Source organism: Mytilus galloprovincialis, chromosome 2, assembly GCF_965363235.1.
Source record: "Mytilus galloprovincialis chromosome 2, xbMytGall1.hap1.1, whole genome shotgun sequence".
In the NCBI taxonomy this organism is placed as follows: Eukaryota; Metazoa; Mollusca; class Bivalvia; order Mytilida; family Mytilidae; genus Mytilus; species Mytilus galloprovincialis.
In genome coordinates, this window is record NC_134839.1 from 76,423,350 (window position 1) to 76,481,344 (window position 57,995).

Genomic DNA, 57,995 nt, shown 5'->3' on the forward strand with positions numbered 1-57,995 from the left:
GAAATCCCTGGCGTAATAATTTGTCAGTTACACATAGATTACGTTCGTTAAATAAAAAACCCGTCACAATAGACACGGAGATAGCGAACGACTATTCGTGAAATATAAACACCATAAGGCGGTTGTTCACTCTCCTTCTTATATAAACGAGCAAATCATTGAATGAATAAAACTACTGTGCTACGGAAGTGAAAGCAAGGTGCATTTTGGCTATGAGATCAGTATAGATATATCCAAGTTGATACAATATTCCAGAACTTCCAATTTTTTTCAAAGTGGTAAAGTTAAATCATCCCATCTAAAATTAACGGACGCCAACACAATTTGGATGACCGTATATTGAAAATCAGATGACAACAGCAGATTTGTTACAATTATCGTTACCACAATAGCAACATCTTTTCCTCGAAATAGACCTACCGAATTACACTTGAACAATTATCCGGCCACGTCCACTCTGTGTTTTTGTTAGATGTATTTCTATTTTTATCCATCTGTTGAGTTAGGCCTTTTCAACTGATTTATATAGTTTTGTTCTTATATTATTTTGTAACACTAATGTCCCAGGTTAGGGGAGAGTCGGTGTCTTCAAACTAACACTGCCACATTGTGTGTGTGCCTGCCACAAGTCAGGAACCTGTAATTCAGTGAGTGTCATTGGTTACTGTGTAACATATTTGTTCATTATTTTGAACATAAATGACGCCGTTAGTTTTCTCGTATGATTTGTTTAATATTTACCTTTTGGGGCTTATTATAGCTGACTATGCGTTGCTCATTGTTCAAGGCCGTACGGTGACCGTCACATAAATATCAAATCATCAAAAGCTCAACATAGATCCAATTTAATCAAGCTCTAAATAAACACCAGTTAAGAGCACTTGTCAATACCCTAAAGATATATTCTCAAAGTTCGGATTCAACACCACAATCTCTTATGTAAAATCATTAAAATATACATCCAAACCTGTAACAATATACAATAACATAAACACATTTTTTTTGTTTCATATGTAAAATTCGAAGATGGGTTGTAATGTTGTTGTTCTGAAGAAAAAAAAGTTTACTTGTACTTCTCACGAATTTATAATCTTATATTCAACCAAGAAAATTTGCCTTTGCCTTTGTTTTTTTCTTTTGGCATTTAAAAACAAATCGACGCAGAACTACAAAGAGGACAGTCAAAACGTATATGTCGAGCTAAACTGACACTGTCTTGGCAAAAAAAACCCCCCAAATAACAACTTCTGAAAACACTGCATAGAAAACAATAAACTGAACAACACGAACCGTTTCAACATTTGAGGTGGTTTCGGGTTCCCTGGTAAGGTAAGGGGATCCTGCTTCACAAGTTACACCATCATGCTGCTCATGGTGAGTACAAATTCAATGATGAGTTTAATTCGGTGATGTCACACCCATTTAAAGTGGTCGGATTTGTGGTTCAAATGAAAATGATGTTTTAGATTTAGGAAGATGTGATATGAGAGCAAATGATCGCAAATGAGACAACTCTCCATCCAAGTCACCATTTATAAAAGTAAACCATTATAGGTCAAGGTAAGGTCTTCTACACAGAGCCTAGGCTCACATCGAACAGCAAGCTATAAAGGGCCCCAAAAATTACTAGTGTATAACCATTCAAACGGGTAAACCAACGGTCTAATCTATATGAAAAACGTTTTTTTAATAATTCATAATTAGAAAGTTCTCTATCATTGCTGCCTACCTTTTATTTCATAATCACACAGTTGATTGTAATTAATAAACATACATGTAAGCAAACTACCAAATATAAAACATACTATGTTTTGCAGGGGATCAATTTAATATACATATTTATGAATTCAGATGATGGCCTTCTTAACTGTGTTGATCCAAGTACAGCATCTATGACATCAACTACTAAAACGCCTGTAAATAAAGTAGGTATTATTCTTGTTTATTTTCAATAAAAATCTCTCAAAGGTAAGAAACAAAATGTTTCATTTTAGTTTAAAGATGTGATTGTAACTATTTACTTGTTAAAGATTTGGGGGTAAGCTGATTATCTACACAAAAAAAAAATGTAATGTTACAATCGGTTTCTGAATATGAAGAAAGATGAATGTAGGAATAGTGGTTATCAAACGGCGAACAAACGAACATGAAACTTCTCCAATTCAGGCGCCTGTCATTCGTCGGGTGGTTAGCTTTGTTGATGTCTGTTATATTTGTATTTCGATTATTAATTTGTCATGAATCAGGCTATTGAGTATTTCGTTTGAATTGTTTCATATTTGTCATGTCATGACTCAATGCCTTTATAGCTGATTGTACCGTTAACGTTTTTCTCATTGTAGAAGGTCATATTGTAATCTATAACAACCGTATCAATTACACGGAATTTTTTTTATACTTGTCTCACTGGCAATTATAACATTTCTTCATCTGTTAGAACATACTTCAAACGAAATAAAGAAGTTCAGTGAATTGTTTTTATTTATATACATTTTTACTAATTTTTATATATCATGAACACGGCCACCAATCCAACTAAGTCATAAACAAATCATATGAAAGCATGTGCGTTAATCCGACTTCCGAGTATGCAGAAGAAGTAATGGACAATCAAGAATTTCAATACATTCGTAAGGTAATTCACCTATTTATATCATAAGCTTTATACTTTTCAAAAAACCGAGAATGTCATTCAACCTTTTATTTTTTTTAACTTTGTTGTACATTGAGTATCATTTTTACTAAAGATTATCTCCCGGTGAATAACGATACAATCTGCACAAAATTCTTACCGACTTCTCATGTTATTTGTTTATAAGACATGAGTACTGGTAAATGTAATAAACAATGTGATATATAAATCAATTATGCGTTGCGAGGTGTGTATATATTTCTTTATTATCATTTTATCGATATAAAACTAGGAGGATACGATTTGAACGTATCATATATGAATGAAACGTACCAAGTATGAGTTGATGGTAACGTAAAAACACACTACGAAAAAACTTAGATCATAAAATTGCTCTTACTATAATGTAGTTACACATCTCAATAATCCAGCTTTCTAATAAAATAAAACCCATCTTTATATTTGTAATGCTTGCTGAACGGAAGGACGGACAAACGGATTCCTCCACTTTATTTGTCCGGTGTAAAGAAAAGGAGTTTAATTGCTTTTAAAAAGATACAATAATTTGACGTTTTTGCAACAACAAAAAAATACATTTTAGATCCGTCACTAGTTTTCGCTTTGCATTTTGACTCATTCTGTTTTAATCTAGAATTCTATTTAAATACATTCGTATTCAACGTACTTCTTTTATAATTATAGAGAGCTAAAAATGTTTCTTGTCCAATGTTGGTTATTTGATTATTTTTATCGTTTGTTTGCTGTCTCATTTTGTTAACTTTCATCAAAGACATCCATTTCTTTATATAAGGGTCTGGTTGAGAGGTTATTTACTATTCCGAGCGAGTATTCTTATTTTTGTAAACATTGTTATTAGATTGTTAGAAGCTGTGAAACTTCGATGACTTCATTTAATGAATTTAGGAAGAGAATATTTATATATGATATGCAGGTTGCTAACTTGTTTATAACGATAAATAGCAAAAAGTAAGATCACAAAATACTGAACTAAGAGGAAAATCAATTCGGAAAGTCCATAATCACATGGCAAAATCAAATAACAAAACGCATCAAAAACGATTGGACAAGAACTGTCATATTCCTGACTTGGTACAGGCTTTTTTAAATGTAGAAAATGGTGGATTAAACCTGGTTTTATAGCACTTACCCTCTCACTTTGATGAAAGTCTCGTCAAATTCCGTTATATTTACATTGATGCGTAAACTAAACAGACACAATAAATAAAATATTCAAAACATGGGTACATCAGTCATCATCGTATAACAATTTTAAAAGGGACAATTTAACAGAACACAAAATCATCTATCTACAAATACATTCATTGATTTGTGTGTCTGAGTTCAGAAAATGTTTTTATACGTCACATACATTTGTCGTTCAATGTGCATGCAAACAATTTTAAAATTTACATAGACAATGTTAGCATGTAGGGTTAATAAATCAAAAGTATGTAAGAATAAATATCAGAAATGGACCGAGATTGAAAATAGTCCAAAAGTTGTATATAGAATTTATAAGAATCCACAAATAGTTAATTCCACTATCAGTCATCATTGTATAACAATTTTAAAAGGAACAATTTAACAGAAAACAAAAACATCTATCTACAAACACATTCATTGAATTGAGTGTCTGACGTCAGAAAATTTTCAACCTCACATAAATTTGTCGTTCAATGTGCATACAATCAATTTTAAAATTTACATAGGCAATGTTAGCATAAAGGGTTAAAAAATCAAAAGTATGTAAGAATAAATTTCAGAAATAGACCGAGATTGAAAATAGTCCAAAAGTTATATACAGAATTTATATATAGATGCGTACAATAATTATTTGCATTTCCAGGCAAATAGTTTTGATCTGCGTTTTTCATTAAATAAAATGGATTGTTTTGCTAGCTCAGTTTTCGACTATGAGTTTTCTTTTCTTGTTGAAGGCTTCCAGTAAACATTCCGGTTTTCGGTAAGAAAACTGGCAATCCCAGTCAACTAAAATAGAAGTCGAGCGCATCCACCTAATGAAATGATTCATAATTAACATTGAAATTGTGTAAAAGAACATCATCATGTTCGTTACTAAAATATCCCTTTCTTAATCATACTCGTTACTTTTAAGTCATACATGGTCCTTCTTAACCATACATTTTCAATTTTGTTGCGATAATTTGATAATTAGTACAATTATAAAGTGTTTTGCTTTCTATAATTAATCTATATATTACACCGATCAATAAATGTACCAGTACTCATACATAGCGTGTCTTATTAACAAATAACATAAGATGTCGGTAAGAATTTCGTGCACATTGTATCGTTATTCACCGGTAGAAAAGCTGAAGTAAAAATACTACTCAATGTACAACAAAGTTGTGATAACATATGAAGGAAAACAAAATAAAGGGTCGAATGACATTCTCGTTTTTAAAAAAAAATATAAAGTTTATGATATAAATAGGTGTCTTACCTTGTGAATGTTTGTTAATTACTTCTACTGCATACTCGGAAGTCAGATTAACGCAATTGCTTTCATATTATTTGTGTATGACTTAGTTGGATTGGTGGCCGTGTTGAAGCGAGTGGAAAGTCTACATACAATGTAAATAAATTCAACACATTTATACAAAATCAAGACGAACTAACAGTAGCGAAAAAAGTAAAATACATTGGTATATCTGCATTTGTGTTTGCCTGAATAATAGGAAATATTGTAAATAGGAAAGTAAAATGAATGCAAAAATGAAGTGGCTTTAAATTGAATACTACTGTGTCTTGTTAACGAAACCCTTTATAAAGTGGATTGCACTGGCAACCAAAAACCTACTCTGGCACATCTCAAACGCAGAATACTTGAGGTTGAATTTCTATGAATATAGACGATGCAATTTCCCATAAGTACTCCCTTTGTGACTAAAACTGTGCCACTTTTACTATGACATGTCTTAAAAATTATATCCAAGAATGGAAAATTCATATTTATTCAGTACAATTTCAAAGTTCATAACATAGGGCTATGCGGTATATTTTTTTTTAGAGTTCAAACTTGTACTAAAATTTTGTACTACCCCTATTTTCATTTTGTGTCTACTTTAGAATTCAATTTTCACCGAAACAATATGTTTTTATGCTGGTTACATTTCCAAGTTATGTCTCTATGAGATGAAACATAAAGATCATATAAAAGAACCCGTATGTAAACAAAATTTAATATCTTTGAACATCATATATCTCCCAAAAGAGGCGTGGTTGGAGCAAAAACTGTTTTTGCAAAGTGCAGCCTTTAGGCTTTTGTCAAGTTTTTCAAATAACTCTGGATACCTACGTTGTTTATCATCTTAATTAATAACGTGTTAAAGTATCCCGTCATTGTGTCAGTGAAAATGGCTGTGAATTTAAAATTGAAAAAATAAAATGTGTAAATATTAGGATTATATCCGTATTCATATGTGTAAAATGAACTAATTGTGATCGAAAACATCATGTTGAGATGCCGAGAAGAAAACATAAGAATCCAAGGCGAGGAAAAAAGTATAAATATGAGTTTTCTTCTTCTTCTTCTTCTTCTTCTTCTTCGGATCAGTCAGGGCTAATGGACAAAAGACAATGTACTAACAAAACCGAGAATAACAAGGTATGTTTTAACACTACAAGTGACAACAGTTCAGTCACCGATCAAAACTTTACAATGAATAACTCAGTTCAAGGATTGCGATACACAACACCAATGACCAGCTCACCAAATCCTGGGATTCAACCTTATCAAAACGTTTTACCGTACCCACCACCACCCTTCACAATGCAACACGCACAGCACCCTGATTCTGTCGAGATTGATACATGTACTTTGTTAAAAGAGATATGTGAGCGTATAGGAAGAGTTGAATTAAAACTAAACACCCTTGATAAAATAGAAAGCCGTTTAGATAAAATAGACACAAAACATAAACAGATGGATAGTGAAATTTCAAACTGCAAAGATAGAATCGGTTATCTTGAGCAAAGCGTTCAGTTCTTATCAGACGTAAAAGACGAACATACAGCTCTCAAGACAAAAGTAGACTACCTAAGTAATGGTATCGAGTCAACAAAAACAGACAATAAAATTGTTCGTGATAAGATAGAATCTATAGAGTCACAAAGTTTGCAACAAAATCTGCTGTTTTTTGCAATAGAAGAAAAGTTCGAAAAAGTAGTGGTACACGATGAAGAAAAGGGGGGTGCAACGGGACAAAAAGGTAAAACTGTACAGCCTATAGACGACGAAATTTGTGTGGAAACGATTTTAGACTTTTGTGAGAAGAAACTTGCGATAAAAGATGCTAAAACAAAAATAAAGCTGGAACGAGCATATCGATTAGGAAAACCAAGTGCGGAGGCTACTAAACCTGGGCCGATTGTTGTTAAATTTTGTGAAATGTCTGACCGCGAGTACGTTCGCAGTGTTTCAAGTCGCTTGAAGGACACAAATTATGGTATCAGTCCGCATTATCCAAAAGATGTATTAGAAAAAAGGAAAAAACTTATTCCGAAAATGCTTGAAGAGCGCAAAAACAAAAACAAGGCTTATCTAGTTGGAGATAAGTTATATGTAAACGGCAACCTATGGCAAGGATAGGGGTATTCGGAGTTTGATTTCAAAGAAAACAGTAAAAAACCCAAGTCTCACATCAATGCATTACTTAAGTTATGTTCATGGAATATTTCAAAAGGTTTATTGAGAAAACTTAAAGATAAAGAATTCCTACAGATGGTAAACAAATTTGATATATTGTGTTTAAATGAATGTTGGGTAAAATGTCCAGAAGAATTCGACTTATTGGGTTATGAAAAAGAATACATAGTCAGGAAAAAAAGTAACGGGGGAGGTGTTATTGTGTTTTATAAAAAATGGTTAAACCCTTTTATTACATTTGTAAAGAGCTGTGTTGATTGTATGATTTGGTTCAAAATTGATAAAAGTATTTTGTGTGATAATACCGATTTATATATTTGTTCTATATATATGCCTCCATATAAAAATGTGTACTATCGTAAATATGACATAGATGTATTTGATAACCTACAAGAACATATAGAAATGTTCAGTAACAGGTAATGTGGCCGTTATAGGTGATCTAAACAGTCGCGTAGGTCAAGAACCCGACAACATAACAGGTGATGTAATAGACAAACAATTACAAGACAACATTTCTTTCATTAATTATGTAAATGATGATGTATTTTTAAACAGACAATCGGAAGATATCAAACCACCTAATAATTTTGGCCAACGCATCTTGCAGTTATGTAAAAACTCTGGGCTACGTATTTGTAATGGAAGATTTGGTAAAGAAAGTCAGAAAATAACATTTAACAATAAGAATGGGTGTAGTGTAATAGACTATATGTTAATTTCACAGAATAGTATGTTCAATGTTATTAATAGTTTTTCTGTTGGATCGTTTAATCATTTCTCTTGTCATGCACCACTAGAAGTTGATTTTAATCTTACTGATAATGTTGTTAATAAAGACCAGTGTAATTGTATTAACCATGTTTGTGATATTTTTAAATGGAACGAGGGGTGCGAAGATCAAATCAGAGACAGTTTATTGTTGAACGCTCAACAATTTGAACACTTACTCACAAATATAGACGAAATTAGCGATATTGATTGTTGCGTGGAAGAATTGAATAAACTTTTGAAAGATATATTCGAGCAATACACAAAGTCAGAAGTGAAATACAAAAAACATTGTGACTCCTGCCCTACAAGTAGTAAAACACGTGACCAAAAAGATGATAAACCGTGGTTTACAGACGAATGTAAAAGTTTATACAGAGACTATTTACGAGCTATGGTGGATTTTAATAGATACCGGTCGAATGAAAATAGACTACGTTTTAATTTAGCCAAACAAAGATACAAACGATTGGAAAATCAACTGAAAAGACAATATAAAAACCAGCAGGGTGATATGTTATCTAAATTATGTAAAAATAACCCTAAATGATTTTACAGGAAATTTAAAAAGTGCAAAAAAACTATTACCCATACGCTTACTGTAGAAGAATTTGAAAAACATTTTAAAAACCTGATTTCAAAAGATGTCACCACAGAGGATCATCATAGTGATTCAATCCCAGAGGTCGTATATGAAGAATTAGACTCTTCTTTCACAGACTTGGAACTTGACACTTCTATTAAATATTTAAAACGTGATAAATCCACTGGATATGACAATATTATGAACGAATATTTATTAACGAGCAGAAACTTTATCAAACCAGTATTGTGTAAACTGTTTAACCGTATATTGAGTGCTGGCGATTTTCCAGAAATATGGGTAAACAACATTATAATACCAGTTTTCAAAAAAGGACCAGTAGACGACCCTGGCAACTATCGTGGTATTTCTCTTGTATCACATGTGGGTAAACTGTGCACATCAATTATTAACACCAGGCTTACCAAATGGAGCGAAAAACACAATATAATAACCGATGCACAGTTTGGATTTAAACCGGGTTATGGAACAACTGACGCCATCTTCGCACTCCATTCTCTAATTTCTAAGTCTTTGCGAAGTGGAAAACGATTTTATTGTTGTTTCATAGACTATAAAAAAGCGTTTGATAGTGTGTCTCATTTCAAATTGTGGTTAAGATTAATCAGATGTGGTATAAGTGGAAACTTATTAACTGTTATTAAATCTATGTATGCCAAAATTAAATGTTGTATTAAACTGGAAGGAAATTTTTCAAATTTCTTCCAAAGTAATGTTGGTTTGATGCAAGGAGAATCATTATCTCCTTTTTTATATTCTTTGTATATTAATGACATTGAAAATGAACTTTTAAGCCAAGGTTGTCAGTCATATGAGTTAAAGATGCTCAATTTATATTTGCTAATGTATGCAGATGATACAGTTCTTTTTAGTGAAACTATTGATGGTTTACAAAAAATGATAGACAGTGTAGACATATATTCTAGAGAGTATGATTTGGATATTAACTTGTCTAAAATCAAAATTGTTGTGTTTAGAAATAGAGGCCTCGTTAAAGCGACTGAAAAATGGTACTTAAATGGTGTTGATATTGAATTATGTGATGAATTTACATATCTTGGTCTCCTTTTTAAATACAATGGTAACTTTGTACATACACAGAAAATGTTAGCAAATCAGGGTAGAAAAGCATTATTTAGTTTATATAGTAAAATATATGATGATTGTTTTAACCATGAAACTATGTTATCTCTTTTTGACACATATGTATCTAGTATATTAAATTATAGTTGTGAAGTCTGGGGACATCACAAAGCCGAAAATATTGAGAAAGTTCACTTAAGTGTTTTAAAACGTATATTGAAAGTCAAAACAACTACTGTTACTTATATGGTATATAGTGAATTGGGTAGATATCCATTGTACATAGAGAGATATTGCAGAATGCTTAGATATTGGTTTAAATTATTGAAAACAGATAACTGTATTTTACAATCTTGCTACCAAGAAATGTTAGAAAGATCGATATTAAAACCTCGTGACAAACAAAATTGGGCATGTGAAATAAGAAACATATTATTTCGTTATGGTTGTCAAGATGTATGGTTACACCAAAATGTTATTAATGTTGATCATTTTTTGCTAGAAATTGTTAATAGAATGAAAGGTAGTTTTGTCAGTGAAATGAATGCTTTTTTCAATGAGTCATCAAAGTGTATTTTTTTATAGATATTTACACAATCCAGATACTCTACAATTTTACCTACAAAAACCTGTAAACTATGTTTTTAAGCCATATATTAGTAGATATAGATTGTCTGCACACTGCCTTAACATTGAAACTGGTAGATTTTGTAATATTGAAAGAGAAAACAGATTATGTAATATGTGTGATAAAAACATGATTGAAGATGAATACCATTATATTTTAGTATGTGAGAAATATTCTGATATAAGGAAAACATATATAAAACCATTTTATTGGAAAAAACCATCTAGTTACAAACTTGTACAATTATTGTCTGTTCATAACATCAAAGAGCTTAACAATCTAGGTAAATACCTTTATTTAGCTGATAAGATTCGTTATTCATAATATTATACTCATATTTCATTATTTATATTATTTGTTGTCATTCTCCGCCATTGATACAAACTGTTTGTAATAATAAAACATGTATGTAATTATTCACTGATGCTATTATACTTGTATATGTAAATTCTATAAGCTGTATTGCTTCTAAATAAAAGACTATTATTATGGTACACTAATTTGTATGCTTTGTATGCCATTTTGTATTTCTTTGTTACATATTACGTGGCTCTGTACTTATGCACTCCGTCATTGTGTTATCATGTTATATGCTATTGTAAATTTTAGTTTTTTTGCCTTTCAGTTTTGCTAATGTGCTTTGTCTATATGACTTTTTGTGCTTCTTTGTTTCGTATTTGCTTGTTTTCATAGTGATTTAGATTATAAAAAATGTTGACTGCTGTTCTCCCGTTTTGACAATTTTACCTTTTATGTTTGCTCGTTTTATTCACACATCGTTGTCAATATAATGGAATTTTATGTAACTGTCATACCAATTAGCGGTTTAGCTAGATATACAACCAGGTTTAATCCACCATTTTCTAAAAATACCTGTCTCAAGTCAGAAATATGACAGCTGATATCCATTTGTTTAATGTGTTTGAGCTTTTGATTTTGCCATTTGATTACGGACATTCCGTTTTGAATTTTCCTCGGAGTTCAGTATTTTTGTAGTTTTACTTTTCGCTAAGTGGAAAAAATGATGTCTTTTTCACAAATAACAAATCCTTAATTATATTATATGTGTCTATCTAAAACGTTCAGGACTCTGTTAAAAAGCCCCGGGAAAACAATGTGTTCAACATTTCAAAAATAAACAGTCTGATTCAAGTCATGACTTATAATTAAAAACAAAAACAAAAACTAATACATATTAACAAACTTTTCTAAAATTGTCCATTGTGTTGGTTCGGTACTTATACATCTTTGGATATCAAATGTTTGGCTTTGAGCGTTCCTGATGAAGGTTAATTCAGAAAAGCACTTCGGACGCATTTAATTATTAATTGTGTTCCTTACGAAATGATAGATATAATAAAAAGTATGTTCATTCTTTTTTTGTAGAAGGGTCTACCACTTTCTGTCATCATTGGCCTTGCCGTTGGATTTGGAGGTTTCATCGCATTAGTGACTATTTGTTGCATTACATGGAACTTATTTTGTGGAAATGGCGATGATGATAAAATTTCTCCTGAACCAATGGGAGTTGTTAATATAAATATTTCTAAAAATTCCACTCAGGATATTGCAAAAGAAAATCCATGGCTAAAAGACGAAGAAATTAGTTTCTGCTTACGAGATAAATACACTTTTGAATTATCTCAGGAGCTAACTGGAAAAAGAACAAAATATATGAAATGATTTCAACTGTCTTTTTTGGGAGAGGGATTACAGGATATTTCTAGCATTATTCCAGCATTTTCCTGACTAAATTGATACAAACAATCTCATATTTCAACAAATGCATTCACATCGATTCTTTCTAAACCCCATTGTAACTTCATCAACTAATAAAAATTCTATTTGGCAGGTACATGTATAAATATGATTTCATTAATTTCTAAAAATGTCAAGACGAAGAATTTAATATTCATGTACTCGCTGATGCCGTGAGAAGAGAAAATGAAACGTGAAAACCGTATCTAAGTAAATTCAAGGACAACAAAACAAGTTGTGGAAATAGTTGCTGAATGAATTGAAATTCAAATATTCAAATATTCCGGTGCTGAGTTTTGGAGTACAGATTACCTAAAGGACATTGAAACTGGTCAATTATTTTTTTTTGTAAATGGTTATTATGAATAGTTTCAAACAAAAAAACAATCATGTAACAAAAGTCAAATGCAGCCGTCATGAACTTTTAGTTAGTAATGTCATTACTTCATTTACAAAGCTTTAATATGCTCATATGCTTTTATGCTTAAGGTAGTGTTGTCATTGTGATTTATATATAATATTGTATATTTGGTAAAGGAGTAGGTCCAGTAAGACCCCATTTTGGCCCCAAAATATAGCAGTTTTACAAAATTGTTAAAATGTAAACTTTTAGTCATTTATTGGATAGTAGTAAGGTTCTGCTACATAAATATGGGCTCTTTTTGACAATACAATGCACATATATTGAGAACTAGCACCCTTAATTCATGCTAAATTACTGAAATCTTCACAATTCCAGCATTTTAGTTCAATTTTAGACAGTTTCCGTGTAAAACGAAAGTGGCCGCATTCGTGTTCATCCAAAATATTGAAATGGAAGTTGTATTTGATGATAATACATAACATATATAAAGATTGAGGATGAACACGGATGCGGCCACTTTCGTTTTTGACAAAAACCATCTGAAAAGTGACATTTTTTCGCATATTTGGTAGATTTCTCATATTTGAGCCTCAATCGGATCGTTTTTAATGACTAAATAAGTTAAAATCTTTCACATAAATTAATTGCATCATATGAAATAGACACTTAAGTGTTTAAAAAGTGGTCAAAATCTTTCGTCAGATGAAACTGAAATTTGAAGCCAAAATCGGTCCTTACCGGACCTACTCCTTTAATTATTAATAAATACTGGTCTATGTAGTCAGCTTTTTGTGTTGACATGAATTCTCATTGATATGGTTATATTCATACATTTACTGTTTACAAATTTTGGAATTTTTTGAAATACTAAGGATTTTCTACTCAGGCATAGATTACCTTAGCTGTATTTGGCAAAACTTTTAGGAATTTTGGTCCTAAATTCTCTTCAACTTCGTACTTTATTTGGCCTTTTAAACTTTTTTGAATTCGAGCGTCACTGATGAGGCTTTTGTAGACGAAACGCGCGTCTGGCGTATATACTAAATTTAGTCCTGATATCTATGATGAGTTTATTTACAACCACTGGGTCGATGCCACTGCTGGTGGAGATTTATTTTCCCGAGGGTATCACCAGCCCAGTAGTCAGCTTTTTCTGTTGACATGAATTGATCTTGATATGGTTATATCTATACATTTACTGTTTACAAATTTTGAAATTTTTTGAAATACTAAAGATTTTCTACCTCAGGCATAGATTACCTTAGCTGTATTTGGACTTTTAGGAAGTTTGGTCCTCAATGCTCTTCAACTTCGTACTTTTAACTTTTTTGGATTCAAGCGTCACTGATGAGTCTTTTGTAGACGAAACGCGCGTCTGGCGTATATACTAAATTTAGTACTGATATCTTTGATGAGTTTATTTACTCAACTATTTGAAATTATTTAGATATAAACTGATTGGAAATTGAATTGATTTCATAATATAAACAATTTTAAGCACACAGATTTCCGAGGAAATATGTAGCTATCATAACTTCACCAAGAGAATCGTAAACGTCATGTTCTGGTGAAAATGATTGTCAAAGAAATTAACAAAATAACAACCATGCATTATACTTCAAAGTCTAAATGAACAGCCGATGGTTTTATGATAAAATTTGTGAACAATATCATGTTTTATTAATGAGATAATGTGAACTTGCTAACCACAATTTCGATTGACTCATGTATGAAATGACAAAGTTTCGTTTGAGTTTGATAAAAGTTAAAAATCAAAAACCCCAATAAACGGAACTCCATGAAGAATTCGAATGAAAAGTCCCTTAACAAATGGCAAAATGATATAACGAATGGAAAACAACTATTATATTCTGGACTTAATACAGACATGTCCTTGTGAAGAAAAGGTGAAAATGCAACTACTCTTGCGTACACATTGGTAATGATAATCCAATCAACATAGTTTTTATGATTTCCCCTATTGACGTTAAGTGTAATTAGCAGATACATATTTTGACTAATTGTTGAATGGAGTTTTTCCTTATTTCCTTACTTAAGGTAGCACAATACAAAGATTTTTTTATTCCCAATCAGACAACTTTAAACTGATGTAATTCATTTCATTCTTCTTTATATTTTATAAATGAGGTACCAAAAGAAAGAAGAAAGATTAATCTTTCAAATTGTGATAATTTCATTGTGACATAATTATTACACAATTAATTATTATGTAATTAGTTGCTATATTGTGATGTCCACACTTGAATGAATTTAGCGTCTTTGTCCTTCATAGCATCCCAAAATATTTTATAGATTCTTGTATAACACAGTTTGACCTCCAAAATTGTGTCTCAGATTTCAAAAAAACGTCAATAGAACAAATTTTATACCCAATTGAATTTAATTGATGTTGAAAACTTTATTGAAGATTTATGAGAGAATGAAATACAATAGGAAAAATCTGAGACACGGTTTTGGATCGTTGAATTTTATAACACAGAAAGAAAATAAATAAAAAATGTACTTAAAAAAGCATATTAACGATCAATGTAAAAATAAAGATGAGAATGAAAGAACTGAAAACAACTATTCCAATTCGTATTCCTACAAACACAGATATTGAGAAAAGAGGGGATGAAAGCAACCCATAGCTAAAATTACCAAAAACAGACATATGTAAAGGAAAGAGGGGATGAAGGCAACCCATAGTTAAAAGTAACAAAAACAGACAGATATTGAGGAAAGAGGGGATGAAGGCAACCATAGCTAAAATTGACAAAAACAGACAGATTTAGGAAAGAGGGGATGAAGGCAACCCATAGCTAAAATTAACAAAAACAGAGAGATATTGAGGAAAGAGGGGATGAAGGCAACCCATAGCTAAAATTAACAAAAACAGACAGATATTGAGGAAAGAGGGGATGAAGGCAACCCATAGCTAAAATTAACAAAAACAGACAGATATTGAGGAAAGAGGGGATGAAGGCAACTCATAGCTAAAATTAACAAAAACAGACAGATATTGAGGAAAGAGGGGATGAAGGCAACCCATAGCTAAAATTAACAAAAACAGACAGATATTGAGGAAAGAGGGGATGAAGGCAACCCATAGCTAAAATTAACAAAAACAGACAGATATTGAGGAAAGAGGGGATGAAGGCAACCCATAGCTAAAATTAACAAAAACAGACAGATATTGAGGAAAGAGGGGATGAAGGCTACCCATAGCTAAAAGTAACAAAAACAGACAGATATTGAGGAAAGAGGGGATGAAGGCAACCCATAGTTAAAATTAACAAAAACAGACATCCATAGATTTCCTATTTAAAACTCCATTTGTATACGTAACCGTTATAACCAGACCGAAAATGTGTTTTGGATTATTTCATCGTAATACGTTTTAGTACAATTGTTAAAACAAAGTCCAAGGTTTACAAACGGTAAAAACTTTAAGTATATATTCAAAAATAAATTTATTGTTTTTAGAATAAGTCTTAGTAGGCATATTTTACAGTGGAAACAACTTGGAATTCATAATCACTCAGATCAATATTTTCCTAGGCCCAGGTTATTGCTTCTTGTATTTCATCAAATGTAAAACAACATAATATTATTTTGCATTGAATATAAATAGGAAGCAATAGAAAGTGCTGGTGCTGACACTATAATGGGTTAGGTGCTATGTCAAGAAATACAATAAATAAGACCACACCTATCAAAATAGTTACACTGATACAACCAAGAGATTTTGCAGAAACACGGTTGTCTACCACGCTGGATTTCGTTCTTCTGTTCAATTTGGTCGAATGTTTATCGACACGAAGAATTCTGTTAAGTTCAGCTAATCTTAATTCTAAATCCAGTGTAGTGGAATTGAATTGTGAGAAGTTCTGGCATAAGCAGGCACAATTTGCCTCGGTTACACCTGAAGAAAAATGAAAACTGATGCTTCTTAGGCAGTATAACCTATATATGCTTTCAATCATAACATTTGACACAAAAGATAAAATCAAAACATGAAAAATACTTATATCAGTCAGTCCAGAAGAGCCCTTCGGACGCCAGAAATTATTAAACGTGTTCAATTTCGCACATATCTGAAAGATTGTAGTTTATTTGATAGAATTATTAGACTTCGATTTAAAGCAGCCAAAAATGTGAACTTACCTAACCTTCTGGTGTTGGAACAATATTTATGATTTTATATTAAGGATAACATTTGTTGCTTTGATGTTCTCAGACTGGGATTCTTTTTTATCCTTTGAATATTTTTTTGTACTTAAGACGAACAACCAAAGACTATCGAAGCCACAATAATAAAGTATGCCGTTATTTTTTCCCATTTGAATTCTTTTACATTTTTTCAGGTCGAGGCCTTTTATAGCCGAGTGTGCCGGGTATGGTATTTTCTAATAGTTAAAGACCGTATGTTGATCAAAGTTGCTGGTGTCCACTTCATTTGAACTCCGCTTGATAGTTTTCTCATTTACAATACTTCCTAATCTATCTTTTTCTATGTCAAATCCTACATTTTTTTCCTGTAATTTTAATGAAGTGTCAACATGTTGCTTAGTTATTGTAACAACAACAATCTTTGAAGACACAATAACAATATGAGCACATGGTTGAGGATATCCGTCTTTTAGTTATAAACCTGTGTATATATATATATATATATATATATATATATATATATATATATATATATATATATATATATATATATATATATAAAAAAGTGTAAGATGTGGTATTATTGTCAATGCGACAACATTCCAGAGATCAAAGTCATAGAAATTAACAACTATAGCTCACCGTACGGCCTTCAACAATAAACTGCTATCTAGAACTATAAAATTATAGATAGTACAAATATTACCTCCAATGGTAGTTGTTTCTGTTGATTTAAAGGATTCTGATGACAGTTCCGTAATTGATGTGTGTACATTTGTTATAGTTGTAAACACTCCAGTCTTCACATTAGAGGTTACAGGTTGTGACACAGTAGAGGTTACAGGTTGTGACACAGTAGATGTCAAAGGTTGTGACACAGTAGAGGTTACAGGTTGTGACACAGTAGAGGTTACAAGTTGTGACTCAGTAGAGGTTACAGGTTGTGACACAGTAGATGTCAAAGGTTGTGACACAGTAGATGTTACAGTTTGTGACACAGTAGAGGTTACAAGTTGTGACTCAGTAGATGTTTCAGGTTGGGTAACAGTAGTAACAGAAGCTATAAAAATAAAGTATGTTGTCATGAACATTTTTCACTATAATGAACAAATATGTATATCACAAGAGATAAACGCGATTTGCTTGCATGTAAAGCATAAAAGACTTTATAAATGTACACGAATAACCTGACGGATGCTATATATGTAGCAGAATATGCTTACCTTTCCGGAGTACCTTATATCCCAATCGCTTTTCAGTAGTGTTCGTATTGCTCAGGTCTTTGGTTTTTTATTATGAGTTTTGTATAGTGTTCGTCTTCTGTAGATTGTCAGTTTGTCAGTTTGTCCTCAGCTTAAGAGTCAGAATAGACCATTGGTGTTTTCCGCCTCTCTCTTGTCATATATGTCATTGATTATTTCATCTTGATTGTGTATGCTTCTTAATCATGTAACAGAACTCTCCTCCAATCCTCCAAATGCGACACAGCTCGATGTATGAATGAATTCAGTTAATTTAAATTTATGTTACCTACGACCTTATGATAACATGAACAAAAATAAAGATGGATAAAATAAATTAATAAAAATAAAAAACAAAAAACAAAATTAACACAATATGGTAGTAAAAAGTAAAATAATAAAAATACCGAAATCCGAGGAAAAGTCCGTAATCAAATGGCAAAATACATCAAACGTATGGATAACAACGGATATATTCCTGACTTGGTACAGACAATTTCTTATCTAAAAAACGTCGGATTCGTTAAACCTGGCTTTTATAGCTAGCTAAATCCATTATATTGACAACGATGTGTGAACAAAACAAACAGACTAAACATGTTAATAGGTAAAAATGTCAAAAATAGGGGTTCAGCAGTCAACATTGTGTAATAATCTTATTCACTATTAAAACAAACAAATATTTAAAAAAGAAGCACAATAAGGCATATAGTAAACGACTGCCATTCGTCTGTTGAAGTCATTTTATTTAAATGAATTCGCTTGTTGCAGATACTTAACATATACTGTTATGTCCGTAGCGGTTACACAGGGTTAACTTGACCTGGTGGTTTCATAGAAGATGATGACAAAGGAAATTGTATAAAACGAGGAACAGACGACGGAAGCAGAGTGATAGGAATAGCGTACATGGTTCTATGGAACAGCGAGTTAAAAAAAAAAAAAAACAGTTTCACTAAGACTTATTTTTAAACTACTAGTATACTTTGTTCTTTTCAGATTCCACTTAAACGTATTAGTTTGATATCAACTACCTGTTTGTGCTTACAACTCGTACATCTGCATATTTTGCCATTAATCTAAATTCGCGGAAAGAAATGATAGTAATAAATGGTAAACTATCATAATTGAAACTTAAACTAGATGTCATGTATATCATATTTTTATCAAGGATGATTGTAAAAGAAAAATGGAATAGAAATTCTCTTACGACAAACAGGTATATCACAATATTCCCATCGAACATTTACATCTTGAGTGTAGCACCAAGCTTGTACAGTTGTTCTATCTGAATTTCTACAATAGTTTTCAGCATTAAACTGATAAGTGTGAGCATGTGGGGATGTTGACGACCAATACTGGCATGGAATTCCAGAAGCTGTAACGTTTCTTTTACCTCTGTACAAAACACTTTTTCCATCTTCAAGGCACTCTGGCACTATAATAATAATCTTCATTATTACGTATGATGTTAATTTACCACACAGAAATATATATTGTTACTAAGACTCCGAATTTTTTGTTCTTTACCTTTTTCGATTCCAAGTAAATGCTTTTCATTATGATCATACAAATCTAGATATTTTAGTTGTGATCCAATGACACCCCTTTCTAATCGGTTTGTCTTTTCATGCCTTGAGGAACAACGCCTCGATGCATATAAATAAATACAATTAAAGATTATGATAATTTATTGCGTAATATGGACACAGTCATTTAATGAAGATAACAAAGTACTGCAAATAGAACTGAAATTATGATAGTACCTGCTCCACTTGTTATTAATTCATTTCTAGACATGCGTTGACACTTAAAACACATATATTAAATAAGATATTTTTGTTTGCCCTAAAGAAACTAAAGTGTCTATTCTAATTAGACGAAGGATGTGTGCAAAGGAGAAAAAATGAAAGGCAATGGAGATAACTAAAATTGTGGAAAAACTGGAACCTAAACTAGTTGAACTTATAAATCTTTTAAATACACTTTTGATATAATTTGGTTCTTTCTACTAACAAAATCACTTTATTAAGGTGGTACCAAACACATTGACCAAACTTAATTTATCTAGTTTAATTTTTCATAAAAGTTTGAAAATATATTTACTTTGAGTCTAAATTTGAATTATTGGGGGACAAGGCATTGTTAATATATCTGAAAGTGAAATATAAGAATTGTTCAAGATGTCATTTCTCCGTTTTGTGTTTGAGAAGGGATTATACAAATTTGCTAAACACGAGGACAAACCACGTCGTCTTGTAGGGGTCCACAATAAGTACCCATTTGAATACCGACTGTTTGTGGTGAAATATCAATTCACGCAACTGAACTAATATGTTGTCGATAAACAAGTACAGGATTTTGATGAAATCATCATCTTCATATTTTTTGAAGATTTTTCAATACCTAAAATAAGATTATTTGGATCTACGATGCCAATTTTTGTAGAAAATGCTTAGTCTATCAAGTCTTTAAATTGAGGTATAGAACCACTAATTTAGTGCCGGTCGGAAAGAACATACAAGCAAGTAGTACATATTTTAAACAAGATTGTACCTACGCATAGCTGTATCTTTGTCAACTGCGGGTATATTTGGTTATTTGTAATATCAAATGAAAGCTTGGGGACCTGGGATCACTGTAGAACCCTTGTTGAAAGATTTATTTGAATTATAAAGAAGTATATGAAATTTTGATAGAAGGGCACATTTGACCTGTTGTTCAGATCAGAATTTCCTGTTTTTGTACTATCAAACTTCAGGGAACCAGTACGCTCTAATATGCAATTAAAGGTATGTTGATTTTTGCAGCACAAGTCAGGATGAGGTACAGTTTTGACATGAAATGACTGCCACTTTATTTGAACATAAGACAAAGAAGCCATTAATGCTTGAAATTGCAGAATTAAACATAGAAAGTAACGGGCTATGAATTAGTGGTTTTATACCTTGAGCATGAATTAAGTAACGATCAAAATGAGTAATACGTGTATAATAGAGGTATGTATTCTATGGTGAAGTTATTTGAATTTTTTGATAATTTTGTAGAAATGAGAAGAAATCATGAAACTTCTAACAGATAAGCACTTACTTTCATCACAGAAACTTTCATCTTCAGCTTCAGCACAATCCGCAATTCCATTACATTGCCAATAATCTATGATACATTTCCCATCTTTACAACGGAAAAATCCCTTACTGCAATCTTAAATATGTAAACATTTACAAATCTAATAAGTGAACAGTCATTGTTGAACTGCAATGGCTCACTCAGTGTAGGTATACTTTGCAAGAAGACAGACAAATGCAATGGATTTTAAGAGTTAATGGAGCATTAATCATTTAATTCATAATCACCGATTTGAGGAAAATTCTCCTATTTGATAAAAGCATACGAAACGTATATTCAAAATCCAAAAAAGTGTTAAAAAACAGGAATTTCGTGCGTGTTTAAGTTTAAAATTGAGAATGGATATGGGGAATGTGCCAAAGAGACAACAACCCGACCATAGAAAAAAACAACAGCAGAAGGTCACCAGCAGGTCTTCAATGTAGCGAGAAATTCCCGCACCCGGAGGCGTCCTTCAGCTGGCCCCTAAACAAATATATACTAGTTCAGTGATAATGAACGCCATACTAATTTCCAAATTGTACACAAGAAACTAAAATAAAAATAATACAAGACTAACAAAGGCCAGAGGCTCCTGACTTGGGACAGGCGCAAAAATGCGGCGGGGTTAAACATGTTTGTGAGATCTCAACCCTCCCCCTATACCTCTAGCCAATGTAGAAAAGTAAACGCATAACAATACGCACATTAAAATTCAGTCCAAGAGATGTCCGAGTCTGATGTCAGAAGATGTAACCAAAGAAAATAAACAAAATGACAATAATACATAAATAACAACAGACTACTAGCAGTTAACTGACATGCCAGCTCCAGACTTCAATTAAACTGACTGAAAGATTATGATTTCATCATATGAACATCAGGCACAATCCTTCCCGTTAGGGGTTAAGTATCATACCATCATAACATATATGAGAAGAACATAACCCGTGTCATGCCAACAACTGGTTTTTGAATAAATGTGTTTAGTTCCGATGCAAAGACCCTATAAGTGAATCAATATTAACGCCAAAATATGCAATCTTTAATGACCTGACAACAGTATCGTAACTATATCCCTTCTTAATAAGTCTATTCAAAGGTTTTGTTAGTTTTTGAGGTGAATACTGACACCTTTGTGCTTTATAAAGAATATTTCCATAAAAAATTGGATGTGAAATACCTGAACGTATAAGAAGTCTGCATGTTGAGCTATATTTACGAATGATGTCCTTATACCGATGATAAAATTTAGTAAATGTTTTGACTAGTTTGTGATATCGAAAACCCTGGTGTAATAATTTTTCAGTAATACATAAATTTCTCTCGTTAAAATCTAAAACATTGTTACATACACGAGCGAATCGTACAAGTTGAGATATATAAACACCGTAAGATGGTGACAAGGGAACGTCACCATCTAAAAATGAATAATTAACGATAGGAAATGAAAAATCATCTCTTTTATCATAAATTTTAGTATTCAGCTTTCCGTTAGTGATATAGATATCAAGATCGAGGAAAGGACAGTGGTCATTGTTAGTATTAGCTTTATTTAAAGTAAGTTCAGCAGGATAAATTTCTTTAATATACATACTGAAGTCGTCATTATTGAGAGCCAAAATATCATCCAAATATCTAAAAGTATTATTAAATTTGTTTATCAGATGTTGTTTCGATGGGTCTTTGTTTATTTTTGTCATAAATTGCAATTCATATCAATACAAAAACAGGTCCGCAATAAGTGGTGCACAGTTAGTCCCCATTGGAATTCCGATAATCTGACGATATACGGAATTCATCTAATCATCCATCGAAGGGACCGCCGAAGACTGCCGACAATCATATAGCTTTATATAAACACAAAGATAAGTAAAATTAGATAAGCAGGCACATGTAATCTAACAATGACGATTTATTAAGATCTGTTTATGTGCATGTTGTAGATTTAAAGATATATTTATATATTTTGTTTACCTTTATAGGAAGTAATTTTCTGGTCTTGATCAGTCAAAAAAGGCATCACCATTATTTCAATTTTCAATAATTACGAATGAACCACATGCTAAACAATTGCACAACCTATCTCCAAGGTCAACTTAAAGGTCGAATGGGTGCAGATTCAAATAGGGTTGAATTATTGACTTGCAAGCCGATGATACAACAGGATTGTTTTTTTTCTAGCTTATTTTGACGAAAATAAACAAAATGACTGATAATAGCGAAATATTATTTAAGTAGATAATTTCGTTTTTATAAATGTTTAAAACAAACAAAATCACATTTCTATTTATTTTTATCAATTTATAGCTAATTCACATTTAAAAGGACACCATACTTACTTGTTCCACATAAGTAGACAGGGCAGTACTCCGTTCGAACATGAATGTCTGTTGTGTAACACCATGGGCCTGGGTAATCCTTTGATGGGTTTCTACAATAATTATGATCGAAGGGTTCGCGTTGGTGATTATGGGGACTTTTTAGTTTCCAGCTTTGACAGGTACGTCCAGAAATTGTTGTATTAATTTGACCGTCGTAGCTTTCGCCATACTGATCCACCTTGCAGTCTGTAAATTCATATTACAGGTAAGTCAATACATATATATATATTATATATAATATATATATATATATATATATATTACAGGTAAGTCAATACATATATATATATTATATAAAATTTCAGATTATACATTTCTGTGTTATGAATTTTTATATATGCTAAAAAAAAGAAGGGATTTTATAGTTTTTGGACACCTTTAAGTGCAGGAGTTTCTGGCTACATTGAAAACCCATTGGAGGCCTTCAGCTGTTGTCTACTCTATGGTTGGGTTGTTGTCACTTTGACACTTTCCTCATTTCCCATCTCAATTATTCACATAAACACTTCCACATCATTTTATAAAACTTGGGTGAATTGTCTATGTCTGTTGACTTCAGCTACATTCCAAAATTTAAAACAAGATTAACAACTACAGGTCCCCAAATAGCCTTCAACAATGACAAAAGCTCATACAGCACAGTCAGCTATAAAAGACCTTAAAATGACAAATATAAAACAACTGAAATGAGAAAACAAATAGACTAATAATTGTACAAAACAAAATAGTTCAACCTTTAAGCAAGCTTAAAAGGAATCAAGACATATCATGCGCTTACAGTGCAGCTATTTATTAACAAACTCCATATTCAAACACTCAAACAACTAATTCACAGAGAGGGGTGGAAGTTGAAGCCCCCCCCCTTTTTTTTATCAGTCAATGCATTTGAATGAAGACATGTACACATCAACTCAATTTGTTAATACACATTTCCAGTCTAGCTTTCAATACATTTGTAACGACCTTTAACCCCACTGACAATTTGCGTCTGTGTCCATACTTGTATATAATATATATATATATATATTACAGGTAAGTCAATACATATATATATATATATATATATATATATATATATTTAAAGAATATTATCTTATCTTAATCTTATCCGCTGGATTAAATTAAAAAAAAAAATATATTATATCGATATAAATCTTCGGATATCGGCAAAAATTACTGTTTTAAAGCACTTTGCAAATCGAAATGCATTATGAACCAGTAATCGTTATTTCATGTACGGAATAAGCTATCCCGACTATAAAAAAAGAAGATGTGGTATGATAACCAATGCACATTTCTTCACAAGAGATAAAAAAAAAAAAAAAACACAGATATTAACAACTATAGGCCACCGATAAAAAAAAACACAGATATTAACAACTATAGGCCACCGTACGTCATTCAACAATGAGGATATTCAATACCTTTTTCCTTTCTTTATGGAATACCTGTTTCCAATATAACGACGGATAAGTTCCTATCATTGTCACCACAATCCCCTTCCCTTTCACCCGAATGTGATCTATCGAAATACTTATATTACTAAATGGGTACGTACATATGAAACACAGACGGTGCCACATATGGAGAAGAGTCTGCATACCCTTCCGAAGAACATCAAACCAGCCACTGTTTTAGCGATGTTCGTGTTGCTCAGTCGTTAGTTTTCAATTGTAAGTATTGTAAACTGTTGTTTGTCTTTTTCTTTTTTTTTATCCATGCCGTTGTCAACGCTTATTTCGATCCATGAGTTTGAACGTCCCTGTGGTATCTTTTGCCCCGCTTTGTAAGCAATAATACTCTCTCAGGAAGACAATAAATGAAACACAAGCTCTTAAAATCGTAGTAATTGTAAAAATATCTAAAAAGGACAAAAATATGTTGCAACATTTAAACTTCACCAAAGTTTGGTTGAGGTTGGTATATTTCAACAGTTTATTAAGAAAATTTGGTACTGCGTATATATAATATGTTTTCTGAGTATATACTTGCAATTTAAAATATCATGAATAGATGTTTCAAGTTCTTATCAAATATAGCCAGATACAATGCAATTCGGCGTAATACAAATTACTTGACGGTATACTATACCCAAGTATAACATGTTTCATTCATATTTTGGTTGAATTATTTATTTACATGCACACTATGCATGATAAGTATATTTGGTATAATAAACTTGTATGTAAAAAAAAAAAAGTAACAAAATATAGTTTAATATTTTCGAAACATTTCCTTGACTAAAGCACTAATTAACAGATTAATGTATATTCCATTAAGCACTACACGTGTTATATTATCTACCTTTTTTGTAAACAAAGAAGCTAGTGTAGAAAATCATTCAGGCGAAGACATGAATTATATCCGGATTATTGAAAATTTGTAACTAACATAATTAACCATAATAGATGTTCTATACTAATATTAACGAGGCCGGGAAAAGGTACCGGTATTCGATGTATCAATTAACAAATGTAAATATGTTAATAAAACTTAGTTTTAATGAAAAAAAAAAAAAAAAAACAAAAAAAAACAAAATATAGTTTTGAGTGAAAACATCAACATTATGATTGATAAAAAACAAGTGTTACGAATCACAGTTTATGACTAAACTCAGTAAAGACCGGTCTTCATTTTTACGGAAATGTTGTTAACCGTGCCCGGAAATTTAGAAATGATCCTTGTAAACATATCGCTTCTTTAAATAAACTTATTCTAAAAGGTTACCAATTCAACACTGTAATAAGATCATTGAATATTGTTTTTATTGGTATAAATATTGATTTTGTTATCAGTAAATTAAAAGCAAACTAAATATTACTAGTATGTTATATACATATACACATTCATGGATCTACAATCTGTCGATCTGTCGATACCTGTAACTTGGCATTGCACAATTTCATGTTTTCTCTGACTGTTTATGACGTCTTTATACTAAATCCATTGGATGTTGGATGTGTACGGATTGATTGTTTAGTTTTAGATTCATGATTTTTTTTATTAGTTGTAAGTGGCTTTGAACTAGCTGTCAGATAACTGCGAGTACTCTTAAATCTCTTCCTGGTGTCTTTTTTTTGTTGTCGGGATGTACAAGTACCCGGCCACGTCAACTTGTATTTTTGTCCATCTGATGAGTTAAGCCTTTTTCAACTGATTTTTATAGTTCGTTCTTATGTTGTACTGTTATACCACTGTCCCAGGTTAGGGAGAGGGATCGGATCCCGCTAACATGTTTAACCCTGCCACATTATTTATGTATGTTCCTGTCCCAAGTCAGGAGCCTGTAATTCAGTGGTTGTCGTTTGTTTATGTGTTACATATTTGTTTTCCGTTCATTTTTTTTTATATAAATAAGGCCGTTAGTTTTCTCGTTTGAATTGTTTTACATTGTCATATCGGGGCCTTTTATAGCTGACTATGCAGTATGGGCTTTGCTCATTGTTGAAGGCCGTACGGTGACCTATAGTTGTTAATGTCTGTGTCATTTTAGTCTCTTGTGGACAGTTGTCTTATTCGCAATCATACCACATCTTCTTTTTTTATATAGAACATCCCAATACCCGTTTTTCAACTGTAGCTTAGGAAATGTGAAAATATGTTGCATATGAATAATCGTTCCCTGCATCTTATAAATACAAAATCATTTTCAAATTTTGAATTAAAAAGAACTACTACCGAGAATATTTAAACATTTAAAAGGCCACTGGCTGTGATGGAATTCCAGCTAAAATTAAGAAACATAGTGAATCTGCCACTGTGATAGCTGTCAGATCTTATTAATTTAGAGGCTCATCAGAAAAATCATTACACTACCGCAGTTCTAAAGGACCTCTCCGAAGCTTTTGCTCGGTAACCTAGTTAAATTTAATATGACAAATAATCCTTTTAAACCGTTTCTTCTCATTTGATGTCCCTTTTAAATTCATATTTATCTAATAGATAACAACATATAAAAGTTGGCAACATTCTAAGTAGTTGGGTTAACATCCAGAAATGTTTTGCACGGGGTTCTGTTCTTGGACCTATTTTGTTTTACATTTTTATAAATGATATATTTTTTTTAATTTGATATAGCTGAGCTCATTGCATAACTACACAGATGACAACAAATTACCGTTCTGTAGTCCCGATTTTGACAAGGTATTATCTACATTAGTATATTAATCAAAACAATTGATTGACTGATTTTAAAAGTTTGAAATATTAACAAATCCTGACAAATGCAGGTGAAAGCAGTAGGTAAAAAGACTTTTGAGAAGAGCCAATCAATACATATGCAAAATTCTGAATTATTTTGCGAAACTGTGGTTAAAATTGTTGGGAATATCCATTGACTACCACTCAAATGTTGTTTACATACTAGTTACTTATATAGCAAGGTATTTCAGTATCTTCCCCAGGTGAAAAATCTACTTATGGTAATAAATTCGTGTAAATATTTAGATATGATGCAGCTATACTGTGAAACAGTAATCCGGACAATTTCTTTGCAATGTAAGAACATGATTCAGTCTTGAAATAGTTTGAAATGTCGATGTAATACATGCATTTGATGAATAAATCCTCGCTGTTATACTGTCAGCTCTTCAACTCATTTTTTTAAATACATTATTTTATTATCGTACTGCTTTCCATATTTATTTATTATCTCAAAATGTTAGCCTAAATTTATTGCTTTTTTTATCTAGCGCTTATTTTAAATTTCTTTTACTGCTGCTGACTCGTTGTCAGGTGACCCATAGAGGCACCGCCAACATGAGCTGCTGCTGATTGTATTGTCAAACAGTTTTACTATATCTATTTAAAAATGTTTGAATAAATTTATAAATTGTCATATAAAATAGCTAGAAATATGTAAATCAGTATTTTTCTTGGCTTTATTTTGTTGTATGTTTTATATTTGTTATATGTGCTCTGTGCTTTGTTTTATTTGTTTTGTATACATTTCTTCATTCGGTAAATAGCTAATCAGAGCTTAAGTTTGTATGTTTTGAGATATGCCGAATCAAAATAAAGTTTTCTATTTTGGGAGTATTTCTTTCTAACACAAACGATGAAAACGGCTAAGCGCGCACATGTTTTGATCATTTCTTTCAAACAAACGTTTGCAAAGTTAACATAAACTTTGACAAACTATGCAAACGCTAAAAATGTGTCTGCAGTTTGTCGTTTGTCGTTTGTTAATACAAACGCTGGATTTGTTTCTAGCTTCAACCTGATTTAACGAAGTATTTGTTTCTACATTTGTAAAAAAAGGTCTGTTTACCAACAACCTGTGCATGATTTATTGAAAGTTCAAACAGGGTCATTAAAGACTTATTGAACGATGTATTTGTTTCTACTTATGTAGCGTTTAGAAAACAGCAACAAACGCGACACAACGTTTACGAAAAATTGGTAAGAAAGAAATCAAGCCTTTATTCTGTCAATTAAGAAAAATAGACTTAAAAGAAGCGCAGCATTTTACAATACTTATAAAACATAATTTACAACTAAGTAGAAGTAGTTAGTTCTACTTTTAAATTAATCTTTTTGGCCTTTACTCTGTTTATCAAAATCTGATTGTGAAAGACATTTTTATATAAAAGACATAAACAAGTAAATTAATCAACCCAATTTACTGATTTAGTATAATAAATAGTTGGAAATAAAAAGATATATATCAAAATGATTAAACATAATAATCATTATTTGAGAGAAATCAAAATAAAGGTTAAATATTCAGCATGTTTACAACAAAACTACCACTGTATTCAAATTTCATTGACATATTTTTACAGAGGTGTTCAATCCTTACAAATGCTGAAAGACCAATCAATTTATTCCGCTATTTGCATTTACTTCGAATGACAATAACCCATGCCGTATAGATGCAACCCATGATAAATGTCCATGTACTACATATCATTCGTAAGACTATACACCAAAGAATTAAAATAAAATGTGATTTGTGTTTTGCATATTATTTAGATAAATAAGTACTTTGCTCATTCCGACATCTGTGACGTCCTTTTGGAGTGTCCTGCTGTAATAATATTGTTGTTGAAATCACAAAGCGGATTGATAAGTATGTTAAATGTTTCCAAGTAGTTTGAACATTATTGACCAAAAATGGTATCAAAGACTTGTTTAATTTTAGGAAAGATAATTGTAAAAAATGCCTAGATTGAGAAGAGAAAAAATGTTCCGCACGACTGCTCAACTCACATAAAAACTTTCTGTCTTCACAAAAAACTATTTGAAGTCATTACTATCCAAATGCTTTCAAGGCATCGTCAGTTTTCCGGTGTCCAATAGAAGATTGATGATTCAGGTTTTTTTTGTGTAAACGATTGTTTGTTTTGAGATTGTAGCACAGTGAAGACATCTGTACCCATATTTTGACTATTTTATTTATTATGTCTGTTTTGTTCACGCATCGTTGTAAATATAACGGAATTTGATGCGACTTTCATACAAGTGAGAGGTTTAGCGGTATAACACCAGGTTCAATCCACCATTTTTTACATTTGAAAATGCCTGTACCATGTCAGGAATATGACAGTTGTTGTCCATTCGTTTGATGTGTTTTGTCATTTGATTTTGCCATTTGATTAGGGACTTTCCGATTGAATTTTCCTCGGAGTTCAGTATTTTTGTGATTTGACTTTATACTAAGTTTCGATTAACAAAATGACGCACATGATAATGCAGAGGCTGTTAATTGATCTATGAGTTTTAACACCTTCCAACTGAAATGAAGGGACAATCGTTATACTTCCTAAAAATGCTATAATGTGTATTTTTGCTTGAGCTTCACGTTGGAAATATACCAAACGATTTACAGTAGTATGTCTAATGACATGTTCCAAATTTGACTTAATTATTCTGCCTGTATTAGGCGTTTTTAATTGACAATACCATTTAAAACTTTTTAATGTCCACGTCGTGATGAAGCCCTGGTCACAACTAACCCACGACACATCTATGCAGCTCCACGACATGAAATTTGATCAAATTGCGGTTCATCTGTGATCGTCGTACGACAATCGAACGACAGTTGCACGATATTTTTAGTATCGTGGTGCTGTCGTGTCGTGTGTCGTGGGACAAAAATTGGACATGCACCTTTTTTGCTCTACGATATTTTGTCGTATCACTGTCTTGTGGCTGTCTTACCACAGTCGTGCGACTGTTGTTCGAAAACACATTGTCGTGGGTACCAACATAAACCGTTTTAATAAAACAATCGTCGCAGGACTGTAGTATGACAATCTCACGACTGTCACAAGGCACTCGTGATACAGTCGCACGATTGTCTCACGAATACCAAATTTCGTACGATGCTCGCACAGCATTGATTGTCTGTCGTACGACAGTGGTACGTTCATCGTGCAGCATATTTACGTTTCATTTAGAAGAATACAATTCGGCGGGAATGAATGACTTTTCCACCAGAACGATTATTTCGACCCTGTTGAATAGGCGCCTTGCCTGACTCAAACAAGAGCAAAATATAGTCCTGTTTAGCGTTGATTCGAGCCCGTGAACAGGTTAGTAACGCCCGACGCTGGTGGATTAAGCCATGAATCGAACGGCGGCTGATGTTTGGGTAGTATAGTACGCTGATGCAAGAGTTGGAACGGGAATCTGCCGGTGATTTCGTTAGATTCATGCGGATGGAGCCTGGCATGTTTCAAGAGCGTTTGCATAGAGTCGCCACTCGCATCACAATTGCACAATAGTCGTTCGACAGTGGCACGACAGTAACACGACAGTCACACGTGCATCCCAATACATGAAAACCTTAAAAATAGCCCCAAACAACTCACGATTGTCGTACGATTGTCGCACGACTGTTGCACGACCGACTTGCGACAAGCACACGACAGTACAATTACATATTATTTTCTGTCTTGTACCCATCGTGGAACCATCGTGGGCATGACATAGCTGATGTGACCACTCGAAATATTATTTTGACATTTTGCACGACAGTGCCACGACAACTATTTTATAAATCTTCCACGACAAAAAATCGTACAATCTGTTGTGACCGGGCCTTTACGCTGAACGGTAAATGATTTTTGTCTGTATATCACGAAACATTATTTCATGAAATGGTCAGATATATATTGAATACAGTTTTAGATTGACATGCATGTAAGAAGATCTGTATTGCATAAATAATTTAAGATGGCACCAGACTTGATAAAGAAGATAAGATTTAATAACATTTTGTATTGATTCGTCCTGCATATAGAACACTTAGATGTAATTTTATTCCAAAGTATTATTGTTCATGGCCAAACACACGAAAGCTATTTTTTCTGTTACAAGCTGGGTCAAAAAGCTTAACTAAAACTATGTAGTTATCTTAAAGCTGCATGAAAATTAAGATGGCAAATTATCAGTTAATATGTTGTACACATTATTATAAGTTATCACTGCATTATTTAATTTATTTCATTGTTCTCTGTATTCTATCATATTTGTCATATATGTTTATGCTCATGGGAATGGACATTATTTAATACCTAAATTGTATGAAAAACTGTCCATGTGGACACTATTTCCCAAGACACTGTTATGTCTTACATGTATACCTTGTATTATGCTAAAGCAATGTTGTTGCTAATGCAATAAAGATTCATTCACTTATTCAATAACAGTCTCACTATAAGTAAATGCAGTGATTATGAGACTGCCATCAAAAGTAGTCTCATCTTTACTACTAAAATAAGAGACATATTTCATTGAGCCGCAACTCTTCTAAAACCACCGTAAGCCGGAAATAAATGTGTTATGTCGCACAAATGTAGTGTTTTGTACTTCCTAAATTTGTCTTTGAAACAATCTGTTTTTCCACAGAAATTTTGTATTTGCCTTGTGCAATAGATCTTATTTATTCTTTCAGTGTATATTCACTTGTTTCTGTTTCTAATATGTCTTTTCATTGAATAAAGCAATTTCAATTGATATTTTATACTGTGTCTTTCTATTTTGTGATACTACACAATTGTTTCACCTTAGTGTGAAGGTTGGCGCCAGGAAAAATATTAAAACCCGCTGCATTAATTTGTCTTAAGTCTGGAACCTGTTGTTCAGTGCACGTGGTTGTCGTTTGTTGATGTGGTTCATAAATATTTCTTGTTTCTCGTTTTTTTATATAGATTAGACCGTTGGTTTTCCTGTTTGAATGGTTTTATACAAGTCGTTTTTGGGCCCTTTATAGCTTGTCGCTGGCGTGAACCAAGACTTCTTGTGGAATGCCGTTCTTTGACATTTAATGGTTTATTTTTACAGATTGTGACTTGAATGGAGAGTTGTCTCATTGGCACACATGCCTCATCTTCTTACATTTATGCACTACATTAATCGCATTTGAATGTATTGGTATGATGTTTTTCTTTCTTCTAACAGTAAACCAACCACAAAATGTCAGCATAAAACCAAAATCATTAATGCAAACATAACGGTTTGAAATTGTCGATATAAATGTACTGTAAAAACAATATCCAGTTGATATTGAATTTTGAAACGCTTCTAAAAAAATGATATTAGTACTTTAAGCATAATATGTTTGTTGAAAATATACGATTTTGTATCTATCGTCAATAAGAACAAAGTGTATACTCCTATTTTTCTTAATATATTGGAAATTGACAATGGTAGTAAGAAGTATTACAATTTCAAACACCATGCATAATTGAGGCTCCCACAGGGTACCCCCCTCAGGTTGCAAGGTCGCTTTTAAATTCGTCGCAAGGTCTCGAGGTCGTTTTTAAGTGAAATGTACAGGTCGCAGGTCGTTTTTTCCAACATAAAGGACGGAAGTCGTTTTTATATTTAAAGGATCCATTCAAGTCATTGTTGTGTCGATTCTTCTGTTATTAAACCAGGGACATATATGTTCCTAATTAAACCTTTTAGTTTTAAATCAGTTATTTGGACATTTTGCTGTGCCTTTGGGTTCGGTTGTTCTTGTTTTGTTTGGGGCCATCCAGAGATGGCTGTCTGTAAGTGGGATGTTCCTGCTCTATTGAAGTTCGTGTCGTCAGCTCTAGATTAAATTGTGTGTGACATTTAATGATCAATATGTGATGTCTTCGTGCTATTAACCTTTATCCGTTCTTTTCCATATTGAGACCAAACCAGGACTTGAACTTTTCGATTTTTCAGAACAGTAGTTTCAACCAAACATTCAGTATTTCACTAATCCAACACAATATCTTCTTCTTCTTCCATATACTGCTCACGTTTAACTTTCTGAATATACTGGCAAATTGGTTCTGCATGGTTAAAAACAGGACTAAAACAAATATTGATCTTTAGTTTGTAAGGTTTGTCATTTGAGATTTGAAAGTCACAAATGACTGTGCTGTGGCCGCGATCTCCGGGGGAAGCTTGTTCCAGTCTTTGGTGGTGTTCAAAAAGAAGGACCATTTCCTCCAGTCTTTAATTCCTATTTGTACCATGTATCCATGCTGTTGTATATGTCTGGATATTCTAGTTGGTCTTTGGAGGTACATGTCTTTGCTGATGGCTACTTTGTCGTTGACGATTTTGTACATCATTGCGAGCCTGGCATCTCTGCGTCGTCCTGGAGACTTTTTCAAACCAATTCGTTAATCATGTCTGTGACACTTGATCTGTTTCTGTGGCGCTTGGTGACGTATCGCTCAGCCCTCCTTTGAACTTTTTTCAATTTAGTCTATATGTTTTTGATGATATGGGTCCCATACTGTTGTGGCGTATTCTAGTTGGGGCCTTACTAGAGTTTTGTATGCTTGCTCTTTGATGCTTTTAGAGCCGATTTGTAGGTTTCTGTGAAGGAAACCAATGCTTCCGCTGGCTTTGTTGGTAATGTTGTTGATGTGTTCTCCCCAGTCTAGTTCGCTCGTGATGGTGCAGCCCAGGTACTTAATTGACGTTTCATATTTTAGTACATGGTCATGTAATATATAGTCATATTTGATCGGCTCTTTCTTTCTGGAGACAGTCAGCACGCTACACTTTTCTTGGTGAAACTCCATCTTCCACTCCCATAGTACCAGTTTATCTAGGTCTGACTGTAGTTGTCGGCAATCAGTATCTGACGCAATGGTTTGTTTGGTAGACTACTGTGTCATCCGCAAAGAGACTAACTGTTGATTTCAGGTCATAGACTAGGGCCTAGGACTGACCCTTGTTGGACTCTAGATTCTACCTTTGCTCTCTCTGACTGTTCACCCTCAACTACTACTACTTGGGTTCTATCGGTCAGGAATGCTTCTATACAGCTGTTGGTCTTTCCCCTGATTAATTAGTGATTGAGTTAATGTAGGAGTAGGCTATGGGATACCTTGTCGAATGTGTTTGAGAAATCTATTATCAGTAGGTCAGACTGTTTTCCCAATTCAAGGTTCTTTGTAAGGTTAACAATGCATTCTAAGAGTTGCGTCTCGCAGGATCGTTTACTTCGAAATCCATGTTGTAGTGGATAAAGGATGTTGTTTGCCTCTGCGTGTTTTATAATGTGGCTGGTGACAATGTGTTCGATGATCTTGTAGCAAATACATGTCAGAGATATTGGTCTGTAATATGCTGGGATGTACTTTTGATTATATTCATATTAAGCAAGTTCACAGAACTGTTATAAAATCACCGGGGATGTAGAGCTGGATTTAACTACTGATATACTTTGAACATGATCTATAGATAGGCTGATGGCAACAAGGAATGTCTTGAAGACAAGGCCACGGACGGTGTCCCGCTCAGCGCTTATTTCAATTTTCGAACTCCCCCATTTTTACACAGGTGTTAGTCCATATCATGATAAATAAAGAGTTACTACAAAATTTCCTGAAGATTCGACTTGAAAATTTTTAGGAAATCATCTTAAACGCAAAGGTAAACCAAAGTGTAACTGACGAACGAACAGATGGACGAACAGACCGAAAAACTATATTTACCGTAACAATGTTGTCGGGACATAAAACATAAAACTGACCATCAACCTTACTTGGATACATATGTCTCTTTGGAGCACACACAGAGACACTAGTAGCTAGTGCCCTATGTGCTGGTGGTGACCATCGCCCAAAGTGTATTTGAAGCAATAACCCAGACCAACTTAAATCTTTTTTAAGAAACAAAAATGGTATAGAAATGATCATTACTTGACAATTTGATAGATTATCAGGCTCTACAAAGAAACGAAGACTTCTAACCGACAAAAAGGGTCACAAATAATACAAAATTGATTATTTGAAAACTGCATGTTAGTTTTTAAATAAAAATCAAACTTATAATAATTTGTACTTTATAGTGCTATAAACAATTGGGAACAAATGAAATAAATCTTTGATCCGTTCTCAAGTTTTCATCTGGATACCACCATGGGACGGTCAGACAGATGGGAGTACGGACTGATACACTACCATATAATACTTCACTACTGCGTGTAGTGAAGTATACATGTAATAAAGTAGACCAAGTGTGACAAATGGCCGGAAAAACAGTATGACTGACCATGGTTGGTGGGACCAACAGTTAGCAGTTTATGCTTAATAACAGACATGTCACGGATTTATTTTATCAGATCTACCATCCTAATCGGTCATGACGCCAGCCGATTGTTCCTCCCGATCTAGTTCTACTGGTGGGAAGAACGTAGTTTTCTGACACGATTCTCTGAGGAACAACTCAGAGGAAATAGGCTGAAACAGAGAACCAGTAAACCGCGCGGCGTTTTGCCGATCTGTCAGATAACCGAAATGGTGACCAAGGCCCACAAAGGAAAACATCGCGCCCAAAATGGCAAGGTCGTTTTTAGCGTGGGGGAAGTCGGAGGTCGTTTTTTTCCAAATTGTACAGGTCGCAGGTCGTTTTTAGAAGACCCTCAGGTCGAAAGTCGCCTCTAAAAAGCCCCGGGTCGCAGGTCGTTTTTTACCCTGTGGGAGCCTCATAATTAATTGTTAGGTGTAGGATTTTCAAAACATGTCATAAAAGTATTGAATTTTTTTTCAAATCCGCTACAAATCGTAATTGAGAAACTTATGATGAAGCCTATTTTTACGAGTTTAACCCTAACAAAATGGGAAACATCAATTACGACCCTAGTATAATCCACTTGTTAAGCAAAATTTGAAATCAACGAACCTTTCAGTAAAGTGAGATCTAGAAGACGCACAAACATAGGTTCACATATCTTCTTTCAATATCTTTCAAATAATTAAAATACCCATCTGAATATTAATACATCAAATATGAAAAAAAAAGCTGACGAGATAATTTGTCATATAACAACAAATGAAACGAAACGTACAATGGCAGAAAAGAGAAAGAAAAAGAAACAATTATTAACAATTTCACCAGCAGAGATGTTTTTCGACAACGATAAAAAAAGAAGTAGCAGAAACTATTTTTACACAAATGCACAGGAAAAGATGAAAAAAAAAAACCCAAAAAAACAGAGAGAGATAGTTAAAATATTAATAAAATAAGCCATCGAAGGACATGGCAATATTTTATATGAAATGCATATTCATTTGGGATAATTTGGAAGCACCCTCGTCCTAAGAGTTGAGAGATAGTGGCATTTTTTTCTGCATTTGTTTCACTCATAGGATTAAAATCAGTTTTCAAGTTTCAAAACATTATGAATTTTAAAGTAGCTAAAAATTATGCTAAACGATCATGTATTTTACATACATTCATGACATGAAACTGTAATCAACTGCTTGAAATTGCCGTCGCAGACAATTTGGACACAAACTTACAAAACTTGCATGTGTTTTTTCTCTCTCAAAAGTTTGAACCGTGCAACAGCGTTACTTCAATGTCAATTATTAACGTTCATTTAAAATACTGAAACGTTAGTATAACCCATCAGACTTGGAATTGAGGCAATTGATAGATATTTATAATTTGACAACATGATCAGATTTCACCATACTTGGCCTGACGTAAAACAAATTCAAGAGAAATTATTGATCAAATTGTGACTTTTCTTCTGTTTATGTTTTTTTATTTATTTAAATATTGGCTTAAAATACTGGAAATAAAGCAGTCAAAAGGAAATGATTAATTCAACATTGATTATATAAATTATTCTATTTACTTCCATGCTTTAAGAAACGGACCAGTTGCTGTTGTACTGTCATATATGGTAGAGGTTAGGCTAGGTAAAAAACAGGATTAATCCGCCATTCTACATAATGAAATGCCTGGAATGTGACAGTTAAAACTTTTGATTTTTCCATTTAATTTTCCGATTTGAATTTTCCTTGGAGTTCTGTATTTTTTCTCCACAATCAGTTCAGTAGTTGTTGATCAATTGTAATATCAATACCAAATAAAAATTTGGGATAAAATGTATGTGGTCCAGGGTGTTATGGTTTCAACTGTTTATTAAACACGACGAAGGATTATAAATGATTTCGGTTTTCCAAAAACTGTGTCTTTGAAGGGAATGTTAAACGATTGATGGAATATCATGTTCATATTCATCTGCATTGTAGATATTTGTAACGCATCCACTTGTTTCTGAAATGTTTAATCTCTGGTAGGTGTAATATTAAGGTACAATGTCTGTGATTTGTCTCATTATGTTACTTAGTTTCATATCTGAGTATTTCCTAAATGGTTAGAGAGTACGACCTACTCCAGGAGGATACTTGCTTCAGTTTAAACAATGAAAAATCTAACATAAGTATTAATACACTGTCAATCTTGTTTTCAATTTGTTATGCATATTTGATTTTTTTTTGCTTGTTTCTATCATACTTTGCAAGGAAAATAAAACTTCTCGCTTGTTGAAATGAGGATTGAGTGGTCGGTACCTAACTCAGTTACATGTAGTTTATAACACATTTGATCTCAAAATGTGGCTGAAGATACCAAAAGATAAACTTGTAAGTCGATACCGGTAAACAAACACCGCAACTTAGAAAAAGACCGAGCAACCCGAATCATATCAGACGGTCGAACGGGCTTCAGGAGTATGTAAAATAAAAAATATCTATTAAGTTCAAATATTCATTGCGAAACTACGTAATTATATAAGCACTGATAAATAACTGTTACGCCATTTTGTGATGGAACAAAACTATCCCAGCACTTGCATCTAAATAAATTATCAATTTTTTTTGAAACTGTATTACCTTCTTAATCGTATTAATAAAGCTTATCTGTAAAATGACAAATAAGGGACGAAAGTTCTTAAGCTTAGCGAGATGAAACACTAATTGATGTTGTACAACAATGGCGAAAAATAATAAGATAATTTCCACAGATACTTTTTTTTCTGAAGAAAATCCGATTAGAAGGTTTTAATGGTATAATAGCATTTTATATCTTCACGCTTCACACTATCATACGCTTCAACGCATTCATTTTACTTCATATATGAAACCATATCAGTTTTAAATATCAATAATAGAATACAAAGTGCAATTCTGGTCTTTAATCTGGGGTGAATTATTTCTATAAAAAAACGAAGATAAGCAAATGCTCTGTGTTGAAGGCCATCCGTTGACGAATAATTGTTTACTTTTCATAAATTTGGTTGAGAGTTGTCTCATCGGCACTCATAACACATCTACTTATTTCTATGTAAGGTATAATATATATTCAGTCCGCTTACAAAATGACAATACATCTTCAACTACCGTTAAAAAAGTCATTTACTTATTCTATATAGATTTAAGATGTGGTATGACTCGTGGAGAGTTGTCATACCGTATGAGTGTAAATGAGACAACTCTCCATTCAAGTCAAAGTAAAACATTGTAGGTCAAAGTACGGTCATTTAACACGGAGCCTTGGCTCACATTGAACAGCAAGCTATAAATGACCCAAACATTACTAGACTAAGTGTAAAACTATTCAAACGGGAAACCAATGGTCTATATATATAAGAAGATGTGGTATGAGTGCCAATGAGACAACTCTTCATCCAAGTCACAATTTGTAAAAGTAACCATTAAAGGTCAAAGTACGGTCCAATACTTGGCTCACACCGAACAGCAAACTATAAATGACCCCGAAATGACTATTTCAAACGGGGGAAAAAAACCCGGTATAATCTATATAAAAAATGAGAAACGAGAAACGCTTATGAACCAAATCGACAAACGGCAATGAACCACATTAACAAATGGCAACTACTGAACATTAGATTCCTGATTAGGACAGGTGCAAACAGGTGCAAACAAATGTAGCGGATTTAAACATTTTTATAGATACTAACCTCCACCCTTATCTGAAACAATAATGTAACATCACAACATAGACAGACAAACTATAGAATATCAATTGAAATGGCTTAACTCAATCAAAAGACATATTAACACAAGTGACACTAGGACAGGTGCAAACAAGTTCAGCGGGTTTAAATGTTTTAATATGTACCATCTTTCTTCTGTATTTATTTCTTCAAACATTCAATTTGATTACAAACTTGCTGTATTATAATCCTAAGAGAATGCATCAAATATTGTCGAAATGAAAAATGTCGGTGAAAGAAATAAGCAGGTTAAGGAAAATCGAGATACTTTATAAGGGACCATTACGGTATAACACCTTCAGTGAGTTGGTAAAAATTTACTTGTATCTGGCGTATTGCATGTATATAACGTAGCAAATATTTCGCCAAGTAAATAAAACGAAACCCATATATGTAAATAGACAAAAAAGGCGTCGTACCAGGCATCATGCAAATACGTAATTATAAATCAGGACAAAAACGACACTTAAAGCACATTTGCAGCAATGAATAAGGGTAACAATAGTTTACCAATATTCAAATCTCATTTTGTTACACATATACAAATCAAGGCAAAACAGTCTTGCAGATGGAATCAAACCCCAGCAATTAATCTCTATATTTTGTTTAAAGAAGAGGTTCGGTAAGGCACTTTTCTTGAACTCAGATACTTAACTTTTTTTTATTTTTAAGATGTTAAGTATTTCAAGCAAGTTAATGTATTATGTATGAGAAAGGAAAACTGGGCGAATTTGGTCGCGATTTTCTGACAAAGCATTGTCCGGTACATACAAATGGGGTAGATAATAGATATTTTGTGAAAGTTCACATTGTAGTTTAGATTTAAATTAAATTATGGCTAGGAAACATAGAGTGCAAGATTTGACTAGCTAAATATTCATGTCAGATAGTTCACTAGTTATGATAAACATAATTATTGTCCGTGCATGTTTTTATCTAATTTGGTGCAAACTTGAGATGTATTCGAGTGATGACACGTACATTTTGAAACAAATTTATATTTCCTGCTTTGTTATTTTTAAATAATTATAATTGGATTATGATATTTTGTAATTGGCCATTTAATCCAAATTTTAAAATAGAGCTAAAACATGGGCCAGTCTCATAAGCTGTACCCCTTTGGTAAAACAGTTGACAGTAGGCCTACATTTAATACGATAAGTATAGTCAAGAAATTTAAACAATGTTTTCAAATCATTTGACATGTTAAGTGAAATTAAAAAATTTTAATTTCCAAAACTTGACACGTATAAAATGAAATCTTTGTAGAGTATGATGAGACCCTTTGTTCTCATAAAAGCTTTTTAATTTTTCATCTTTTGAAACTAATGAACGGATCTAAAGTTATGTGACGAAAAGTAAACATAAAATTTCAATCCTGGTATCTATGATGAGTTTATTTCCTACTTTGTAAATGATAGAGCAAACATGGTGACCACACGCCTTTTGTTCGCATTAAAAGCTTTTATCGAGTTCTAAATTGATGTTTGCTTTACGCCGCCTCAGTAGAAAAGACTATATTATGGCGTATTTGTCTATACTCTGATAGGCTTTATTGGTAAAGGATTACGGAATATATTCTAATTTCTTTTATTGTTTCATTTATGATTTGAATTGAATAAATTTGTTTATATTTTTCGATTTGATTACACTGACATGTTTATTTCACCTTTTGTTTAAAAGAAAAACAGATAAATTACTTTAAGTTATTTATATATTTAAATATGCCTCAAAAATCAAAATTGAAAATTAAGTAGATTTATTTTAGAGAACTTAATTTTACACCCGTAAAAATACAATTAAATAATACAGTTCTAATTCTAAATGTACACATAAATTAGCACAAAATATGATATGAAATACCTTCTGCTGATAACACTGTAAACAAAAGAAGATGAACAAAAAATGTAACTCTCATGTCAACGCAGAGTGAATGTTACAAGATTTCCTTATCCATGTGTAATGTTCCATCAATCCTGTTCAAAGAAAATCTCGGAAAAGGAATAAAAATCGTTAAAAGTATCTCTTTAACATGGAATTCTTCCAATCGGCGACAAACACAGTATATTATCATAATAATTGAATCAAAAAGCGTATATAGAACATGTCAATCATTAAGCTGAATCTACTAGTATTGAAAGAAGGGATTAATGGAAGAATTATATTTTGACTTTACTTGATATCATATGGAAAATATTTTTAGAAAGATTAACAAATTAAAAAAAGTAAAATGATAACCAATGTTGGTACTGTAGATAATTTACCGATTTTCAGTAATCCTCTGAAAAAGTGGTGTTTACTATATGTATGTAAAATTTAAGATAATTAGTCAACTAGTTCAGTCATGTAATTTTTAGTTTAAAACAACTATATGCACAGTTTTTAAACAGTATAAAAGAAAAAACTGACATGGTTAGAAATTACAAATAATTCCACCATTACTAACACAATTATATATCAATATTCTTGTAATGGTTAGAAAATACATAAAACTACACAATTACAAACATAATTCCAAATATATATTCTATTTTCCAAATAAACCTGTGACGTCACTTTTTGTGGCGTTGATACATTCGTGTGACTCACAGTTTACAATTGTATTATGCTGGTATACTGTCGTAATTTAATGGGAGGTGTCCGTTGTTATTATGTGATTGACATGTTGTGATGTACTATTATATTATAAATTTATGTATTTTTTTGTTCTGAGTGTTCATTGTATTCCTATCACGTAATTTTGTCTATTTAGCGGTATTTTTAACATTGTCATATGAGCGTGAGCTTAGGCTCGCCATAAAACCAGGTTTAACCCACCATTTTATTCCTGAAATGTCCTGTTCCAAGTCAGGAATATGGCAGTTGTTATCAAATAATCCATTTCTATGTTTGTTGGTGTTTTTTTAACAGTTCAGTGTTTCAGTTGTTTCCTCTTATAGTTGACGAGTTTCCCTCGATTTTGGTTTGTGACCCGGATTTGTTTTCGGTCAATCGATATATTGCTATTGAACAGCGATATACTACTGTTGCCTTTATTTTAAAGTGATGAACGGATATTAAACTAAAATGTTTCTAGAACTCGTATTCTTTAAGATTACTTATGCTCGTCTTTCATTTTTGCTTTGTACTTTTTGTATATGTTTTTATGTTTCTTCGTTACATATATGCCGTGGCTCTGTTCTTAAACATCCCGTCATTGTGTTATTGTACTAGAGTAAATGTGTGTATTCTTGTCTTTAATTGTTACTAATATGATTGGTCTGTATGCAATTTTTTGCTTCTTTGTTACATGTTTGTATGTTTTTTTCAGTGATTAGGATTATAGTACAATGTTTACTTCTGTATATTTGACATAACGATAAAACGACGACTTGCAAAAAAAGAAAGGACAGTCTTACTGATGTTTGGGTCACTGAGTAAAACTGAGTAAAACCACTTTTTTTTAATATCACCTGTTGTGCGTATTAGCTGATATCATTTATTTACGTTGATATGCAAATGATTTATTCTACTTACGGCATTATACTTAATTGGTCAGCTATCAAAATGTTTATCTACTTGCGATAACAAATATTAAAACAACGTACTCAACAAGAGGTAACGTCGGGTAATGGTCAATGAAAGTTATCGACAAAGTTAAGCTGTATTTTTGGATGAATAATCAGCCATTGATTTAGAACAACATAAAAAAAACACTGTTTAACATGTACATCATTAAAATCATTATTGAAACCGTCTTGGTGGTCTTGACTAGTGGTAACGTGTTCGACTCGAATTCAAGAGGTCGTGAGTGCGAACACCGGTAGGGACAAACCAGATTTTAAAATTGGTATATGCTTCTTCTCCGCTTGGGACGTGTCATTAAGGAGTTAAAACAAATATACGTCGGCTCGGCCTCGCCTCAGAATATTGTGTCTTGGAAGGATAACATATCTTTTTGCGGACTGCTATCTTTTGAACTAGTACGATAAAACTCGTTATATTTGGTACAAAGCAGGGTTTACATTATATAACAATAACATGTTTTTGTCCTGAATATGCATTAAATTTGCCACTTGACGTTAAGCAGCCATCCATCATCATCATCAGGTTATTTTGATAAAGTAAAACACAATTTTGGGGGCCCTTTATAGCATGCTGTTCGGTGTGAGCCAAGGATCCGTGTTGGAGGCCGTACCATGACCTATAATGGTTTACTTTTATAATTGTGAATTGGATGGAGAGTTGTCTCATTGGCACTCATACCACACCTTCCCATATATATCCAATTATTATTTTATAACAACCTTTGTCGAATGCGTACTGATTTCTAAATGGTGTCCATGACGTATACATACTGCTGGTGTGATAAAAAAATAAAGTCTGATTTTCAACTTCAATTCAAGAGTAAAATAGAGAAAACGTAATTTAGAAAATGTAATTGAATTGTATAGAAAGAGACGTTTTAAGATGACAGTTCTATTTCCCGTCTTGAAAGGATAAAACATACTATGAATTGTGCGCGAGTCCGAAGCCCGTTTCTATATTTATCTTCAACAGGAACGCTCAAACCAAAACAATATAAAGCAAAGAACGACATAAAGATGCAGGAATCATTGATTCTCTATAAGATCTTAATTAGTCATTGGCAATTTAAGTAAAAAGTTCACGAGTTATAAGCTAAGTGCATGTATTTTTGGGATCAACTAGCATTTATATGCTATTGCTATTATTAAACTTATATTATTGCAGCGTCAAATTCTTTTCCCAGTGATTATTAAGTTGACATGTTTATCATGTTTATTATAGACATCGACGAGGGTCTTTGTGTACTATATCAAGGAACTGTGATGATTCAGCATACGAACGATACATCAGTCTTAATAGGATGATAGTTTCTCTTCAAACCATATGAAAAAACAAACAGACTTCCTTTTTTTCATTTCGAATCATGAACAATAATTCCAATTGTATCTTATAATCTCTTTTATTGTAAATATATTTTAAAGTGCACGACATATTGTTTTTGTGCAAAAAGCACTTCTTTCTACATGTTCTATGAATGTTAAATCTTTTTATACCATATAGAAATTAAGATTTATTCATTCGTCCATTCATTTATTTATACCTGGTCCTGATAAAAATGTTCAGTTTCCTAATAAAAAATTTATCATTACCTTTGCATATTTATTTCCTGGTAGAAAAACTTTTTCTTTGTTTAGATGTAAATTTTATTACAAGTTATTTACTGAAGTAACCACTGATTACAGAATAACACAGAAGATACATAATAATCCATATTATACGTGGGAAGGGATATAATACATACATAAGGCATACAAAAATACTTAACTTTAAGGTAACTTCAACATCGGGAAGTTTATAAAAACTAAGAAATAAACGTTTGACATTATGAATAAGTGGTACGAATAGAAAACAACTGTTATATTCCTATCTTGGTATCGGCTTTTTTAAAGAAGACTGGGGTTATCGCTCTTCCTACAACAAAAAGGTAGTAAAATGCAGAGCAGAGTACTGTATATTCATAAAATTACGTCAGATATCAGAATAAACTATTGGGCTTGTTGCTCTATATATTGTCTATTCAATGTAAAAATGAGTCCGTCTATTTATGTGAAGATAAAACACATAACAAAAAAGATGATACAAACAGGTATTTGTGTTCCTGATTGTAAGTGTAACATTTATGAAAATTAATGACAGCTTCTAGTGTTTTTGTCTGATATTATACGTCTGAGTTTGTCTATGAAAATAAACTAAAGGAAAAGAAATATGTGACTTAAATTACAAACATGAATACATGATGTTGTTGTACCCCTATTTTGAAATTTTACCTATTGTTTCTGTTTGTTTTGTTCACACATCGTTGTCAATATAATCGAATTGTATGCGACTGTCATACAAGTGAGAAGTTTAGCTTATACTAGGACAGTTGTTATTCATTCGTTTGATGTGTTTGAGCCATTTGATTAGAGACTTTCCGTTTTGAATCTTCCTCGAGGTTCTGTTTTTTTTTTGTGATTTTACTTTTTGCCAGTATTTGTGTATCAAAATATTTAAAAGATGAGTCTATTTAAAAACAAAAGAAAGAAATGCAATACAACTACTCAATAATAAACAAAAAAACATTAAACTAAATCAATAATAGAAAATTAAAAAAAAAAAAGAACGTGAGGTGACCAAATGAATATCTAAAGTTCATTGCACTATCTCTATGAAGAAACACGTACTCTTACCATAAGGTAAGCTTTACAAGGTCAATCAGATGTAAGAAGGTGGAGAGACATCATAATGTCTACTACATTGATCATAATGACAAAAGGAATAAAGATAATCACTTGACTACAGGGTCTTGGTGTGAATCTGCCATATTATGTAACTGGAGAGAATGAGTAATTATAAATGTGTGTTTAACACTCTCTTTCCCTCACATAGTCGTATAGCACAATTCACAGTGTCACAACTATAATTCAATTCAAAAAATCAAATTGCAAAAATATGTGCAAGTAGCTCTTTCTTGCGGGACAAAATTGCTCCATCCAACGTTATTACACCTCAACAAGATAACAAAAAGTTAAAATTTAAAAAAAAAACATTCTCTTTCTCCTATGACCTTCTGTCTGTTAAACGTAGACAAAGCGTGCGTCTATTGTCCAAAGCCTGACCACCTGCACCTTTGAGGACGTTATATATGTGGGTTTTTTTTCAGGATTTCACGTTTGCATTATCGCTTGTTTTTTTGTATGAGATTTTTTGTATTACTAGAAGATCCTGATATAGATCGAGTTGAAAGATTTTCTTTATAAATCAATAATTAAAGGAGTGATAAGGTCATGGATTTGAAAGGTTTCTTTTTAATCTTCGATACTATTGCAAATGTTTATTGACAAACTGTATGAAATATGCACTCAAATTCGAATATCAACAATGCATAATGAAAAAAGATTATTTTGTAAAACAGTCTTAAAGATTAGAAAAAAAAGGAAGGTATTACAGGAAATGGAATCGGATTAACTAATTACAGATTGATCCCAGAGGAAATTCCTAAGTATCCATTAAACATTCCTTATACAACAGAAATTTAATATTCGTCGTGACAATTAAGTTTTCGTTTACACTGTTGAAATCACAAGTGCTTATTTCCTAATTAAAACAATTATGCAGATTCAAATCCACTAATAAACTGCTAGAGATATGTACAAATACGGTGGAATTAATGATTGTTTTTACGATTTTTCATTTAATTCTACTTTCACAAAAAGTGATGCATAAAATATACTGATAATAACATCGATTCCATGTCATCTTTACTGGTCATGAAACACTTGAAATATTCCGGTTGTTCTTATTATTTCTTTGCTTTTGATTCTGCAAATACCAAAGGAACATTCAAACTCACAAATCAAAAATAAACTGACAACGTCAAGACTGAATAAGAAAAAGACAAACAGACAAACAATAGTACTCAAACACAATATAGAAAACTAAATTGGATATTCCGTAACGGTCAACCAACTCGTGATGGCGTTCGTAAAATTTACGAAGGGATGATTGAACTTCACTGTTTAAAAATACTGGATTTATAGTTTCCTTGTTAGAATCAAGCATATACAATGTCAGTTTCAGAGAACTTTTTGATGCAGAGTGATGTTTTACAAAGTAGGATTTATTTCTCCTTAAGACAAGATACTTGGATCTACGTTGGCCATTCTTTTTTTTACAAAACAAAGTAATGTCTGTTTTTGTTGGAATGGAATAGTTGTGTAAATAGTTATCAAAGGTACCAGGACTATAATTTAGTACGACAGACGCGCGTTTCGTCTACATAAGACTCATCAGTAACGCTCATATCAAAATATTTATAAAGCCAAAGAAGTACAAAGTTGAAGAGCATTGAGGATCCAAAGTAACGTGTATAAAAGTCAAAATTAATGTTTAAATACTAAACAAAATATATTGCAAGATGAAAGTGTGCCTTACTAAATATCAATACAAAGCTAGTTATCAATTAATCAAAACTGAAATTAATGTCAATATCGATAATGACAATATCTAAATATTTTTTAATCTTAAACATCACTACAGACACTGGCAAAGCAAACGAGTTTGAAAATATACACACCGTTAGAGGTAATCGGGTAAACACCACCGTCATAAACAGGAAAAGAAACAAGATGAAACCAATTTTTTGTTCGAATACCCTAAATATACATAGAAATAAGAATATGGGGTATGAGTGCCTATGAGACAACTTTACATCTAGGTAACAATGTATAAAAAGTAAACAATTACAAGTAAAACAATTGCACTGTCCTAAATTAGTTTTCGTTATTCGTTGTTATTCTGTGATTATCATCATGATCATGTCGAATGTACTATTATTTTATTTATTTATGTATTTCCCTGTCTTTGGTGTTCTTGTATTTATTTGTACTTGTAATGTTGTCGTTTTAGCGGTATATTAAACATTACCACAAAGCACGGAGGTTTGGCTAGCTACAAACCCTGGTTTAATCCACCATGTTTTCTTAAAATGTCCTGTGCTAAGTCAGAAATATTGCAGTTGTTATCTAATAGTTAGTTTCTATGTATGTTGCATTGTTGTTTGTTTTTTGTTACACTTCAGTATTCTGTTGTGTCGTTGTTTTCCTCTTATACTTGATGTGTTTCCCTCGGATTTAGTTTGTTACCCGGATTTGTGATGTTGGGAATACAAGACGTATATTCGTTGCCTTTGGTTCTGTTAAGTTTTGTAGAACTAGCATGTACGTTTCACATTACTTGGTGTATCCCTTTTCATCAATGCTGAGAAAAAGAATGGAATGAGTATCAATGTAGAAAGTATTAAATGTAAAGCTGTATTGGTATCGATGTTAAACATTTTAGTTCAAAATTTTATTACTAACGATGTGAAAAAGATTTTGTTTTAATTTTATTGCTAACGATATGAAAAGATTTAGTTTTAATTTTATTAATAACGATCGTTTTGAAAAAAGATTGAGAGTTAAACTTTATTGGAAACAATATGTACGATATTTAGTGTAACTGTTCCGGACCATATGAGTATTTGGACCATACGCGTACGGTCATGACCATATGAGTATAATACTCGTATGGTTATTAACGGGCCGGAAAATATGAGTATTTGGACCATATAGGTATTTTTTTTTAAAATTACATTATAAAAGTTTCAATTATAAAAACTTTATCTAAAAAAAAACAATGATAGTTACATGACAATGTATTATTTTTATAAATCAAATACTACGTAAAAATTAAATATTACCATAGTTAGTTTTCATCGCTAATTACATTTAGGCATGCAGGCTTGGGGTGGTATTTACTTCCACACGGTATCATAGCTTTTTGCATTTGCAAGTAAAGGTTGTGCACGATCCTTTTCATTTACACCTTTATTTTATTTATTATAGTTTTGACAAGTAAGTAAAATTAACTATGTGAAACATGTAATTTTTATTTAGTTAATCTTTTTATTATAATATATTAATAAAATTACCTTTATGATAGCGTCTTTTTAATGAACGAGTTATGCAGAGTTTGGAAGTAATAAAAGTAAACTGTAACAGATTGTAAATTACCCCGACCATACGTGTACGGTCGGACCATACGCGTATGGTTGGACCATATGAGTATATACCCATATGGTCATGGCCATACGCGTATGGTCCAAATACTCATATGGTCCGGAACATAACCATTATTTGTATCGACGTGAAAAAAGATTTAGTGTAAAACCTTACTGATTAAGATAACAATAACGTTAAAATAGAAAAAATGCTGAAAGTACTCATCCATTTGAGTTTGTTCTATAAAGTACATTTTTAGCCGACAGTCTCATGACAATTATTTCAAGAATATTCAAGACTGTGAATATACTGACTATTGGCATAAGCTAAAACAGTGAACGAGAAAATACGCGGAAGTATTCACTATTGGTTGCTTCGTTGCTTATAGCAATGGTGTTGTCAGTTGTTTTCAACCTGTACGTTTGAATTTCCCTGTGGTTTCTTCTGACTCTCTTTAACAAAAATAATGGATTACAATAAAGAACTTTTCCAATACTATGAAATATTTTCGAACTCAACTGCACTGTTGCTGAATTGGTGCGATGCATTTTACCAACAAATGGATTCACACCTTTCGCCTCTTTTTTTCAATGTACTTCCTTCTAATGTAATCGAAATGTGGGTATTTTGACTTCCCACAAACAAATTGACGCCCCTAATGGCTCGATTGTCCAATGGAAAGGATAAGGTGGCCACAGGTAAGTTTCAATTTGGAATGCAGTGACAGTGTTCTAAGACGGAATAGACTTTGGTAAAATATGATGTTTTAATACGGAATTATTTTTTTAATTTTTAATTTTAATTTTAAAATAATATCTTTATTGCACTTTTCTTTGCTGTTATGACAAATTACTCGAAATACAGCAGTTGGCCGAGTATCCCTGTAAATTAGTCACTGGATAACCAGGGAATTTATTCAGTGAATTCATATTTATAGATAGTTTGTTAGTTTTACAATTCATGGTTATTTAATACATACATTTTGCAAAATATACTGTCTGATGATTACGGAAAGTGTACGGAATTACTAAACACAGTTATCACTGGTTTGGCTTCTATGATATTTGGGTGATATGAACAATATCGATTATTCTGTTGTTTTTCAACGTTGTCTTGGTGTCAATAAAAATCATTTTGAAGGCAAAAGTAACAATAACAAAACACACCATTTATGCGTTCGTTAGAGAAAAATGTAACTGAACAATTTTGAGCTAATAATTTTACAGATAGTGACGGCAAGTTGGAAGTCTTTTTGTTTGCATTTCTTACTTTTATAAATCTAGCTGTAAGTTTTATTTTATCTTATCTTCGGAAGAATGTAAGAATCGATCCTTGAGTGTAATTTTCTGTATGCTATAGAAAAAAATTCATTAGCGATTTGATTCTTCAAAATTGATGTCAAATAGTATTTGATAAATGTCTAAATAATTTGAAAGATATAAATGTTTCTGATTTTGTCCACGATAAAGGAAACCTAAAAATTTATAAACATTATTAGATTACAGTAAAACTTGATCGGTATAAAATATTTCTGGCAAGAAATTATCGATAAACCTTGATATAATATTAAGCTTCATTTTAGATATAATAAAGATATCACTATTTCCTTCCTGAATGATTTCTTTTTTCACATGGAAAAAGATAAAGAGATTAGAATGATAAAACAATGCATATGGTTTTACCAGGATAATCATCTTTCTAATTATAAAGTGTCACGATTTCCACCGGTGCATTCATTGCTCTCCACTGATGTCAAAGGGATTGTTGTAAATCTATAAAGATGTTTATATAAATTGTGCATAACAAAAACAGATTTGAGAATTTCAATTTCAATAGTCGATAGTATGTATTAATAGCTACTCGAGAATTCGTTATCACTACCAAAACAAATAACATTGTCTTAATTATTGAAACACACGTGAAATGGCACAGCAATAGGCCATCTCATGGTTTGACAGTGATTTACACATTTGTTCATCCCCAGTCTTCCCACCAATCCGGCAGTACAATCCATGATAACGATTAACATGATTAAAGATAAACTTTTGTTAAGCTTTATTGAATGCATGAATATGTAGCAAATTACTGTCGGCATGATAACTTTAATGTTGATGGATCTTGTAATAAGAGTTCCAAACTTTTTACTGAAAGATCTCCTACAATAGTTCTTGATAAGCATGTAGGTGGCATTTAGAAATGCAGCATAACTTTGCTCCTCTACTACATCCTCGTACTTATTATTTTGAGGCAGTTTAAATGTTCTGCCATTCTCTGTCGAAAAATACAAATCTGCTTTATTTTCAATTCGTTCTTGACCTAAATATTCATGAAATACTAGACAGTGAATGTTAGGAAATCAACAATCTCAAAAAACTGGTTTTTAGTATTTATTAAAATTCACAAATGATATTAAAAAAAGATAATTGTGATGATGTTAATCAGCAAGTTATAGATATAACTTCATTGGAAAAAATGCATTGACTTGTTCGATACTAAACACCTAAGAAACTATGCATCTCAAATTGGTGATAAATTTATAATTGAAAGATTTATATAACGACACTGATAAAAGATTAAAATGAAGAATCAGATTGACTCTAACAAAAACCAACGCTTTATCAGAATCCTAATTCAAATCGGTTCATTTGATCTTAATGTTTACCCCAAAATGTTAGAGATAATTAATTATAATTATTGAAAACTGTGTCTGTCTGCTTGTCAGAGTAATTTGAACTTATTGTTCTGTGACATTGAGGTAACCCGTCTTTGCTTTTTGGTGCTTAAGCTATTTGTTTGTACCAGTCAATCAGTCTTTTCTCTTACCCCTTAATGTCGTGAGGTGAGCGGAGCAGAAAAGCAGCAAATACCAAATACGAGTATCGAACCCACGACCTACCACACTCGAGGCGAACACGCTACCACGAGACAACACAGGCGGGTTTTCAGTCGTGAAAGATGATAATATTTATAATGCCGTCAAATCAATATCTTTATTTGTATAAGTCTAAATATGTGACAACACTACGACCAGATATTTTCCTTCTGATAACTTGAAGTTATATATTGAATAAGTTAGATTAAGTATGAGACAAATATGATAAAAATACATTTGTTGACCCTATTATGAAGCCATAGATTGCCCTAAATTCCGATATTTTGTGCTGGTTATTAATAAATCTGGTGAACATTACTATAGGCCTAATATGTAAGAAGAAAGAAAATTAATGAGTTTATTAATTAAAAGAATACCAATTTGAGATAAATTTGGGAAAGGACGTTCTTTTTACATCATTTGTAGAAAATAGCATAAAATATGGAAACCGATAAATTAACAGTTCACTCTAAAATTATGAAATGAATAAAAAGTTATTTCTTTTTAGAGTGCTTAATCCAAAGACTTTTTCAATACGAAATCTCGGTAAAATACAAAATTGGTTATTCTCTATGAAAATTTTCAAATACACACATTCGTTAACTTGACAGGACCGATTTTTTATGATTATTATGCATGCTGTAATTAAGTAATTTCTATGTAAATGTATTTCCCTCTATTGAAAAAAAGTTCGATTTATATATCACACATGGTAGAAATAAACAGTAGTTCGTACTTTTAACCAATCACGTGTAATTTATTCGTTCAAATTAAATAAATGATAACTTAGTAAAAAAAGTACGTAAAATATCTTTACATTCTTGAAAACTGTACTTAAAAGACATAATTATCTGTCTATCAGGAAATCACTTAGCGAGTAAGCAATCGTGCTTTGAATTAATGAAATTGAAATGCGTTTTGAAAGTAAAGTTTAATTAACAAACTCATCTTAATCTAAGCCTGTCAAAATACAATGTTCGCTGATGAAAACCTTTATGGATAGATGTCACGAGTCTTTTGAAAATATTGGAGAAAGGAATATTTCGTATACATGCAACCAATAAATAATTTGTTTGAATAGTGCAAATCACATTTCTTCAACATGGATTATAAAAACATTTACAATGAAGATTATGCATCCCAAAATAGCTAGTGACATTAATTATAACAAAACTCTGGTGAAATCTTTCTTCCTTAGTTGTTTACTATGTTTATATTAAAATAAGAAGAAGTGATATGATTACCAATGAGACAATTCTCGACCAGAAACAAATAGAGTAAAGGTTTTCCACGTTACCGTGCTTCCGTAAAAACAATGGGTAGCCACATACCTCATAGTAAGATACAAAAGGTCCAAAAAAGGCAATGTAAAACAATTCAAACATGAAAACTGAAGGCCTGATTAATGTACAAAGCAAATAACAACAGACGAAAAGGAAATACAACATATGACAACTACTGAAACACAGGATTCTGAAGTCAGACATGCACATATAATGTGGCGGGGTCAATCATGTTTGCTGGCACAAAACCCTCTTCCTAACCTGGGACAATGTTATAACAGCACCACATCAGAACCAACTGTAAAAAACAGTCGAAAAATGCTGAACTCATCAGACCTTTACAAAGCACCCAAAATCGAAATAGTTTGTGCAATGCCAAACTACATGTATATGTTTCGACAGGTTGAAGGGCCATATATGTACATATGTGTATAACTATTTAAACGAACACAAGAACACCTTTACCCTGTTAGACGACATATAAAGGTAAACATATACTTATTAACACCTTAAAAATCTCAATAAACATATTGTAACGCCTCTGGTATAGCATTACGTCGCTCATATTTAAATGTGTGTGTGTGTATTTTCTTATCAACCTTGGTAGCAGGCCTTTTATAATCTTTCACTGGTAATCGTGAAACATGCAATGGTAACTTGCAAACCTTGGTAGCTGGAATGAGTAGTCTAAGACACTGGTTTCTTATTCATTTCAAGACAAAATATAACAAAAACAGTTATAAGTTTAGCAATGACTATTTAATCAGTCATAAATCAATAAATATGTTATAAATAAATATCCCAAAGCAAAAACGGTTCAGAGCCCCCCGTCGTGCGTAAACATGGGAAAGTGGTTTTACTATTTATAGTATTGTAGTAAATAATATAGGTCACTTGTCAGGTCGTAAATATCATAAAAATCGGGGTTAGCATTAACCTGGTAATGGTTCACAAGTGGTATAGGCTCTGGTAATAATGGTATATCTATCAAAATGGTCAAGGTAATGTGAGCTGTCCAGAATCGTCTGCTACACCCGTTTAGATCGTCCGGAAGTCTGCGGACACAGAAAGTGTGTCCGTTACTATAACGATAAGTGTGTCCGTAAAATTAACGTCTCATCCGTCACTCAGACACGTCAATGAGTCAATCAGAATATTTCTGTATACTAGTAAATAATACGGTATTCGATAAAAAGGTCCAACCATACAACTCTGTTTATCATAAAATGGTCTATAAAAAATATTATTCATTGGTAACATGAATTCATACACAACAGAACTGCAGCAGTTTCAACTGATAGAACAATAAATATTTAACGAGGTGCAACTCTTTATACAAATACTGAAATATTTAACCAACTCATTTTCCGGTATCAAAAATTACTACTAGTATTACTGGTACAAAACTCACTTTCAGGTATCGAAAATGACTATTACTGGTAAAAATCTCATTTTCATAACAAATATATATACAAAAAAAAACATGTTCACATGCTAACATTCATGGTATCTGAATGTAACAAACATTAACGATTAAGTTCTCTTAGGACAGTCTCTAATGGCGTGTCCTTTCTCATTACAGAAATAACAGGTCTGGTTTGCCTTGGTATTTATACAAACAGACGTTTCAAATTTTGGTTGCTGTCTAAACTTTTTCTCTCTAGTCCTAAAAGTTTCACATTTCAGAGCACAGTACAACGCTCCGTCAATTGTTTCTACATTGCTTTGTACAATAGCCAATTCTAAATCATGATCATTTAGTGCTTTTCTAAATGCCCTATAAGTTAAATAGTCTCTGGTATCGAGACTCGCGGATGGGTAAGCCATTCTGACTAGCCTTTTTATATTATCCGCCAGTTCCTGCAATGGTTGACCTGGTTTTCTAACACAAGCATCAATTTGTGACATATATACATCTGTCAGGTTTTCAGGAGCAAACCTTTTGGTTAACAGTTTAACTAAATAACAATATGTGGGATATTATCTATCTCAATATCAGCTAAAGTCGACAAAGCAGCACCATTCATACATGTAATAAGCTTTAAAACTTTGATATCTTCAGACCAATTATTTAATTTTGCAACAGCCTCAAAATATAACTTGTACTCAAGCCAGTTAGTGGTCCCATCATATTTTGATGGTTTTGTATACCCAATAGTCTCGATGCATACTGGTTCTCGGTTAGACAACTGGTTTGATTCACTACTCCCGCATACTTTATTGGTAACATTAGAACTTGTATTCTCACATGAACAATCATTGGTAACTTGGTATTTTATCTAAAACACTCATACACAAATTTGCCACTTGGTCCTCTATTTTCGATATACTACTTGAAAGTGATTCAGAAAGATTTTCAAGCTTTTCTACTTTTTCATTATTTATCTTTAACTGTGTTTCAAACCTATTAAAACGGTCCCCTAAGGTATTCAAATTTCTACCGAACTGGTTCACTATATTTGTATAGACCTCAACCTTCTTATTCATGGTATTTACTACATCATCTGGCCTTGATGCACAAGATTTATCACTAACTGGGGTAGATGCACGACTGTCAGGAACAAAATTTTCTGAAGGACTAACGCAAATACTCATGTTAATTATTTAAATTAAATCTGTACAAGTCAAAAAATTTCATAAATTATAAATACTGGTTCAAGTCTCTACTCTCAAGGTGTGGTTTTATACGTATCCCACCGCCGGACACCAAATGTAACGCCTCTGGTATAGCATTACGTCGCTCATATTTAAATGTGTGTGTGTGTGTATTTTCTTATCAACCTTGGTAGCAGGCCTTTTATAATCTTTCACTGGTAATCGTGAAACATGCAATGGTAACTTGCAAACCTTGGTAGCTGGAATGAGTAGTCTAAGACACTGGTTTCTTATTCATTTCAAGACAAAATATAACAAAAACAGTTATAAGTTTAGCAATGACTATTTAATCAGTCATAAATCAATAAATATGTTATAAATAAATATCCCAAAACAAAAACGGTTCAGAGCCCCCCTTGGATGTTAATCGTCGTGCGTAAACATGGGAAAGTGGTTTTACTATTTATAGTATTGTAGTAAATAATATAGGTCACTTGTCAGGTCGTAAATATCATAAAAATCGGGGTTAGCATTAACCTGGTAATGGTTCACAAGTGGTATAGGCTCTGGTAATAATGGTATATCTATCAAAATGGTCAAGGTAATGTGGGCTGTCCAGAATCGTCTGCTACACCCGTTTAGATCGTCCGGAAGTCTGCGGACACAGAAAGCGATGCTGTTCATATTTTGGATAAAGATTCAAAACTACGAAAGCACAGTACTAACGATGTGAATATTTTGTTTCTTATACTGTTTCTAAAAACAACAACAGATATAATCTGTTAACCAATCTCTGTTCTGAACCTGTCAATACATTACTTAAATTTTTATTGGATTGCAACAGTCAAATATGATTATGCAGGTTCTGGTTTTATAAATACTGTCGGTATCTTATTGATCATGCTGTCATGGTATGAAATAAAGGCAACAGTAGTATATGGCTGTTCGAAATTCATAAATCGAAAGAGAAAAATAACTTTTCCGAGTTACAAACCAAACTGAGTGAAACGCATCAAATATAAGAGGAGAACAACGACACAACAGAAACACAATAATAAAATGCAACACACACAGAAACGAACTATAATATAACAAAGGCCATTTTCCTGACTTGGTACAGGACATTTTAAGAAAAAAATGGTGGGTTCAACATGGTTTTGTGGCTAGCCAAACATCCCGCATTTAGGGCAATGTTAAATATAACATTAAAATGACAACATTACACGACAGGGCTACAAGACAAATAAAATGCAGAACAAACAGGACAGAGAAACACAAATACTATCCAGGCTCACAACATACTTGTTGTGTACAATAGATAAAACGAGAAAAAGTTGACATATATTAATTCTCAGATTCTTTTTTCATACAGTAATGACAATAGTTGATAGTTTATTTGTCTATGTTATTTTGTTTACTAACGTTTGTTTGTCTTTTTCGTTTTCAGTCATGGCGTCGTCAGTTTATTTTCGACTAAGTGTTTGAATATTTCTTTGGCACATTTCGTCTATCATTTACTCCTAACAACAGCAAACATAGCCAAATATCTCCTATCAACTATAAGCTATAAGAGATCGACACGGAATTTGTTTTTGTCCTGGCAACACACAATACAATTATTGTCTGACGAATAATTATATTGAGGTTCTTCAAAAGGTAATCACACATTTACCAACATTGCAACTGTTCGATTTCGGAAAGTGACATTGTTAGCAAACAAAAACGTTGCTACCTCCTTAAAATTACATGGACAACACGAAGATTACCTACGTACCCAAACTGAGAACCTGGGATAACCCCAGTTTTGGTAAAGCTTCAGTCACACCTTAACGGATAGCTCGAACGGATGCCTAACGGATAACTTTTTTTCAATCCGTTCATTTCCGTTAGATGTCCGTTCTTATCCGTTAGACATCCGTCCATATCCGTTGCATGTCCGTTTAGCGTACGTTTTATCCGTCAACATCCGT

General features: G+C 32.4%; 1 protein-coding gene across 1 annotated transcript; it reads right to left on the reverse strand.

Annotated features, from left to right (window-relative positions):
- Positions 1-16,011: 16,011 nt before the first annotated feature.
- On the reverse strand, positions 16,012-41,693 carry LOC143062407 (uncharacterized). The gene is made up of 6 exons (XM_076234105.1): positions 41,552-41,693; positions 23,395-23,622; positions 21,035-21,148; positions 19,155-19,382; positions 17,410-17,763; positions 16,012-16,455 (listed from the first exon to the last, which is right to left on the reverse strand). The coding sequence occupies exons 1-6, from the start codon at positions 41,604-41,606 to the stop codon at positions 16,193-16,195; spliced, it is 1,242 nt and encodes a 413-aa protein (XP_076090220.1). The 5' UTR covers positions 41,607-41,693; the 3' UTR covers positions 16,012-16,192.
- Between the last annotated feature and the right edge of the window lie 16,302 nt (positions 41,694-57,995).

What these genes read in the sequence shown, in the direction of transcription:
- LOC143062407 (XM_076234105.1), bottom strand. Translation starts at nt 41,606, where the DNA reads ATGAGAGTTACATTTTTTGTTCATCTTCTTTTGTTTACAGTGTTATCA. An exon ending in TGTCTACTTATGTGGAACAA is followed by an intron (nt 21,149 to 23,394) that starts GTAAGTATGGTG and finishes TACATATTTAAG; the next exon opens with ATTGCAGTAAGGGATTTTTC. An exon ending in AGAAACAACTACCATTGGAG is followed by an intron (nt 16,456 to 17,409) that starts GTAATATTTGTA and finishes ATTTTTCTTCAG; the next exon opens with GTGTAACCGAGGCAAATTGT.